Consider the following 72,089-nt stretch of genomic DNA (forward strand, 5'->3'; position numbering starts at 1 on the left):
ATTCATTCAGAGTATTGAAGAAAATAAAAGGGGAAAGTGACATCTTGACAGTGGCCAACCACTTGGCACACAGTGTTGGGCAAGTAACCCAGGAAGGGTAATAAGTTACTTATTACTTATAACTCTTTCAAAAAGTAATTCTATTACCTTACTTATTACTTGGCTTTAAAAGTAATTAGTTACGTCACTTGTTATATTACTATATTACTTTTGCGGGTTCTGCATATTCAGTCGTAAAAGCAGCAAGGAGTATCTAATGGTTTTACAGAACATAAAACTGATATTGTGTCCAGCTTCTTGTTCTGTCATTTCTGCCCTGGCATATCAAGTGAGGTCCTAATGTTCAGAAGTGAAACAGTGGTTGTATGTCATTAGCAGAAGCTTCTCAAAACCTCTCATCTACGATATACCCAGCGACGAGCTTCTCCAGATCTCTGTCATCCTCTATCCTTCCCTTAGCTTTCTGGCTCGTAGCCGACGTGAGCTGCCCGCGTGTACACGTCATCGTATGGTAATAGGTAATGCAGCATTAATTGGATCAGTAACTGTAATATAATTACTATTTAGGAAATTGTAATCCCTTACACTACTAGTTACTGGGAAAAGTAATTATATTACAGTCATATATTACTAAGTAAGTAGTTACTGCCCAACACTGGTGGCACACTAACAGCATACCCTTTGTCACTTTTCAATCTCGGCGTCTCTCTTACCTTTACGGTTTTGAACCACACAGACTGTGTACATGCAAAGTCAACTTGACTTTCTGTGGGTAATAAACTCTGTTGTTTTTTGCAGTTTTATCTAATTTCTTTGTTGTTGTTGCACAACCTCGTTTCCCTTTTACTTCAGACACTTTTCCATGGCCTCTTGTCAGGGAGGCAAATAACGGCCTCAGTGGCCCTAAGCTCCGGTATCTATTTGAGAGTGTCTGCCTGCAGACCAGGTGAAGTGCTTTGGGATGGCTGAATTTGGGGTTCGGAGAATTCATGTTCGTGTCAGGGCGATGCGAAGGCCTGTCTCTTCCAGAGAAGTGTAAAAGTGATGAGTTGTGACTTTCCTTGTCCAGCAGTCATATATTTGACTCCAGCAACTGCCGGGTTGTGTCTGGCACCCAGCTACCAATTTGCTATTTCAGGAGGAGGCAGGGTAAAAAAATGAACATTAAATATTGATTTCAGGTTGTCTGATTACTCTGACTGGGACATCCCTCCGTTTATTAAGGTGCTTTAGATAGTGGCTAATTCTATTAATTTGTTTTAGTGCACTTACTGTTACAGGAAAATACAATTATGCAATCAAGTCAGTGCAGAAGTAAGGGAAGCCTATACTACTGCTTTCCTGCTTAAAACTTTGTCTTATGTAGCTCTCGTGGCTTTCCTGCTGAATGAACTGAACTGAACACCAACAAAAAAGTATATTGAGGAATAGGGAGTACAGCTTGGCAACTTAGCAAGAATCTAATTTATCCCAACTAATACAGAGTCGTATTGAACCTTTATAGTATTCTTGAAGACGAGGAGATGCACAGAGATTGGCTAAAAGCCCATCAGCTGATAAGAGCACCAGTTATATTTCTTCCACACACCCTTACACCACGTGTAAGTCACACATGTTTGAGGCGAGGTTAGACAAGTCTCAGTGAACCAAGACATCATCCTCATCAATGCCCTTATAACCCTTCGACATGTCAAGTCCAGCTGAATCTAAAAAACATATAATATTTTATTTGTGATAAATTCAAAATGTGGACTTTAATTTACCATCAGATTCTTTCTGCTGCGTGATGGTAAACTGAGCAGTTAGTCTTGCAAAGGAGGTCCTCTTTTATAGTTTAAATAAAAATGCTTCCATTTCCGAGAATTATAATGTTTTGTGGTTTCTAAACATGCAATTTTCTCAGTGGGTTGTAAATGCTATTATTAGTGATATTAATTTCTAGAAAGCGATGCCACAGTGTGTGTGTGTGTTAAAGCGCTGTTGTTTACATGGTCCAAAAGTGAACTTTTACACAGACTTATTTCCATTGCTATCGTTGGTGCTACCCCTCTACACTGGCCATCATCGGCAAAGGAAGAGGAATTCAATGTCTGATCTACAGAAAACTATTATTAGATATGTATCTTTTTAATGGAAAATGTACAACATTAGGTTATCTGTTATATTTCCCCAAAATTGTTTACTTTTCTTTTACTGTAATGAACCAAAAATAATGAACTCGTCTTGGGTGAAGGTTCACGCACATTTACCAATCTTACACAGCTTTAGCTTTTTTCAAAACTTCAAGATTAGTAATTGGGAATCTTGCCACATTTCAGCCGTCTATTGAACAAAGTATAAATAACTAAGCTGCGAGGTTCTGCCATAAGGCTAGGCTATCTCTGGTGAATCCCAAGTTGGTAGCAGCTATGTAGCAACGTGTGCTCACTGCCGAAGGTAACACTTTCATACCGCACTGCAGCAGCCGCCTGCCATACGAGGATGGCAACACTGCATATCATCACCTTGAATCACATTTGCTCTGATCGCTGGAACTCACGGGCCCTCGGAAAAAAAAAAACAGTCTGGGATTAAGAACGAATGAATAAAAATGAAGAGTTTTGTTTGGAAGCAGAATATTAAAATAATATTCATGTGAGATGACTAAAAGCCGAAATAAAAAATTTCATCTGCTAGCAGGTGATTTAGTTTTTACTTTACAAGAGGTTTCACTTTTTGCTAGATTTAGGAAATACCATATATATATATATATATATATATAAATAATTTTGAAATATTGTTGCATGAAAATTAAATACCATGGCTGAACGCTGCTGTCCCTTCACTTAATTCCCTCCACCCAAATTGCTACCTTTTCAATCCAGAAATGGCTTTTAGAGAAAGTGCCTTTAAGGCTTTCCCTCTGGCATTACCTGTAGCGCTTGCTTATTTATTTTTTCTCCCGGTTAAGATCATTTTCCCCATGTCGCAGCAGGTTGGGGAGAGGCTTCCGACACAAGCGCCAAACTGCTTAATTAACCCAAAGGATCCACGGGGCATGTTAAAAGCACCACTGGGCAGCAATGGCACTCAACTCAGCTCCTTGCCCCGTCTAAGAGCGTAATTCCAGCCCTTTCTATCGCACTCTGGGGCTCCAGCTGCACGAATGACCTGACCCAAATGAAACCATTCTCTCTTTTCAACTCTGCCCACAGAAGCACAACAACAAATCCAGCCTGGAAAGTCAGGGCTATGAGCCTTCCAAGATCACTGACACTGCAAGCAGTGCAAGTATTTATGCCCTCTGCTGCAATATTACCTTTGCTTCTTTGCCACTGGTATATAGTCCATTGTTTTGATTAGACGTGAAACAGCTGACCCGTGCAGTTTCTTTTTTTTTTTTAGTTTTTTAACATAGCCCAGTGAGGCAATGGCTCCTGCAGGTGGCCGGGAGCACTGTTGTTCCCATTGTGTGCAGGATGCGGCCAGCCACACCCAGCAAAGTGCCTGCTGTTTAAATCTCGAATGGGAAACCTCAAGAGAGTGTGAACGCATGGTAGATTAAACAAAGTGCTCACTGCAGTATGTATGAGATCTGCAAATGAACCGTCACCTGTGCCGTAAAAGGAGCCGATGTTAATGAGAGCTAAGTGTATGGAGACAGCTCGGAGGGTGCGTTCTGCAATTGCGTTACCTACTTTGCAAGCATGTGCTTTAAATAGACGGAGTAGTTCTTGCTTTGGGACACGTGTTGGATATACCAGGCACTGTCACGTTGGAGTATCTTCGTGCAGCGGATCGCCCACACGCACATGTGGTCCCGCACTGGGATGACCTGGAATCCAACCCTGGCCTTCTGTCCCAAAGTCGGCGGCGCAAACCACTAAGCTATAACAGCTGCATATTTATTTGGTCCCTGTCCGTTTGTTACAAGAACTTGATCTGTCTCTGTCGCCATGACTGTAATGGCTTGTCTGGACAGTGATGCGCTGTTTGTGTACTCCCCAGAACTAGTGGAGCACCTCAATCCTATAGCCAATAAATCGTCCAGTGCTACCAGTGTTGTCCGGTGCCATTTATGTCCCCGCAAAAAAATCAATGCTCGCTGAGCAACTTCTGAACATGCTAGGCACGTAGTGCATTCCCTATTTAGAAAAAGAAATACTCCACTGATTTACCATTGCAGTCCTCCTACTACAATTGTGGACTCACAAATGACAGACACTAAAAATATCAACATTTTTGCAGCAAGGTCAAACAAATAGGGCAGGGCCTGGGTGAGGTCAAATTGTCAAATTGTTTTAGGAAGTTTCCTAAATCTTGAAGTGACTCGGAAGTATTTGATCAGCAGCCATGATGAGAGCTGTTCGGATTCTCTAAATGAATAGGAAAGGAACTTCAATGCTTCCTTTCATATCTTATTTAGCATAGGGTTCACTGGACCTTCCTATGTGAGAGTAAGGAGATATAGACGGCCCACAATTCATTGCGACAGCGATATTTAACGGGACCTGACACGCAGGAACGTAAATGATTCGATCCGTAGTAGAAGAAGAAGAAGAAGAGTATGAATATGACCCAGAAGAGACGCACGTCATCATGTAAGTTACTGTTGCATATGAATCATTTACATCTGATGTCACGCGGTGGTAATACTCGCTGATGGAGCCGCTGCGTTTTTTTTGGAGTACATCTTCAGAAATGTGTAGCTTCACCACGGCACACGCACGTCGACAACATCCGCCGTCGCGTGATGACGTAGTGTAGTGAAAGTCGAGGTGGATTTTCTGAGCAGCGCTGTGGGCTTTTCCTAACTCCTATCAGTCCTCCTTTACATCTTTATTGACCTGGTGATGTTTTCCACTGAAGTCAAAGAAGAGAAGATAAGGAATAGTAGATGGGAAGGACATTTCGACCGCAGCCCCTGTCTAACACCCAGCGGAAAGACGAAAATGTCTTCACTTGTTTTTTTCGCAGATTGTAATTTTCCCGCCCAGTGCCAATGTTGAAAGGTTCAGTTAGTGTGCAGGATTTGGCGGCTTCTAGTTTTGAGGTTGCACCAATTGCAACCCCCCCCCCCCCCCCCCCCCCCCCCCAAAATCGTGTAATGGAAGCAACAGTGTGATCACCGTTGCGCTCGTTTCTAATTGAGTAGTATTTTGTTGAGCCACACGAATTTAACAGAAGTTTTTTAAACAAATGTTTTAGCGAAAATCCATGATATGAACTGGGAAAAGTTCTTAATAAAGCGTGCCCTCTAAGGTATTAGCATCATCTCTGAAATATCATGTCTGAAATATGAGCGGATGAAGAGGAAGCTTAATGAAACTCTCCGGTTTGTGTGTTTTTCTTTTACCTGCTGATTAGAGATAAAATGTTTTTTTGTTCTTGAGGGCATTCTGTTCAGTCTTGTACTCGCTGCACTGGCCACATGCCCCTCATCTATTAGGTACCCTCCCGAGAGGCAGAGCAGCAGCTGTCCTCAGCCCATCATCCATCACTCTGTCCTGTGGGTGTGGGTGCGAGAAAAGAGCAATGAGCAGCGATCCTGTCTATCAGCCTCCAGAAGCTGCGAGGCAGAGTTCGAGTTGGTAATGAATTTAGTCGGCGCACAACAGGTCTCACTTCAACTCACTTATATCGGCTCTGCCTTAAATTTTAATGTTTTTGGTTTTTTTACGTTTTCATTCATCACTTGTTCAAATGCTCTGCGCAGTTTTTTCCCCCCAATATTTTATTTATGTGGACTAATTTGCAACCCCGGTGCTGTGGGGTTATCATTACTTTTATGGATGGCAGCATTGTCGCAGCGCTGCTGTTGCTGTCACTGCCATTTTCAGTCAACTATGGATCAACAATAGATCATACCTGCCAAGCTCCCTGCAATATAAGAGGCTCCCTATGGAGTATTTGCGTTGTCTTTTTACCTTAAGACATACTTATTCACCCTGTTGCCCTGCGTCTTTGCCTCGTCTTCGTTGCTCGCTTAGCAACGGGTTGCAGTTCAAATGCCTGACAAAGGTTTTTGAAAGCTGCAAACAGTTTGCTCTGAATAAATCACATTTCTCACCTTACTTCACACTTGTTTTGCCAACATACTTTGCGGCAAAATATTGTAAGATGATGGTATAAAGACCATAGCTGCAGACAACTCACATGAGAAACACTCTGGTCACTCACTTGTTTGACATTTGCATGCTGGCAAAGGTGGCAGCAGATCGTCTCTTGTGTCTTGTTCAAGGCTCCAGGGTTTAAATGACAAATAAATGTGTTTATCAAAATATACATTCACATGAAAAAGAAATTTCTTCAGCTTTTAGTACATAGCTCTGAAGAACACATAACAGACGCCTCTAGGTAAAATATCTCTTGCAACAGTTAAAATTCTCTATAACGTATTTGTAAATGTGTAATATATACACAATGGATTAAAGTTATGAACAAATCTCTGTTCCACCACCTTCAGTGCTGCAACGTGGCTCATATTGTATTGGGCGTGCCGCTTGTGTGATTCTCTCTCTAAAAACATCAGAAGATCGGCCATGGCACAAATTCATCCCACTGTCCTCCATCACAGCAACTGAAGACGGCAGCACTCTTCATTATGAGCCGATTATCTCTGCTATTAACATAATGAGGAATAGTTGTTAATTTAGGTTATCTGGAAAGTCACAAATACGCCGAACGTGTCAGTAAAACATTCACAGGCGACGTATTTCTTTTGCACCAAATTATCCAATCTTGCAGTATAATATCCATTTGTCATAATCACAGCAATGTTAAACCTTTTAATGCTTATTTATAGACACCACGCTGGTCACTGGTGTTACAACTGTGCACTTTGTACATCCACTAACCAGTCCAACCTAGAGTCGCCACTGAATATAATTTAGTGTGCGGCAACACGTTTCCTACAGAATTCATATGCTATTGATGTTCAGTCGTACATATACTTTCTTAGAGACGAGATCGGTCTTCATAATAATTAGATGTGCAGAAATTCTTTTAACAGACTTTTGCTAACATATTCTAAGATACATAACACAAGCTGCTATGAATCTATTTGACCTATCAACTCAACAATTCAACAAGCTACGAAAGAATTTTGATTGAAATAAGAAATAATTGAGAAAAATGGTGATTCTGACTCGGACTACTCCTTGTGTCCTCGGGCCACAAGACACTTTAGAGCCAATTTAGGGTTCATTCACACTCTGACAGTACAGAGAAGAGTGTGGATGTTGTGTGATATATATATATATATACACTATATGAATGGACTCACATATGTTTGTGTTTTCTGATGTACAGTATATACACAACAGTTCCTCGGCATGGAAGTTTACCTTTGGTGTTGGGATGGGGCCGAACAGTAAAAGTCATCTGTATTCTCCGTAGACTCAGAATGAGGAACATGGGCGATGACTCCTGTGTGTGTTTATGTTGGCCTTCCACTGGGCTTTTAGAGTGATGGAGGCAGTGATGAAGCGGCCTCTTCTTCTCCAGTACGCCTGAGAGCATTCAGCAGCGGCGAGTAAATCATTCAAGGCGCCTTAGCTTCATCGCATGGGAAAAGAGAAGCTTCATTTTTTAAAATGAAAACATTTTCAGTATGGACATGGAATGATTTTTTTTTTCTTCTTTTTTTGTTGTTGATGCATGCGTGTGTAGCGTTCACCTTTGGTGTGTGGGCAAGCGGTGGTGATTTGATACCGATTCCTACGACGGCAGACTCTTATCTTTTCACAGGTGCTCGGCTGTCGGGAGCGCCGCATGATGGGACTTTAATCAGCAAATTGAATAGGGGGTATCGGGCTTATCGGAAACACGCTCACACACTGTACAACTCCTATAGAACACTGCTTCAGCATAGGGCTGATCACAATGATAGAAATATTACCATACTCTTCTCTATTGTGGATTTATATGTATTTATTCAGCTGCTGGCTCAGATGCGGCCCTTAAAAGTTCCTCTGTTGGACTAATTAGCGATGCGCCGGCTTATCCCTCTGACTGTTGTGGTGGTTATGGAAGCCTGCCTATTGGGACGTACTATTCTCACACACTAAGCATCTTATTTTCCCCAGATATAACTGCTGATATCGCCGTAACGGGAGCAACCATAAAGTATTAGCTGTTATATTCTTAATTGCGCGCAAACAGCTTGTGAGGCATGTTGCCCAATGACGTGCTGCAGGACAGGCTTGGAGAAAAAGAAGAAAAGTATGCCACGGCCACAGCCACTTTCATTCATGACATTGTTATCGCTGAATTTCCAGCGCATCAGCTTGGAACAAATGAGGCGAAGTGAACTGACGCATTGTCTGCTTTGTTACGCCTGGCCACACAGCCTGCGCTGCGGCCATGTCCTTCCTTTGACATCACGTGCACTGAGTGCTCTCGCTGTTCCGTCACTTATCGGGGGACATCATCTGAGCATCCACGCCCCGCGTCATGCCGCCGGAACACGGGGGGAAACTGGAGCGCCCGGGGTGAGGCCCCTTGCAAACGGTGTGAGAGCTCGCAAACGCCACAAAGAGGCCAAATAAAACCCCGTGTCCTTCTCGCCGTGGCCACGGCCGCGCCCGGTGGCACCGTGTCACCCCAGTCGAGCTGCATCGCGCCGTGACGGACGGAGGACACTTGCACCTTCTCCCTGCATTGGGCCGTCCCACCTGCCTCATTTGCTTGACCTTGACAACCGAGTCACTGTGACTCTGGCGGTGTGGATGTAAGCACCCTCAGGAGACAGCCCCGACCACAGCTTTCACTAATCCACTGTGCAAGGAGCCTCTCCGCCTGTCTCCCTGCGGCCTGCTCATTAGAAGAGGTTTTTGTTTGCTCCGTGTTGACAGGCTCTGCAGCATGTGAGCGGGGCATAACTTAACAAAAAACACTGTCAGGTGTGGTACAAATGAGTGGAGGCTGTTCTTTTTTTATCCACGCATTGTGTCAGCTGCTGTCTCGATTTCTGTGCTACCAGTGATCCAAAAACCACCTGACCTAATTATCGGCATGCAAAACAGAATTGTCGCCAATAACTTTTCTTTGGTTTATGCAAAATGCATATTTACTCTGTTATTCCTGTGAAAAATTAATTTTTGATTCAAATATGTACTCCTCTTTGTCTTTACATGATGGCAGGTAGATAACTATGAATGTATTTATCCATGCTCCCTTCATTCCTCCATTAAGAGAGAACACAGTCCTCAGGCTGTCATGTCCATGGAAACAGTCTGTATTGCCGCAGAGCTGCATGATAATTAGCGCGATGCTATAGCCCTGCCTACACCAGCATATGGCACATTAAGATTAAATATGCATGCTTTACTTTGACACTTGCACAGTGTTGCTTAAGATGCAACACCTGCTTCTTTGGAGAAAAATGAGTGAGTGTGGGAAACTGGACAAAGTGACACGGCGATGACTGGCAGAGGGTTAAACTACATTCACAGGACGTGAGACTCTATGAGCAGAACACAGCGAGCAAACACAATGCGTAAAAGCACAAGGATGATAGTTCATGATCAACCACGACCGACAGAGCAAGGCAGCCTGTACCACGAAGCAAGTTAACTGAACCCTCAACCCTAACTGAACATTGTCCGTCTTGATGTCCTGTTCTACGAAGCCGCTTATCAACTGCTTCAGTCAACCATGGGTCAGTCAACAAGCACGTTCATGTGGAAGAGGTTAATTACAAGCGGCATCATCAGAACCACGAATAAAGTTCTTAATATGATAGGAAACGCGGATACCAGCGGGTAACTTCGGTTAAATCGACGTCTAAGTCTAATCTAAGTGACTGTACAAAGTGAAATGTAAATAATGCAATAATATACAAAGGCCACTCAAATTATGTTTCATAATAAAAATCAACCAAATAATATAAAGCAAATAAGCACAGGAACTTTATCAAGTTAACCGTGCCCGTGAATATTTTTGCTCTTTTGTCTGACGATGACAAAACTATTGTGAAGAGAAGCTGAAGTGACGTCACACTGTTTCTGCCGCTGAAGCAGAGGAGAGAAGAAGTTCATAATGAGGTCAATCAGACTAAATTGTTCATTCACAATAATTGGAAATAATGATCAGTGTGTGGCACTTTTTGCTTGCTGAATTCAAATGAAGCTGTAAAATATAGTAGTCTATGTATTTATTCAGCGTGATAAACTCCTCCTCTGTTTCTTAGTAGCTCTGTTTTAAAACCACGGTGGACACATGAAAAGTCTGGAACAGCAACACGATTCCACTTGTCTATAAATATCTGCTAATCTTTATTATTTCTCACTTTTGGGTAAACTCTTTTTTTCCCTTCCTGTCAGGATCCTGTCGAATGATGACTCAGTTTTGTTTTTTTCAGCGATCAGTTTGGCCGTGGACAGGTTTTGATCTGTGATCTCCTCTCAGTAACAAGTGAGCCAGAGCCACGTTGGGCGGAAAAACCTCCAAATCAAACCTCAAGTAACCTCGATAACCGTTGTACGGGCCCCTTGGTTTCCGCGTGGTGCAGTAAGTTGACGTTCTGGCACACAGCTGGGGACCGGTCCTCATATACAGCAGGTGGGAGTGAATGGATCAGGAGTGTGGAGGAGGAGGTGGGAGTAAGTGACAATTAATTGTAGTAATCTATCACGCAGTTAGACTGACGTAGGTTCGTAATTTATGGCGGGCGGGACCCAGGAGGACATGTTTTTTTAATATTTAATATTTTCAAGGAAGTATCGGACCCTGGGTATTGGAAGGTCAAATGTATGCTTCTATAGTTGGGAATTTGAAATCAGAAACATTTCAATAATTTGTAAATTGAACATGACGTGTAAAAATCTGATAAACAAAAAGAACAACCATGTACCCATTCAGAATTTTGATTATGTTCCCTCAGAGTCACAAATGCTCCTTCTCTCTGTTAACAAACCTTCTGGTTGTTGCACTGAGCGCTGCTCTGTTGCCGAGCTTGCTCTTCGGTCTTCTGCTTTGTCGCTTGACTGTTTAGATGTTCAACTCCTCTGGCTCACTGTCGCCTAGCAACAACATCAACCATGTGTGTTTATTTTTGCGTGACGTCTTGACGTTTCTTTTGCATATCACCTGTTTGTTTTTGTTTTTTTACATTCCATGCACATCCAATCAAACAGGCATGTCTGCCACATGTTGGATTGAGGCCAAGTAGGACCCTGCCTCATGTAGGAAAGAGGAGGCGTCATTATTATTAAAATTTTAAAAAAGGAAATCAGATGGCAGGTGTCACAGAGTAATAAAGTGTTCAATCTATTTTAATGTGTGATGATATAAAGTTGGTCTATTTCATATCCTGCCTGATCAGGCGCATCCTGAATAAGGAGGGGTGAATCAGGGGTGACTCATTAAATTCCAGTGGGGACTGCCGTCTGCACAAAAATACATCTATCGGTCTGAAAATAGTTTGAGTTTACATCAGGTTTCCTGTATCTTTGTGGTTTTTTGTTTCTTGGTTTTTCTGGGGGGGGGGGGGGTTGTTCAACTTCACCAGCCGTAGCTTGAATAATCTGTATTGGCTCGTCAATAATTCAGCGGCATTGCAACAGGGTATTGTGACTCACTGCAGGAGGTGGCTGGCAACCATTTCATGCAGTCTGCTGCATCTTTCAGGGCTGCGTGTTGGAGAGGGACTTATTTGGTCTGTTAGGAGGAGAACACAGCCATTAAAGTCTTCAGTTGCAGCGTGACACAAATAATCCTGTGGCACTTACTAAAGAGGAGAGGCTGGTTGGTTTTCTCGCATGCATTGTTCGACATGCCGCGCTCCAAGGGAGCCCGGTGCTGGTGATGAAAGTAGAGGTGTTGTCTTCTCTGCCCCCAGGGCGAACACTCCTCTCGACACACAGACCCAGGCAAGGTTTGATATCTCCCCCTCACAGCTTTTGATCCTGCCATGTAAGCAGTGTCAATGTCATAAGCCCTTTACCGTAATACTAGCACAAAGTACAACAGAGAAATATTCTAGTACTGAGGTTGAGATCACCGGTCCGCTTTCCTCCCTAAGCATGCCATCCCAGTGACATTGTGTTCAAATACGTGATCTATAGACAAGATCTGGACACTGACATCTAAGATCAATATTCAGCAATGCACCCTGACCTTTGACCTGTGGAGGTGGGATATCGTCAAATTCAACTCTGAATGTTTGTGACCAAGACTCTCTTCCAGGCCATAACCATGAAGGTTATGGTCTTTGCTGCTTTCAAGGGTAATGTGTCAGATAATCCACAGCAATCCTGTAAGACTGATTTGAAAAAATATTGTTTTCCGGGGGGTTGGCACCTCGGAGCAATTGGCACGACAACGGTTGCCCTTCTAGTTATTCTCTGTCACGAATCTCCACCAGTGAGCTGGTATTCTCTCCTAAATGCAGGAGCGGAAGGATTTTTTTAGCGATGACATCAATAACTGATGTAGAATGATCATTAAAATTATTCACAAACTATTAAAACAGAGGAAAAACTGTTTAACAGCAGAAAAAAAGATACCAACCATGGTTTCTGTTTCATAAGTTCTGAACATTACATAAGAGAAAAAAAAAAAAAAAAAAGGGAACCGGGCCCAGGACAGTTTCAGCATTAAATCTCGTTTGAATCCTCCTCTTCAGCATGTAATCTCCCCAGAAAAGCCCCTGTGCCCAGCGCTGCAATTACAGCTGCTTAACTTATCTGCTAAAATGCAAACAAGCCCATCTTGATTGCTTGTAATGATCGTCATTTTCCACTTAGCTGGTAATCGGCTCCTCAGATGTTTTAGTCTCACTAGACGTCGCATCTGCACCAAATAAACAGTAAGCGCTGTGTGTGTGTGTGATAAAAAAAAAAATTAAAAAAGCAAAAGGAGTTTGGAAAGGAGAAGCTCAGAACATGGTAGGAAAATTCCTGGTCAAACTACTTTGTTATCCTATGGTGTCAAAGAAATCACAAGTATGCAAACGAAATCCATTTATACAAAACAATATGTAATGGATTTGTTATGCTGCGTGTATCAACGGCCCCACATGCAGCGGTGCACTTTTGGACCGAGGACGAGAGTGGTCATAGCCAGATGATGGGCCGTACGCTCGGATCCCTCTGGGGTTATTTAAGCAGAATTAAATGACCATCACTGTCCTCGTACATCAGCTTAATAGTGGGGATTTTCTGATTGACTTAACCCTCCTGCGAGTTTTAAGTATTTTGACAGAGGGGAGCACGTCTGACATGGAGGTGAGCTCTCACCGCTACATTACTGGTTGCTGAGAGAGCCGATACTTCTCTTTTTCTTTTTCTGTACGTGCTCCACATGAGGCTCCCGCCAGAGCATTGGCAAATACTCAACTATATATATATTTATATATATGTATGTATATATACATATATATTGGAGAAGCTACAGTACCAGGTTGTTTCAATATGTCGTCTGCTTCCCAGGAAACCACTGGAGCAAAGTTTGCTGCTTGAAATAAAGTAAGGCAGTTGCATCATTGTGTTATCAGCCAAACGTACTCAAGGGTATCAGTTGTAAAACTTTGCACAGATGTTTCCTGTCAGTGTTTGGATTTCGCTGCAGGTGCTGCCTGTTTTTTACTGAGCCCAGAGAATCTACTTTTTTTCCCTCACTGGGCATCTGCAGCCTGAAATAACATGCAGAACAGCGTCCCAACTTATTTGGCTATTTCACCAGCTGCTTTATTTATCCTTTAGGTTTTACAATTTGACAAAGTTTGCTTTCTTGTCTGTGTTTTTTTGGTCCCTGCAGGAATCTTTTCACGATTCTAAATGCGGTCTAGAAGTCAGTGTATTTCTGATTCAAATACATGTTGAATGTAACATTACTGCTGCATGAATGTATATGAGGCATTTCACTGCCATAGATGTTTAGCCAATTTTAAATACTTTATATACTCTTTGGTAGTTTACAGGGTGTAAAGCAACAACAAAAAAAAACAACAACAAAGAAATTCCTGACAGAAATTTGGCGGTGGTTTTTCGGAGGGGGTCGAGTAGATGGTGGTTGATTATACTGTATATACTCGCTACAGCAACTCTACATTTGCGTTAATGTTATTGCACATTCGCTAACTTGTGTGGCTGATCTCAGTCCCAGAACACACAGCTCACTGTTATATGGCCTCATGTGGACAGTCCACCAGCCCAACAGAACAAATCCTGTTGCTTACACAGCAACACAAACACACAAGTGTAAATGCTCACAATGGCACAAATCACTCGCATAGGCCTTATTCAACTCTACTGTAACCATGGCGATCAAGGTCCAGTATATGCCTGCAATCATCGGGGCAGTATTTCAGTTTCAGGAACTTTATGAGTAGTTTGGAGAATTTTTTTTTAGCCTGAAGTTGTTTACCAATGGACAAATTGTCATCAATTACTAACAGACACTAGAAAAAAGAAAAAGACATTTCCCAAAAAAGGTTCAGGGGTTTAAGGGAATTTGTTTCTATTTGATTTCTAAGGATATTTATAGGTGTTTAGGATATCCTTGGCAAATAAAGGTCACACCGAGTGACCATGAAGACATGTTTACCGTGTCTGAGTGTTCGGATGTTAATGAGTTATGAGACCAAGAGAGAGTATGAATATTTCCACAATTTGTGCACTAAAGATTGCAAAATACATTACAGAAACAACATCTGTATGTACCTGTCCCACTCAATCCTTGAAGTATCTCTGCCTAATGTGGTCCAGTGTTTTGTTACCCATCCATCCAGGTAGACCTCTCTCCCCATGTGGACTGTATACCGCTCTTCAATCTCACTTCCTCCCTTGCTGCTATTATGATCACATTGACAACTGGAGGGCTTTGCCACTTGAATTTAAACATATATTGTTTTGGGTCACTTGCTACACCATTGTCTTCGGAGGACAGTCTCAGTAAGAAACTAAACAGCACGCAAAGATGATGATGCTGAACAAAAGTATCATCCAACCCACCCTGCTCTACCATCCCGTTTCCTCAACGTTTCCTCAACGTACTCTCTGTCACTAACCAAACAAAAATAGCATGCAAAACCCACACTGCTGCCGAGATAATAGGTCTTCCCACACCCAACCTCTCTGAGCTTAATTATAAAGCCATTATTCACGTCGCAACATCGATGTCACAGGACGTCTCTCTCACCCACTCAACTGCCAGTTCCCCATAATACCATCAGCCAGGAAACAGGTACAGGTCCATAATGTGTATCAGACATCCCACAACTAATCCAGCCAGCCAGGCCTTTTGACTGTCCATCAAAGATTTATGTCTGTTATTGTTGCTGTCCAAGGATGTTCACCATTTGCTTTGTTGTTTGTTCATGGGACGTGGTGCGTGGGGATGAATGTGAAACTGTATTTCCCCTCCCTAGGACAAAAAACTAACTACTGTCACCAACCAACCAACTAACTATAAGGAGACATGAGCAGGTGCCAGCACTTGCTGGAAAATGGACTGTATTTATATAGCACTTAAGTCTTTTCAACCACCCAAAGGGGTTTACAGTAAAAGTCACATTCACCCATTCACACAGCGCTTAAATACACAAACCTTTTTTGCTATCACACATCAGTCACACACTGCCGACACAGCCATCAGGGGCAGTTTAGGCTTAAGTGTCTTGCCCAAAGGACACATTGACACACGGACTGGAGGAGCTGGGGATAGAAGCATTGACCTTATGGATGGTGGACGACCTTCTTCATCTCCTTACATAGACACCCTATGTATATATACACACCTCATGCAAAAATATCAAGTTGGTTGTCGCTGATACACAATTAGTCAGCAGGGACGGACTGGGACACGGGTCTTTTCCACCACGGCGTCAGCAAGTGCTTGATGACTCTGTCTTGAATCTGTAATACTGCCAACTTTACTTTTACATAGGGAAGAATACTTTGTTTCATGAGATCCGCATATATATTTAGAAAGAGCCACTCATTTTACTGGCCTCTCTGCCTAGGTAACATGTGATGTCACCAAGTGCCATCCCAACTCTATAAAGCACTTCGAGGCCCTGCCTCCCTATTGCGCTCTCACATTTTTGCTGAACACACGTGTTATGTTAATTAAAGTGTATGAAGGTTCAGTGCTTTGGGCTTAAGTTGGGAAATTGGGACTGGATCTTATGTGTCCCAAACCCTCTCCTAAAATAAAAACAGCTTCAAATAAACAAATGGACCCCATGATATTAATTTAGTTTAAGAGTATTTTGCTCCTTGCTTCCTGTCAGGACTGAAAAAGTAATAGGAGTCTGTGCTGCGACTCAGTTTGCTTTGACAAATCACCTTTCGCGTCCGAGAGGCACTGTCCTTGCTGGGGCTGGTGAAGTTGCCCCGACACAAAACAGAACACCACGCGGTGAATTACAAATTCTTCACGACCTCCAAACTTTGAACTGAGGTTAGACGGTTGACAACAATCCCTACCGCCTGCTCGGCAGCACTTTCACTAAGCTACTCTGAATGAGCTGGACTGGCAACTCGCGTTTGGCAAAGGGGAAAACCGGACCTCTCACGCACGCACGCCCAATCGGGTATCTTTATTGCACGGAGGCAACTTGGACATTTGCAAAGCGGCAGCACTGGAGTGGAGGATTGACAGGGGGACACCCGTGGTACATACACTGTGACGTACCTGTAGTAAATGTCAGTTCCGACTGAGTTATAGTACCATCACAGTTCCGACACTGCGGGCACAGGCACGGCGCCTCGTATTACGTGCACGTTTTTGGACACTGTAATGTGGTGTTAGAGCTCAGTTTGAATGAGAGCTCCGCGTTGTTTGGTTATGTGCACCCATGTGTGCTTCTCGGGGCTAATTGCCCTCATCCTTCATAGTATGCCTGTGAACATTACCAACTCAAGGATGTGCTGCTTGACACTTAAGCTGTTTGCAGATGGGGTAATAAAGTGTGCTAAGCTCATTTGATCTGTGCCTTTTAAATGCTCAGCTCTGCACCCGGGGGTGGGAGCCATAAATCCACATCACTGCTCATGTGAGACATGTCTGGTGTGGAGCCCTGTCTGTCGGTAAAATATAAGTTAGAAACTAACAGTCAGAGAGACAGATAGATAGAGCACCAACTACAGAGGGCTTCATAAAAACCCCTGCAAAACCAGCTATGCTGCTTTACTGCTTAAATCATGAACTAAGACCTGACAACCGTGGGGAAAGACTACACTTTTAGACCAGTGTCTCCACGGAACAGAGTTGTGTAAGAAGAACACAGGATGACAAAGACAAATAACATAGATATTAATGTAACAAGAAACAGAACCCTGCTTTTCACGCCACCGATAATGTGATAAAGGAGAATAATATTGTTTCTGTAATCAACTTTGATACTTAACTCAGTACAAAGAAATGATCTACCTCCTACTGTTAATCACTTTCAGAAAAGAGGCAGTTGGCTGCCTCTCTCCCACGCCCAGTGCCAGTATGGAGATTAATGGGCATCTTTCTCAGGTTACGACCTTGGACAGGAGTTGCATTCACTGTCCTCTTCTCTTTTCTTTTTTCCTTTTTGATCCCTTTGTGTCGATACTGCAGGTGAACTCATGACCACAATCTGTCGAGCACAATCTATGAACCTTGCAGTGAATTAAAGATGTTGTTTGATGCCTCACATTAAGTTTGTCTGATAGGTACTGTAGGCTGATGAGTGGCATTGCCTCTCGGTACAACCCGCGTCCCACTCACTCTCACTCTAGGTTACACAGTCTAACCAGGATGCATCAGGAGTTTTTTCTCACAGGGCATAAATGAATGATGATGGTTTTATTAAGTCTGTGGACTATGGGTAATTGAATAAGCCTCTCGTGAATCATGAATGGAGTTTAACTCAAGACACTGCATTTACATTATTTGTGTAATGCAGAGCCAGTATGAGTCGCCAGCTACTCCATATCGCCCGACATATTAAGGAAGCTGGCACTTGTGGACACTGATGGCAGACTACATTGTGCTACTATTCAGCCTTAATGCCACAGGGGATCATTACTGTAAGTGGACAGTGATCAGAGACATTTCTCTGTGACCGGACCGTATATCACTAGATGAAACGGAAAGGATTGAGTCACTGAATAAAAAAGTCACATTACTTTGTTGAACCTTTTATGTAGCTCTAGTGCAAGTTCAGTCATGAAGACTACACTCTCACGCTTGCTTCGGGTGTAGTGTAATGTCATTCATCTTGCCTTTCATTCACTCATGCTGTCATTTCCCTGGCCTGTCATTTCAGCGATCAGCTGGTCTCATCTATCCAATAGCATTGCAACACACCTGCCTCGCAGGCCTATCATCTCGCTGCTGTCTGTTTAAATATGTAAAATATTAGTCCTCTCGTGCTGCTGTTCTGCCGTCCCTCCACCTCCCCATCACCGCCCAGCCCGCACAAACTTCTCTCCATCAACTCAGCAAGTCATCAACCACCGCTACCACCAGTGTCTGGACTCCATTGGGGAGGGTTACTCTGCTTTTGTATAATGGATCTCAAAACACTGAGATGTTATAACACTGATACATCAAGAAAAACATAAATAAATAAGGAGGCAGGGCACGTCACTGGTGTATCATGTATAGTAGAAACACTTCAACTACATCTTCAATCTGTCTTTTAAATCTGTGATTCAAACTAAAATGTGACACCAGACAACGAATCAGTTGGCTTGAAAGAGTCATTCCAAGGCAGCCCATTTGGTCATTCCAAAAACAATCTGCCCCCTTTTAAGAATTGTCTAAGTTTAGGCAACGTCAAAATCGTTTGAAAACAGGAAAATCGTTTCAATACAAAAAATTGATTAGCCAGATGACCCTTGTGCATATTTTCCTATGTTTTCCTATGTTTTTGCTACAGTCAAACAACATTACACAATGTCACTTCAGGACCACTTTAGTCAAATATATTTTTTCTTGGTTTGATATTTGCGATAATTATGTTTGGCGGTATGGTACTGTTCTGGGGCTTCCCTGCCCTTCGACGCGCACAGGCGGAAAGCTGGGGATAGGGAGAGCAAACCTCCCTATCCTTCCATGAGCCTTCATTGAAATTGAGGCAGGGAGGGCAGCAATTGATTTTCGAAGATTTTTAGAGCTGAACCAGGCTTTATACAAGATGGTGAACATAATAAGTATTATACCTGCTAAATGTCAGTGTCATCATCTTCACATCACCTGGACATAAATATTCACACACACACACACACACACACACACACACACACACACACGCACACACACATAGTCTGTGTGGGTGAGGACAGAAAAACTAATTTACTTATTATATGTATATGTATATATATATAATATTTTTTACTTGCTTACTGCTTGTGAAAAAACATACATCGATCTATGAACCATGAAACATCAGATGATGGTGTTGGCACAGTAATAGGTAAACAGATGATATTTGGAGGGAATCCTAATTGTATGCCAGCTTTGATGCTACAGCTGTTTTGGAAACAAATTTCATTATCTGGAGCCACTAATTTCAGAACTAAATCTGAGAATGCACTCGCCAAGCATGCATATTGCCTAGAAGTTATTTTAGAAAAGAAAATAAGAAGTTTTGTCTCCCAGTCTACAAATGACGGCTTAAAGTAGAGGACGCCTTTGCTAAAAGATTAAATATTATGTCACTCTTTCCAAGTAGCAGAGCCATTGGAAAAGAATTGAATCTCTTTAAAGCTTTTCCTGTGTCTTCGGAGAGTGAGTCACGAGTCTCGTTGACCACTGGTGCAGGCGTATTCTCGGCACCCAAAGTCAAACTGACAGCTTTCCTGCTGCACTAGAAAAAACAATAATACGAGACCAGTGGATGATGGGACTTGAGAGCACGAATAGACATCAAGTAAAATATGAATCATGGGGAAGAAATGTGCATTCGGCAATAAATCACTACATTCCAAGTCTCCAAGCCTTCATTTCATCCGCAGATTCAGTATTTATATTCAGCTCATACTATAACACACAGTGTATTGCAATAGCTGCCTAAGTGTTCGGCAGTGCACTGGTCGTGTGCACTAAGAGCTACTTCAGAGTGGTGATTGACATGAAAAGGACACAAAACGATGTTCCGGCGGCCGTACAAAGACACATTGTGCAGGCCTCTGCCGGTGTTGTAAAGTGCAAATACCGTAATAAGTTTCAATATAATGATGATAAATGTTTGATGGTAACAGGTTTGCAGCATAGACTGCTTATGAAGATGAACGACGCGTCTACGCTTCCTCCCTCTGTACAAAAATGAAGCCAAATTTACCCGTCGCCGGGTGACACTGTCCTGCACGTTTGATGTGATCTGGAGCCAGAGTCTGCTCAGTGACTTTTAAAACCACGGGTATCAAGGTCCAGCCAGTACATGTGCCCGACCAATTACAAGTCTGAGCTGTCAATCAACATGTTTGACCGTATTTTTTTTTTTATAGCATCAAATAACTAATTAAAACCAAACTTATACACATCAGCATGATAAGAACTACCTAAAATGACACTAACATCTTTGGGAAGATGTTTCATTTATTGCGTACTTTGACTTTTTAGTTTGGTCCAAGTCCCATCCACTAACATGGAGGAGGCGTGGTTTATGACCTACGCTGCAGGCAGTCACCAGCGGGGCCATCCACATTATTTGGCCTCCCTTTTGGGAGCGGTCATGTCGTACATCTTTGTATACAGTCTACGGTTTGCAAGTCAGTGCAACGGTCGGTATAACAAGTGCAGACATGGCGTTGTGACGAAAGTAAATCCACCTCTGTCATTTTATGATTTTATTGTACTCATGTTGGTTGTACATAATGTAAAGCTGCTGGCAAGGTTAGGCTGGGAGTGGGACGCCTTTGCACCGGCACCTCTTTTGTGCAACCTTCTCAGTGTTACGAAACCTTGAGCCAAAGGGGAGCGGCTTGTCAGCCAACTCCATTTTTTTGCTTTTTCCCAAACTATGAAGTAACATTTTTTGTCTGCAGGCGGTTTGGACTCACTTCCAAACAGTGTGAGATAGGGTACACTAATGTGTGTTGTCAAAGTCCAAGCAAATTCAATTCAGAGTTAGAGGAACTTTTGAACAAATCACCGTCTTCAGTTGTCCTCTTTAAGCCTCAGTGCCATTTCAAATGAACTCCTGCGTCTCATTTTGTGCAAATTATCTTTGCTCTGAGCTCATAGATCACAGTACGACACTTCACAGCATCTCTTTCCCTTGAACAACAACAACAACAACAACTGAAAATGTTTCATCAATTAGAAGTTGGGCTGCATTTCATGTTGTGTTATTCATCAGCTTAGTAAAGGCCTGACCTCAAGGATTTATTTCCGCTAAACACTTTCTGTTGAAATTACATTACATGCCGTGACAAATTTAACATTAGTTACTCAGGAGGGAGTGAAAAGCGTGCTTTGGGCTTGCAATTTTCAAGTATCCCGGGAGAGGTTTTAATCTGAAACTGTGTCTTTTATTTAACACTGCAAAGAGCAACCTGAGAAAGTAAAGGACCCACCGCTTCTAGCTCAAGAACACCGTAACTTTGAGGTCCGTCTGCCCTACTCTGCCTCTCCTCTCTGTCCTGCCGTCCTGAAGACGTCCTCCAGGGAGTGCACTCGCTGCCTGTTCTTTTGGAAAAAAAAATAAGTATTTTTTTGAAAAATGACATTTCTAACATATCTTCACCTTTGGCGCCAGAAGGAAATGCTGGCGGGCCACCTCACACGATAATTGTGTCTGCAGTCAAGAGCAGCTGGGGGGGATGGAGGGCTGTTTTTGGCCTCCCAGACAGAGCTGTGAGCCAGCCCGCTCAGCTGTGATGGGCTCTGTGCTTGCCTGGCCGCCTCTTGGCATTAGAAGCAGACTTTTATTACCCTGCAGGAAGCCGCTTCATTATGGCCACGCTCCTCTCGTCTCCAAACTTGCTATTGCTTTTCTCCTCTTGCTTATTACCAAAGATTACCAAACAGAGTTCAAGGGCTGAATCTGTCTGGCGAAGTAACATTGCTTAAATGAGCCGGGACACCACTCGAGCACATCTCCCACCGGAGAAAAGATATTGACTTGCATCTGCCAGGGTTGGGTGGCAGGAAGTGAATCAAAGATGTTGGAGGTTTTTTTTTTTGTCTCATGAAAATGACTTGAGAGAAAACACATCCTCCAACAACAGGTTGTCGCCTCGGATTAATTGGAACGTGGGAATGATGTGCAGAAGAGATCAACGACACCAGGTGATGTCATCACGGTAACTATGGGTTACCACTGCTGCCGTTATTTCTGTGCAACTATTTTTGTGAAAACATTAATAAACTCTGGAGTCTGTTGCTCGGTGACTCATCGGAGGTCGTGTCACTGTTGAAGAATCACCGAGCGGGTATCATAAGAGAGTGACTAAAGATAGACTGTTAGGAACATCTCGCTAACAAGATAACAACAGATTTCCCTGACAATTTTGAAGGCATCAAAGGCCACCTGGCAGAGAGAAGTATGACTGCAACACAGAGAAGTTGATATTATTATGACACAACACAGAGACATACACACACATATATATATATCTATATATATATATATATAGATATATATATATATATCTATATATATATAACTTTGTGAAATGGTTCTCAGTATGAAATCACAATAGTGTGCTACATGAATGATTTTTTCTCAGTCTAAAAACAGTGGTAACTTATAACAGAGGACGTAGTTTCATCGTTGTTGTGTTGATTTCACTTTGACTGACATCATAATTTAATACATTTCTCGTCGACAGGTGATAAAAGATTGTCGACACTTTGAGCAGTGAAAAGGACAATTGAAGTAAATGTTTCAAATGTAACAATGGAATGCAACGTGTCCCTTGGCTCCATTCGTGCATGGTAGCGCAGATATTTGCAAATATTCAGCTTGCGGGGTAAGTGGCCGATGTAGCGATCAGAGCGAGTGGATGTCAGACTTTCCGTCCTCGCAGCCTGCGATTAGGACGGATAAGGAGCTGGAGCTCCACTAACAGGATTTCCCACGAAAATTGCAAAACCGTACATGGGCCGGACAGACCTGCCACAGGGGAGACAAGCTCAAACTCATCACACTTTACTTTAACCCATGTTCTGAGCATTTTGGAGAAAGGGAGGTCAGCCTCCTCTGCGGCACTGCATTTAGGCTGTCCAGAGGTCGGTGCTGCTAACGCGGAGAAGATACAAACACCGCTGATAACCATCAAATCGATTTTTGCAAAACCAGTGTTCTCGGGCGTTGATGTGCATTCGCCGGCCTCATATCATTAGGCGGGGGCGTTTGATGAGGACACTTCAAATTTTGTATTCTTCAGTTACACTCACTCCGCCGAGCAGCTCCGCTATACAAGCAGCTGAGATTAAGATTGGCGGTATCTTCGAGAAAACAAACAAAATCACATTCGGTATGTTCTCGGCATGTGTCGAGTGCGGCATCCCGCGCGAATACTCACTGTATCCTCAGGCGGGTACTTTTAATGCCGTCTACACATGATCATCGGGCTGGCGTGTCACAGCGTGAGCAAACGATCCGAGGACATTGCTGACCAGGCACAGGCAACGGCGTGTTGGGGGACATTGAATGAGGCTGTGCAAACAGTCTGATTAATTCTTCTTGCCAGCCTGCACACAGAGCTGTGATTACAGCCAATGCACTTTGTTGTGGCCACACATCCACACAATTTTTTTGCCAGTAAAAAAGATTATACTGCCACCACACGCACCATGTTATTCATTTCCCCAACCTTATGGAGCTCGTTCAGTCGCAATAATTCTTGCTCAACCTAGGTCTAATAGAAGCCCCACTTGTCCACACCAGCATCAGTGAGGACGTTCACACCCATACGTTTGCTGCTCTGGTATACAGCACGTTTTGACGGCCGATTTCTCCAGTGTGACGTTCAAATAGTTTTCCGCAGACAAAGCAGGTCGACTAGAGATCTTCAATCTCTACCATTTCTTTTCCTTTGCCCATATAGACCTTTTTAACAGCAGACATTTGGCATCTCATAGCAGGACGGAAGCACAGGTGTAACGGATAACTGCATTGCTTCTCGGTGAGTTCGGTCCAGGGTCGTGGTGCAGTGCATGCTGGTGCACCGGCAGCGTCAAAGATGTAACGTCATGTCAGGGCGATGGCAGGTGGGGAGATACCGCTGGAAGAAGAATGATTGGTTAACTCCCACAAGTTTCTGACACTCAGAGGGTTGGAATATAATTTTCTTCTTTCCTGCCTCATTGATACTCTCACAAGCTTGTGATTTGGCCACTTGGAATGGACCAACCCTTACTGTACTTTGGGAACCACTGAACCGAACTGCTCAACTTAAAGTAGTTACACCCTTGTGCTAACATAAGGATGCATCAGGATTAAGAAGGAGGGGCTCTATTAGCACAACGTTCTGACGCCATCTGGTGGTAAAGTTCCAAACTGCAACCAACTGAGCACCCGACAGGGGGTACTTTATGGTGGCGCACCGCTAATTCCATTTTGGGTTTCCGGCAGAGCTGAAAATTCAATGTGAATGCGACGTGTTCTGGACCGTTTTGTGCAACGTATTCAACACGACGAAGCAAACATGGCGATTTACACTGAGGTCGGGTTCACCTCATGTAACTATATTTAACTCATTCAAAGTTGATGAAATAAACATCTGTTCTTTGTTGCAGGTGATTATACATATATGAACACATAGTTATAAACAATATATTCAATTTCTGTGAATAAGTTCTTCTAAATATTACACACTGTAGCTTTAGGTTTCATTGTTTGTTGTCAGCAGGACTATGCAAAATCTACTGAACAAATATGCCATGAAACTGATATCTTTATCGATGTAGACTGATATCTATGAATGTGTGCAATTCTGTGGGGATCTAAATAAAAATTTGGAATGGGGGCATGACCCAAGGAGGAACCTATTCAATTTTGGAGCAGATCTGGGAAAACCAGATCTTTCTCCAGGATTTTTTTTCACACTTTCTTTAGCATGGCGAGAAGGTTAGCCCTGGAAGAGGTATGTGCACTCCAAGAACCCTTCGAGCATGTAAGGCTATATGTTTTCATTTGTGTTATCGTTACCGTAGAATGAGACCTTCATATCTCCATCGGGAGTGGGTCCTCTTTCACAGAGGCTGCCGTGCTGCACCACCCTGTTTCTGCAGCAGCCCGGAGATTGGCTCCCGAGAGCACTTTTGTATTTTCCTGTTAACTGAAGGTCATCCCAGGTTCACCTGCGCGCTTGGAAAAAGAAAGGTTGCAATATACCACTAAATCCTACACACTAGTCCCAACAATCTAACATTGTGATCTATGATAATATATTAGTCGCAGTCCATTAACTCTGGATATTGTAAGTATATTATAGCAAGGACAGCAATTATAGAACTCAGTAGAGCGCATACCTCTGCCAAGCCCCATCAGTCCCCTTAAATTCAATCAGGCCGCACCAAAATTTCAAACACTCATATATATCAGTCTTTAAAATATGCCTGATTTTTTTTTTAATCAAGATCCATTTGCCCATGTCCCATCTTTTCACCAAGTTTTGTGGAAAGCTCTTCTGTAGTTTTGCCGTTATCTTGCTGACAAACAAACAAACATTGAATTAGACAGGGGGGGGGGCGTAACCTCCTTGGCTGAGGTAATAAAGGAATTGTTTTTTTCAGTTGCACACATCCAAGGCCTCTTAACTGCAAAGCTGCATATCGAATTCACCGCTCTCACAACGTAGGAGCTACCAGGATATAGGTTGCTTCTATTTAGTGTCATTTAAAATATGTAAGCACAGATCTGGGGGGAATATAAGTAGATGACATTACCGATCATGTGCCATACATTAGCTTCATTCATCATGGTGTTGTGATGGTGCTATCAGCATGTGAAATCAGACGCTCGATTATGAATCAAAACACTCACTGTAGCCGTTCACTCCCAACACAACAACGAGTTTGTCGCTGACATAGGTGCCGTACATATGTCGCTCATCTGTGCTTACCCTACCAGCCGACTCCAGTGCTATTGTATGATCAGATGTGAGGTGAACTTTGAAACCTCGAGCTGTGATTTAGGGTGGAGATCCTTTTGTAAATTGATGCCTTTTGGAGCAGAAATAGAAGAGGGGGCCTTGTAACACGAGGCGTATTTCTCCTCATGCCTCCCGGTTAGGCCGGCCTTGAGCAGCCGGAGGCACAGGCTTGTGCTTTTCTGCTCCCGTTTGCAGCGATGACGCCGGTGATGTATATTAAATGGCATAGGTCTTCATAAGTGTCACTGTCTTACTGGTCTGATGAAGACTAATATCTGCACTTCTTTCACCAGCTGTGACTTTTCTCTTTCATCGCCGCAGGGATACTTGCTAGAAGTGCAGGGCTCCGGGGGCATCAACTAAGTAAAATCCAATAGATTCCACATGTGGAGAAAAAAATGAATCAGCTGTCCTCAAAAGTGCCTGGGGTCAAGGTAAGTGCACAGGGGCAGGCCTGTGCATATTTATCTGGGCAGGATATTATCTGTATGGACGATCCTCCAGGGAATTAAAGAACATCCAGTGGCCTGACTGGACTGAAGAATGTCACTATGAAGGGGTACAATAATTACTATTATTACTTTGTGCCGTCATGTTGTTTCGTTATCTTTATTTTCATTCACAATTACTTAATTGGATAAAACATGTTATTAAAACCCTTCCACATGAACACAGCGTGCAGCTTTTGCCAAGATGAAACTCAGCATTCTGTGAAAGCAGCGCTTTAATAATTCAACTACATTTCTGAGTTAAATCCTCAGTCTGTGTAATACAGCAGCTGATGGATGCTGAGGCCGTGAGACTGCAATCATCCTCAGTTAATGTAATGTTGGGGAAATGAAAACAATATTCATATTCAAAATGTGTGCCCAGAGCGTCTCCACTGAGGTGCTACTTACCATGGGATTGTTTTGAAAAATGACTGTATGTGTGCAGCTCAGGCACTATATCTGTAGATTCATTTCTTCTTTTTCATTTGGTCATCGCTTCACACGTGTTTCTCTTACATACAGTATCTCTATCTTTAGGAACTTATTTTTATATATTCATCTTCCAGATGCCATTACATCAGCAGCATCATACACAGTCCTGTTGAAAAAAACTGATTTCTGGCATGAAGTAGCTCATAAATTAAACATGCGGCACAAAGCTCTCTTAAATCTTAATTTATTTGTCCCATTCAGCGATTTCAATGCAATTAGATCTTAAATAAAATACTGTTGCGATTGCTTTTATGTAATTTTACATTTCTGACACAAGTGAGCATCGTATCAAAATGACCTCTTTGGCCACCAAAAAGAAGTGAAAAGCCTGAAAAAAGGAACGTGTGTTGTGTGCGAAAAAACCATGACAGAAATGGGTTTGTTTCTACTTCTTGTCACACAAATGATGCATGAGATGCGCATCAGTCACAAACTACTTTGCATTGTTATCTTGTTTTCTATTGCCAGATTTATCACAACACACACAACATATAAACACACGTGAAGGTCCCCCTGGTTTTTAGACACTGTTCCAGCCCCTGACACGCACTTTGGTTCAGGCGTGTTGATGCCTTAAGAGTGTGTGGGTGCGTGTCACGTTTTGTTGTGTGACTCTGTGAGATTTAACGTCTTGTTTTTCAGCCAACAGAATTTCAGAGGAGATGTCAAGGTAACCTTGACCCGTTGACCTTACACCTTGTGTCAGCAGCTCACATCAATACAGCGAAGGCAGTCATTCTGAATATCAGTCAAAGTTTCACCGCCACAGCATACACTATGTTAAAGGCTGGCGCATTTAAAAAAAAATTTAAAATACTGCATTGCAGATTAGCCAGACCAGCTATGTCACTGCAGTGGGATGGGCAGCACATAAGTTAAGGTTGATATAATTTTTTGCTGACTTTAATTGACACAGTAAAGCAAAGAGCATTGGCAAGGCCAGTGGGGATCGTGGGAGATGCAATCTCCCACGAGGGGCCACTCTCCGTCAGTGTGTTGAGGAAATGTGCGAATGTGTCTCAAGGCCTCTCGTGTGTTGTAAAATCTGACATGAGGCGGACTGTGCGGCCATTTGACCCTTGGACCTGCCTGATGAGGGGCTGCTCTGTAGGGTTTGGTCTGGGGAATAGAGACGACACACACACACACACACACACACACACACACACACACACACACACACACACACACACTGTATAAAGTTGATGTAGTGGGTTATAAGAGAAGCCAAATGTGAGGTTGTCTCAATTGCACTCACGCACAAGTCAATATAGATGGAGGCGGGGATGTTCCGTGACATTGTGGCTGTTGCGTCCTTCACCAATGTTTTCAAGCTGACCGCACCATCTGTCACGGAGGAAAAGGCTTGTACAGCTCAATGACAGAAACACAGCCGCACTGTCAGCTTTGCCGGGGCTCTGTTTCCTATTACGGGGATGCTTTAAGGGAAACCTGCTCTCTTTCCCCCCAAATGTTCTGCACATTAGACTCCAAACAGTGCACAACCATCTGACAGACACACACACACACCCCTAAACTTTGCAAGATGCACTGAGACTTTAATGAGGTAGATTATTTTGGTTTGTTGAAATGTCAATGCATGAAGAGGGACAAGCCCATTTGCATGTCCTGTGCCCTGGCAAGGCAACTCTCCTTGGCTTTGACTTGACAGGGTCAGCCTGCTTTGGCTTTGTCTTCTCTTGGGACATCATTAAATTTCTGTTTCCAGCACCTGGGCCTCTTTAAAGCATCCGATCACGTTCCTCCCGTCTCCCTGAGCTATAATGCGATGTCCTCTTTCCATGCCCTGGCTCAGTTCTAAAATATAAAGTTCCTCCCAAGACAGGTCACTTTTTATTCAGCCATCTATGGAGATCAGGCTGTTTTGGACGGCCAGCTGAGCGGACCATTGCAAATCATTTCAGTGCTTGGCCTAGATTGTGCCACTTAAACTCAGATGCATTTACAATCATCATTATGAAGAAGTCTGCTCTACAAAGCCAAAACAGGCCAAAAAAGACAAGTGTCTAAATTTCATTTGAATTACAATTATAGCTATTTAACAACATTTACTCTTGCATAGATGTTCTAATAAACAGATGGGGATTTTGGGCATTTCAAATTTGTGACTGTTTTTTTTTCTAATTTCTAGCTGAATATTACAGGCCACTGCACAACAACACACGGCTTATACTGTGTACTTTACAGTAAAATACACATTTTTATCCACAAATGTTCAAAGTGGTGGTTTATTGTAGTAATTTCTACAGTTTGAGTAAAGCGTTTTCCATTGCAAAGGCAAAGTCAACAAAGGATTCCTTTAGACCTGGATGTGCTTTTAACCGAGTACACATATCAATGTGAGAAAATTGATTGTGGAATATATGCGACGACTCGTCCTTGCTGTGTCTTGTGTGTCTTGTCATTTGTCTTGAAACGGCAGTCGGGCGTGTCGACCTTGACTGGACCAGACGAGAAAAGCAACAGGTTGCAACTTCAATTTCAAACAAGCTGTTACTCAGAGCAACTCACCAAAGGACACTAAAGCAGAAGACATGGCATCTGATGGACACAGTGTAAGAGTCCTGTGATCTGTGGCAACATTCTGCCTTATATCAACCTGCACAATGCAACTCAGACCTATAGATTTACAGTCTAGATCTAGTCACGCAAGCCCGACAGTCAAATAAAGTGCGCCTATAGCGTCGGTGGGTGAAACGAAATTGCTGTTTTGTTTGATTCTCTCAAACCTAACCATGCCGAGTAAAGAGCAGAGGATAAAACTGTTTCACCATCTCAGCAGCATCGCAGAGCATTTTCTGAATTGAGTATCTGACCAACTGAGGAGCAAGAGAACGGTAATTTCAGCCGTCAATCACCGACTGAGTCGCCGGCTCTGTGGACAGCTGGGGGACACGTTAAGTGCATTTTAGTGTTTATCTTCACATTTAACAGAGACACCTTCAAGAGCCAAAAATGTGCGCATGTTAAAAGACTGTCAACCTTGTCATCCTTGCTTTTGTTCTTCACGTCACATTATGCTTGACTTTAGCAACAAATACAGAAAGATTTGGCATCTTCTGTTCGCTGGTGCCGGGCGCCCATCTACTGTATGATATACGATAACTATATGATGACGGATCTAGCTTTGTGGAGTCCAAGTCAAATTTCCCTTTTGGGGACAATAATAATAATAATCGATCTATAGATCTGTTACATCTCTTGTCAGCGCGTTGAGTTTCTGCTTTCTCCTTTTGTCCCAATGGTGTGATACTAATATACCTTTGTTAATGCTGAGTGACCGACTGTTCATGTAGACGAGTTAGGATATCTGTGTTAAATTGACAATGAAACACCTCAGGATAGACTCTCATTTTGTCTTTTCATTATAACGTGAAATCCTTATAGTAATAGGATAATAAGAATTTTTTTAAGGAAACAATAATAAAAAGGATTAACAAGAGAATGGTGAGTGAGTTTTAGGTGACAATCGTAGAGACGCCGCTGCGCAGATAGTCCCACTCTTTCTCCATCAAAGGAACATAATGTTCTGTTCCAATGTCAGCATTTGTCCTCGTGCTTGTAGTAGTTTATTTATCTTGGCACAGATAAGACAGCCGCGGCGCTTCTCTCATGGCTACGCACAATTTCTTCTGCTCATCAAACCGAGCCATGATAAGATTTTTGTGCGGGATTTTGTCTCCATTGAATGGATGATTCCAAACAACAGGGATGCCTGGGTAATTGTTTCGGCCAATCCGTGGCGCGGCTGCATCTAGAGCCATCTGCTGTGTTAAAACTGCAACTAGTGGCCACGGATATGGCACGTAGCTGCACGTCTTGTCTCACGATCAAACGTATCTCGGATATTGTTCGCAGATACTCCAGCATGTGCTCAGCTTGTCCCGGTTGTGTAGTGGAGCATGATACAATTGGATTTCACCTGTTATCCCGTCGGTTTCTTATTGTACTCGAATTCCCCGTGTGGACGCAGTGTTTGACCTGAGGGCTGATGATAATAAAAGAAAAGGCATATTGCCAGTTAGGGTTTCTTAATCCCTCATCTGTTCAAATGCGGGCACCGAGATGTTGTAGTGGGCATTGGAGAGAGCTAATGACTATGTGATAATTAGAAAGCAGACAGGATGCGGCGGAGCAAGTACGGGTGAAGGAGACATACCGTGGACAGAGAGGGGGGCTGCGCGGCTCCGTGAAAAGGTCAAGCAAAGGCAGCTGTGTGCTCACCGTGAAGGAAAGTATATGACACGAGGACAAAGCCAGTGACCCGACACTCTCGGAGTGTCCTGACACACCGCGCTCTGCTTGGCATGCCTTTCGTACGACACACCTGCTGGTTTCCAACCTGCTTTCACCTCAGCAAATGGCAAAAGGAGGGGCCGCCTCATTTCATAAGCATTTCTTGTCAAAGCTGTACATGGATGTCTTTTTCTCCCCCCCCCCCCCCCCAACATTGATTGCGATAAGAAGGAAACTATTGAAATTTTGGCAGTAAGCTCTAAACAGGATTCTCACGCGGAGAAGTACAGACGAAGCAGATCGAGTGACTCCACAGGCTCTTAGTTGTTGATGAAGTCGGGCTGATAAGTCTGGAGTATTTTTGCATTTAAATGTGCCTGCTGCGGTTTGCTGTGTGAGAGTATTGAAAACCAACCATTGTATATGTGTCGCGGCAAGTACATTGCATTTTGGAAAAGCAATTCGCAGCTCAACGACGGCATGCATTCTACGCACGGGGGGGGGGGGGGGGGGGTCGCTCGGTTGAAATGAAACCAATAAATCTGGACGTGCACCTCCTGAGCTGCACAAGATGTGGTTTGATTCTGTTGTGGAAATGGGGAAAGGACAGAGGCAGGGTACTTATTATCCATGAGGATTCAGTCCGTCAAGATTGCAATGTCTTGCCTGATTTCATTAATGAGTCTTGTTGCGTTGAGTGATCACAGTCGGGGGGGTCTCCACAGTCAACAATAATGGAAAATATAATCACTCCGAAAGTAATTATTCATTCGAGCGCTGTTGGGGGATGACTTTGAAAAGACGGCGGTGGATGCTCTTGCCCTCAAGTTCTGACGGCGATATCGGCTGATACCAGAAGGGATCGGCTACAGACGCTGTTCAACCCTGCAGTCTGTGCAGTTAACCAGCATTCACTCTGCATTAGCACAGCGGGTACAGCTTTTCTGTGTGCGCGAGCATGGAAAGTCTGCAGAGCTGCGGGCCTTTGAGGAGGCACTTCCAACGGCAGAGGCTGCCTGACATTAGAAGGTCAGCGCTGATAGAAGGCACGCTGTCAATTTCTGCGGCGCATTACTGACACAAGCAGTTCGTTGCCCCCTATTGACCCTGTGCAATTCAGCAACAAGGCACAGCATCCAAACGCATATTGCAGGGTTGTTTGTGATATGTTATAAAAGTCATGGTAACTGAGCAGCATGTGCTGCGATTGGCGTTTATAACAAGAGTGGCTGTTCAGAAATGTTGATACAATATTCAAAGTTCCGATTCACGACGGAGATTCATCTGGCTTGTTACACAATAACAGTCACGGTTTGCATGATGTGGGCTCATCACTGTGTAGCAAGCTAATTATTCCAAATGTTATTGTTCACAAAATGGATATTTGATGGGTGAAAAGTAACATTTTGATTCCACATCAACAAAAAGGTCAGTTTTAATGACTGTTAGTGGCAACTGAACGACTCATGTTATTAATAACAACCTGCATCAATATACTGATACTTTAAGCATCAATGCTTTTGTTCACTGAATTTTTCACCACAGAAACATCAAACTAATGTAGCCTGCTACGGCACCGCACAGTAAGCAAGCCAAGCCAGCGGTAAACTGGTGAACACCATGGCTAACGTATCATTTTCAATCTGATATATGTGTTGGATGTGATGTGGTCAGGCCGTGTGATCGCCTCATAAATGTGTGTTCCCAGCTCTGACAAATATAAAGCAGTGAGTGAGTGTGCGTGCGTGCGTGCGTGCGTGCGTGCGTGCGTGCGTGTGTTCGTGTGAACAGATCAAGGCCAGGACTTTTGAGTTCGGCTTCACACAGTTTCACACAGTTTCACACAGTCCGTCTGTGAATTTACAACAACATGTTTTTCTCTTTTATTTCAACAAATCATGTTTGTTGCACTGCTTGTATGGTACTGATCGTGTACGGTTAGTGATTAAAGACATCTGCCCCATTTAGGAGAACCCATTGGAATATTTATTGGAAGCTAGAAAGCCAGACAAACTCTAATATTTTTTTAACTGCCTGCTGAAATACCGGACCAATCAAATTACAGTACGAGTATAATCAGTCAGAATAAAAAAAAATTCTAATGCAGGGGACAATATCACGGCAACAAAGAAAAATAAAGTAACACAGACAACAAAAAAAGAATATACTGATTTCTTTTAGGGTGGGTGGGGGTGTCACAGAAGTTTTTAAAAAATGACAGTTTAAACCGCATAATTGAACGATAACTCTTAAATTGAATTATGCTTATAATACTAACACTGGCAACAGTTATTAAATCAATTAATATATATATATATATATATATATATATATATATATATATATATATATATATATATATATATAAAATGAATACTAATGTGAGGATAAGGTGTTATGCCACTATTAAAACACTCTGTTTATTGAACCTCTCTTTTTACTGCTATATTTCATGCACATTTAAAAATGTAAACGTCAGTAACAGGACTTTTATGTCAGACATGACAAGTTCTTTTAACCAGTTATCATTATTATATGGACATCTTTATATTTCAGACAAATCTTAGCCAGTAAACATGATTTTTTCCCCCCCTCATGGCTCAGATTTTACTTAAAAGCAGGAAGCAGGAATTATCACTGCCTAAAAAACATATTGAAGCAATGCTCTGTGTTTTGACCAGTGCTGCAGCATCAGTCAGCTGGCGGTTCTTTTCCTGAGATGGTATAAGGTGACAGCAACTCGCTACGCGTCAGCTCCACCGTTTGTCTCCTCTCTTCACCCTGCAGCCTGCCACATGTTGTGCTGGACCGGTATCTGTGATAAACGTCATGCGCTGAGCTCAGAATATCCTCGTCATCCCCTCATCCCAGCTCCTCAGTGCCAAGGTCCTGCCCTCCCTCCTCCCCGTGCGGCTCTGTTGCTGTGTTCATGTGAGGACTGCCAGCTGGGCATGTGGAGTGTGCCCAGCCCAGTGTGGATTCATGGAGTGAATTCTCACACCACGTCATGAATTTGTCATTTGAACATCATGAACTACAGTTGGTGCAAGAGTCGGCGACGGTTGTGTTGCAGTGATGTAAGAGGCCTCACTTGTTTCTTCATCGTCTTGTTGTGATTCCATGCATCCTTCCATCCCTCATATTTTGTTTATGTCTACACATATTGTTTCTGGTTCTGTGCAGGGATCTATATTTCTTATGATTTAGAACATATTTAATGTTATTCACTGCATGTGTGCAGGTATGTTCTTACTGTATGTAACTATGGACTATGAAAACAAAATGAGCCCAAATACAAAACCACAGGTTTATTTTGCTTCCCTAGATTTAAATTCATTCCAAAAATGCTTCAGAAATCCCACATATACTGCGTGCACTTCTTGAAATCAAATCTTGTCATCAAACAATTCAGTACCTCCGCACAATACGATTTAATATATATCGTAGGGCTGAACCCGAAGTTATCCCTCCAAGCAAATGTATTACATAAATGTAAGCATTAACATTTTTCTTCGTCGACACCATACATCAAACGAAAGCTAGAGACAGTATCGTGTTGAGTTGCGATGAGCTTTAAATTCAGCACTCATAAGCAAGAGGCAGGAGATAAGGTCACCTCTGACCGAGCAGCCGCCTCCATCCCCCTCAGACTCACTCTGGTCTCCGGGTCCACAGCGGCCTGCACACGTCAAAGACGTCTCAAACATGCGGACAGGCCGACTTGACACAGTGGAATGATTTTTACCCCACAGAGCAGCGTTAAAAGCGAGGAGTGCTCGCTGCGCGGCCACTTGTGGTGACCTATGCGTCCCCCTGAAGTACACGGCTCAGTGAAAAATAAATGTTTGACTTGAAGAGTCTCAGTCGTCTGGGAGGGTCCGAGTCGAATGATTCAAATATTCGACTTTCACGTTGTCCGTTAGTGTGTACGCTTTGTCTCATTTTTTTTGTCGTTATTTCATAACTACCGTGCTCAGAAGGGGGTTAAAATGAGCGTTTCAATTGTTCAATGTGAAGTGGCTGGACTTTCATCATTTCTTGCTGTGACTTCAGTGAGCGCTGGGGACCTTGAGCTTTAGCAGAATAACAAAACTGCACAGGTTATTATTCTTGTCTCCACTTGCGAAAATGGTAAAAGCAACCTCACAACATCACATTTTTACGGCTTCAAGACACTTAATTAATGAATAGCAGTGGCTCTATAGGATATTACTATGGCAACTGCTCTTCGGCTGTATGGAGAACCCTAATGTCTGGCATGAGGTATCACATGCCTCAGTAACCCGGCTAATACTGGCATTTCCCTGGTGTCTCATTTGGTTTTCCCACAGCAGGAATATGAGCTTATCCCAGCCACTGTAAACTGACATGCACCAAATAATGGGCAGAATATTATCCAAAATCTAAACATAGAATTCCAAATATAGATTTCCAGTTATACCCAATGTTCATAACCTTGAAGAGTGCCACATTGTGGTACCGTATGTATGAAAGATCAAATTGTGATTGCTAGAGGGATTAAGTGAAAGTATTCAATATTTCGGACAACAAAATTCAGACTGATACGGAAATGAAAGAGGACAACAAGACGTCACAATGGGGAGCAAAGAAAGTGGAAGATGTGCTAAAATCAGATTATTGGTTTTGTGTTGTGTACTGTATCAGGAGGTGTAATCTCTGAGGCTCATGGAGGGATAAAAAAAAGCCTCTTTATTGCAAAACAAAAATAATACAGTGATCACCAGCATGTACAAGCACCAACCTCCCCTCCTTGGCGTTTTAGCTTTGTTAAAACACACACTCTCTGGCTTACATGTGCTTCAAGTTGATAGAATTATTGAGGGATATTTCAGCTTTAGAATTGGCAAAACGTTTTTCGGAGGCTTACGTACAGTTCGCATGGCTCTCAGGGAAAATAAATAACATTTACTGGCTCCTACAACGGAACCGGTGCTGAATCGATTGCCCACACTGAGTAATCCTGTTTGTGCATCCTCCCATGCTTATTGCTGTTGTGATTCTTAGAGCATTTGCGAGCAATGAAATGAAAAGGAAAAGGGAGATTTTCTGGAAGCTGCTCCATTTTAAGCCAATACAATTTAAAGTGGGGATTATTTACCTGCAGCAGGCAAACAAAGAGCTCTTGGATAACAGGAGACTGCAGAAGCCTCAGATACACTCCTCCGGCTCAGCTTCTCCGGAAATACATATTTTACGTCTTTGAGAATCCTAATTAAATAAATAATTATTAGCCCTGCTATGAACATGTCTATTTGAATATTACCTGTCTTATTTTACGCTACAAATGTAAACAATGGAGTTAACACTGCACAGCACCAACAGATTTTGTGCAGACCTAATGCAACATGAAGAATGGAGACGTCGGCATTCCATTCATTCTTGTCTTCTTTTACTTAAAATCATCCAGAGAATATTTATCATCATCATAATATCATCTCTTTGTGATTGAATTGGTTGATTGTATGAGTACACCTTTTTTTGGAGGGCAGAGTGCTGTGAAACTAATAGGGGCTATTATTCCCCACACTGATGGAGGTCTGTCATCAGACGCCTGCCGTTTTCTATAAGAAAGAAAATTAAGTTTTATTTTACTTGTGTGGTTCCCTTTGCTCTCGCCCAATGTCAGACGGGAATGGCTCCAGCCCCCCCGCCACTTTTAATGGACAAAGTGGTATGGATGATGGACGAATGGATGGGTGGGTTCCCTTTGCTGTGCATCTCAGATGTTAAAAAGCTAAACTAACAATAAATGGTAAAAACTACTTGAATATTCTGTGAACCCGGTACAAATCTTTCAGACTATATAAGAGTAATATTGCAAATTGTTGTCAGCTAAATAGAAATTCACTGGCTTTTTTTTTTTTTAACTTTTATTGAACTGTAGATTAAATTCAATTTACTAAAATGCAAATTGGATACATGGAGTTGTATTATGTGCCAAACTTTACTCCAAACACAACTTTTCTCTATCTGATACTGAGCCTGAAACCCCAACGTTTCAACTGATACAAAGTACAGATCTAATACCAGTGCCTTTTGGTTAGAAAATGTAATATTGGTTTTACTTCAGTGGATCTCATTGGAATCATTTCTATGTAAAGTAGCACGAGGCCATTTGTCATTAACGGCTCGGTCACACATTCGCAAATGTACAGTAGCAGTGGCGAACCTTTCGCCTCCCGGTCACTTCCAATCTGTGCGAGCGAGGGGGCGGGTAAAACGTTCGCCTGCTGTGGCAAAGCAAATCCGCAGCGTAGCTTCACATGGAGTTCAACTTCAGTGAACTTTGACTGGCGACATTTGTGCACGTGTGACCGTGTCCCTGTAGTCTGCAGCCCTCAGTGATGATAAAAACACAGCAGAAACCCTTATTTTCTAAAATGCAGTTAATGACGCTGACAAAGAAACTGTGTAAGAATCATTAAACAGAATAACCAAACTGCGTTATCGATTCACTATCCGGGACAATCAGGTGGATCAGATTATTCATCCCTAGTTTGAAGTTTGGATGTCAAAAGATTTATCCTTTAATTCCCTTCTCCGGTAACCGGTCCTAGTTGTTTTCTGAACAACATTGCTTCATCTTAAAAGGAGAGAGTGGACGAATGTATTTTCTGATGGCTCTTTAATTTTGTAACGACAGACTGGGCCTTCTGTTTGACCTTGTAATGGCAATGAAATGGATTGAGCACTCAGCCTGGCCCCTCCACAGACCACTCTTCGTTGATTTGAGAACTAGAACGTTACTCATCTCATCATAATCTTTTAAGGCGCTCCAAATTACATGACAAACAAGGTCAGAGCACATTCAGAAATGATAAGATTTTTGATAATCATTTTTAATCCCCGCCTCCTCGTTTCACCACAAGACAAATTGCGTTGCCTACTTATTCAGTGCTGCTGCAAATAAACAGTTTTAGTTTCCTCTTTCAGTACAAGAACTCCCCCCCTCCTCGCCTCCCGCAGCCCGCGCTGTGGAGTCGATCTCCAATCTGTGACGAGGAGGCCTGCGAGACTGAGATGTTTGACAGACGAGACGATCTCACCCCTTACCCCACGATGCACTCGGGTCAGGTTCATTTGGGTGTGACCACGGGATTGGTCCCTCCGGGAGCAATTAGTTCTCACTAAAGGATCTGGGATGGAGGGAGCAGCGAGATGTCAAACAATGGCTTCACCCCTCATCAGCTAAACGCCTGTTACCCTCGGCTGCTGTGAGGGTGAACTGCGAGCGTTTTGTGTTTCTGCGTGACTACTCCCCTGACGCACACACTGTGGCTCCGAGTGATTTCAGACTCAACAGAACCTGCTTCACTGCCATGTCATGATGAAAAGAGTTTGTGTGCCTGCGTGCATGTGCGCGTGACTAAGCCGCTTAAATAAAATCAATGAAAATATTATGTTGTGTTAAAATTCATCCACCCGCAAAACATGAGGTGCTTGTTTGTTAATCAAAATGCATTAGACCCCCCCCCCCCATCAAAACCCCGGAGAACGGGAGGCACGTTAGATCTGATCTTGAAAACTAACTGGCAGCTCTTCTCCATCTTAACAACTGATGCAAAGTAGATGAAACTTTTCACAAAACAACGCCTATACTCTTCTTCAAAGCCTTATTCATCTCCGCCAGTCACCCCTCAGCACTGGCAATTTATTCATCATGCGGGAACAAAGTGCTCCAGATTTTAAGAGGATGATTTCACTGGGATTTTCTCTCTATAAGATAAAAAAATGTAAATCCCTGCTAATAGCTGCAGTTATCTCCATTAACATGTTGTTGTGAGAGTAGTGTCAGCTTTGACAGCGCTGATGAAAGTTTTGGCATACTGTGACATTCTTTTTGTTCTGTGGCACAGAGACACCTCGTGTCAGGAATTCTTCTACATATGGCAAAGAGAAAAGACCAGTTGTTATGGTTACAAGTTATAAATAGAGCAGCTAGGAGTGTAGGTGACAAGGGAACTGAGAGTTTCAGGATGAAAGACAAAGATGAAACCCACCCCACAATCCCTTGCTGCAGATCTAACTTACAGGGAGAATCAGACTTGGAAACGTCGGCCGACAAAAAGTACCTGTCCTCCGTCATCTATGGATAAACACTAAAATGGCACTAGTGTCCTTGAATTGAACCAAATTGCACACACACATAGATATCGGTCATATAAATATGGCACTTTTTTTTGTATCAAGATCCATGCATTATTCCCTCTGAGCCTGAACCTGTCGTATGCGACAGAAAACGCGTCACGTGATAAAAGTCCTCATAACATTTGATCAGATGATTCCAGCAACTTACGGTTTGTTTTGATGGGAGCTAACACTGCGGTCGTGGCCCTTTCAGAAGATTTGTAGTGCGGCCTGGAACGTCAGTGTCTTCTCGGAGACTCTGTACAACATGTCCATGATGATAAATCCAACATTGAATGACTCTGATGATCATTTTTATCCCGTTTTCAAGACGTAAAAGGCTCCTGTTGTTGTTAGCGGACTTCTAGCTGTCCATCTTGGATCATTGACCAATCAGAGACTTTGTTACAGTTGTGTACCAATCAGACGCTGTGTTGTCGACTGGTGGAAAAAAAAAAACGAAGATTTTACACCTAAAACAGGACCTCTCACTCCACCTGTTTACTCCTACTACTACTACTACTGACACTCGTGTGTCACTGCAGACAGGAACTGCTTTGCAGAATGGCACAAGTGACTTTTTTGTAGAAAAATTTACATAACTTTTGATTTGCTTTAGTGAGAATGTTATGGATTGTTTTTTATCTTATAGCCAGGGCTTTAAAGAACAGCTTTCAAGATGGAAAAATCTTCATCATTGTTGTTTGGTGTGTCATTATAATGAATGTCTGTGAGATTCAATTTCCGTTTTGTTTTGTTTTTTGTCTTTATGGTCATACAACTATTTATACATTCATGTGATATCACTGAAGCATACATATTCTGATGGCCTGGGTTGTCCTAAAAGAAAGAAGATGGATATAACTTGACTGTACATTACAGGGTTGAGGCATTATTGCAGGAAGTGATGCGGCGGAACAAAAGTAGGAAAAAATGGCTTAGGGTTCAGAGGGTTTTAAAGAAAGCAAGGAAACAAAATTCGTGGATCTGAAACTACCAAGTTTCGTGAAAATCCATTTTTGCTAAATCCTGCAAACCAACCAACGAAACCAACCAACAAACAAAAGTATGGACAGGAGCGAACAAATATAACCCCCTTTTGCGGAGGTAACAATTCCTCTTTAACATCAGAGTCCTGTTGCTGTAATGCCAACTGATGTTCATGGCAAGAACTGTGTTAAAAGGTATAATGACACTGCAGTTTAAAAAAAAAAAATCTGTCTTGAAACAGGGTACGTAACGATACAGACAGTTTCCATTGTCTGTTGAGGTTCGTGATCCCCCTCGCCCCCTGTGGGGTATGGTATTGGTGTCATGCACACTGTTCTGTGCCCCGGTCCCCAGCACAGAGGGCCTCCTGATACAGCCAGTAATTAGAAGCAGCTCAAGGATTTAATGAAGAGGCGCTCACTTGATGGCAGCAGCGCTTGAGACATTGCCACTGGCTCTGACTTCAAAGCTGGAGCTATGGCTCGTCAGCGAAGGCCGGGGAAAAAGCAGTAAGGAGATAACAAGTCACGGCTCTCTTTTGATTTGTGGCATGCCAGGGCACTTACTATAGGTCCGCGGCCATCGAGGCCATGCAAACGGTTGATCAGTGTGACACCGCACTACTGGGCAAGGAGGATCATCAGCTGTAGAGCCAAGTAATGACTGCGAGTGGGGGGGCGAGATAAGATAGGCCGCATGAATTTCCTCCCCCTGCTGATTTCCAGTCAGTAACTACCAGGATCATTTCTTATCATCTACTTTAGAGCGCGCCGCCTTCCAGAAAGAAACTCTGCAGAAGCTTTGTGATCAATTCAAAAGCCTTGGAGGAGAGGGATGTGTTTCAAAGTCATTTTCTACTCTCTTGGACAGCTGTGAGCTTTTAAAAAAACAAAAAACAGTAGCTGCTCAGGAAAAGTTAAATGACATTGGCAGTGTAGGAATGAATATTACATGACAGTTGTCAGGCTCTACCCTATTACTGTTTGCTAGTAAGGAAGGTAAGTAAAGACCGCAGACCTCTAGCGGATGTGATGTCGCGGCCACTAGAGGTCCCCGGTGGACCTGGTGTGTCTGTCAACTTTGTGTATTTAAAAGGGCAGTAAGCGATTTTGGAGGGAGTTTGTCTCCCTCTATGTTCTTGTCGATGATTTTACTGCACCGACTGGGCTTTGCACCCACAGCCTCGGGTATGGGAGACCAACGAACTTACCACTAGGCCAAAATCCATGAGTTGTAGCATTAGAGCGGGCCGTGAGGACATTTTTGCCGATTTTTACAAAAAGTGTATTGGATTTAAAATCGCTTACTGCCGCTTTAAACAAATTGGCACATATTCTGTAAGGTAATCGTGCTGACTCTCTGCCATGTCACCCTAACCCTAACCATCACCCTTACCTTTACAAGCTCACCAACCATGCGTTGGTAAAGACAAATGCAGACGAACAACTCATACGACATAGTTCGTCGGACTTGTTGGATGAATCAGAGGAGCCACGAGATGATAAATGTGTGGGGGAAAGAAGAGAAGACAAATATCTGATACACAAATCCGTTCTTAGTTTTTTGGACTTTTGTCCCATCGTTATATTCATGGAAATGAAACCATGTGAGAAGTTTTTGGGGAAACGCTGCTACCAACTCAGACTCATTTGACATAGACATAAAATATAAATGTAGCGGAGTGTAAAGAACAATATTCCTTTCTGAAATGAAATGTTGTGAAGTATACAGTGGCACAAAATTGAAATACTCAAGTCCAGTACTTGAGTATAACAACTGAGTCACTTTCCACCAGTGGTATTAGTTAAGAGCAATAATGATCATACAGTCCACAGCGTCGTGCGCTGGTCTGTGAGGATTAAAGAAGTAGATAATGTCCTTAGTTTGAAGGGTTTCCACCCCGACATTCATTTCATATTAACTGCAGTTCATTCCTCTGACTTCATCCCACTGATAAGATATTTTCTTTTCAACTTTGAGATGCCCTCAAATTGCATTTGGCGCTTTTATAAGTCCCTTTCCATAGGGTATACGCACTGACTCTAAGGCATTTTGGAAGAGGATTTCATAGATCAGCCATCCTCTTTTTCAAAATTATAAATCTCTTGAGCTGATTACAAATGTACGTCCTGATCTCACCAAGATAAGCGAATGGCAGAATTGGTTTTTCTCTTTCACAATGTTAAAAACTGTTACAGCTACACAGTCATCACTGTGTCTTTCCCACTGCTCCCCCACAGTGTCCCTGTCACCAAAGAGGTTTTTTAAAACTTTTTAGGTAAAAAGATATAATAAAATAGAGATTAAAAAAATCACATCTTCAAACATGGAATTACACCATATATAACATATGAATATACAACAAGTTAAGGTAGTTTTTCTTAGGTTTCATTTCTTCAGTTTGCTCAAAGAAGGTCTTATAAGGAATCTTTTCTTTAAAAATCTGATTTTCTTTTCCTCCTTTTTGAGATTCCTGCGCCCCCTGTAGATCCCAGTTGTTTTCATCTTTGGTAACATAAAAAAAAAATATGAATATACTTTTGTCAGAAAGGAGATGCATGATGCAAGATGCATTCATGAGCAGCACCTCAATGACACTTCGGTGTGGAAACCACCACAGGACATTAACAATCCAGATCTCGAAAGATGACTTGTTCCAAGTAACTAAACCAATTCATCTCAATATTGTAAAAGACAGAAAAACTCTTAATATCGAGAAGCTAAAACTAACAAATGTTTGACATTTTCCCAAATAATTGCTTAATCAGTGAATGATCTCAGCTCCACTCATATGATGCTGTACCACGCGTTTTTGCACTCTGTATAAATAGACAGTGTTTTGTCAGCCTTTGTGGGTTAGGCATCATTGAATATAGGACACTTTTTATTAAAGAGTCCTGATATTTTAGAAGATGTCTAAGTGAGACATATGTTGAGATAAATTACATATAAAGCATTATAAACAAAATATTTAGAATATTCAAAAGAATGTCAAAAATGTTGGTAAAATACAACAACATTAAAAAAGCACTTTGGCTAAAATTCCAGTTCATTCATACGTCGATACAGATGAGAAAACAAGCACACAAGGACATTTGTAATTTGTAGTAGCTTTGCGTAACCATGCGCACAAAACATAGGAGCTCGACAACCATGAGTTAGTCACTGGGGTTCAAGGTGGAGGCCAACTGTGCGTTTTCATTTTTGAAGGAGTCGACTGAGCAAGCCTCTCGAATGTGGGTAAGAGTATGATTACAGATAATAGTGGGCTGGTAAGAGAAAGCCCTGCTGCCTAATGGTGTTTCATTAACTTTAGGAATAGCAGAGAGACCCAGACAAATACCAAGTGGTTTACAAGTGAGCTTGGTGACAGTTTCAGAAGGGCATTTTAGATCATTTTTATTATATATCAAGTCAGAGAAATGAGCAGTTCTAGCAGCACACACAAAAAAAACTGGTTTATATTCAAGCAGGCTATCAGAGTCAGCGAGCTGACAGGTTCTCTGCTTGGTTGTCCTCCATTTGAGCTCAAGCTTTATGCATTTTTGTTTTATATATTGATTGTGGGATCGAGCCAATAGCTTTCCTAGTAGACAGGTGGGGGACTGAAGTAAACAAACTTAGACATGTGAGATTTATCCAACTGAAATTGAATTTGTCAAAGCAGACGGACTAGACTATGGTGGTTATACAGTAGACTGAAGTGGCTTAAAAGGTTTATGAATAGTTGAGTCAAAACGATGGGTAGTCACAGTTTCAGAATAACTGCCAAGACAGTGTCATCTTACAAGTGAAGAAGTAGTGATCTGAAAGGATATGAGATGACTACATCTGAAAAAGAGAGGGCCATTTGTCATCACTATAGGTCGAGCGTGTGGCCATATGGTGAGATAAGACATATCAGCGTGTAAAACAAAAAGAACCTATGAGATCAATGAAAGCTTTGCTGGATGGGTCAGATTTCTCAACACGAATGTTACAATCCCGTGTAATTAAAACACTGTCTATTCGTGTCACAATGTCACAAAGAAAACAACTGAGAGTAGATAGGAAGTACCTCAAATAATTTATAATAAATAAATAAATAATTTGCAATCATCCGAAGCAGCCATGTCCCCGTGTCTTCTTGATTCACGTGACGTGACACTTGTGAACCGGTGTAATTCAGAGGTGAGGCCTCATGCAGGTTTTCCAGGTTTCACATAAGCCCATAAAATAAAGACTATGAACATTTATCATGTCATGTCATAGCAGTGAAAAATATTATATGTTTACATGACCAACGTTTAAAGTAACATTTTGCAAAGTCACAGAGCAGGGGTTGTTCTTCTGATTGCAGAAATTGTCTCTCTTATGTCTAACATTCTGATTCAGCAACGCGGCAGCTCTCATTAGGAGATTTATCATGAGCCGGAAGGACTCAAGGGGCGTTTTGAATCCAGATGAGGTTGTCAGGGTCTCGCTGAGAATTATATAGTTGATCAAATGTTCAATTTCCTTGTTCCCTTCCGGTTTTATATGAATCACACTCAGTCCAAAAGAAAATCAGTGCCTGATAAAATTGTTGATGCCAACGATTCCAAGTCGCACTGGAGTTTGACTGGTGGCCTGGACATGACGTCATGTTCCGGCATGCACTAGGACTGTGTGGACCAAAGAATCCCCCCAAAAATATGCTGCTTTGCCACAAGAACCACGAATCTGATAATGTGGTCGCCTAAGATCAGAACTTCAGGCTTATTATTGTTTTCAGAGAGTTTGGGCGGAAGCTGGCGATCGCAACAGGGCATTGTTGGAGGGAGGGGCTTGGCGGTCCAGGATATTGAGGCTGACAGTCACTAACCTTTGCTAATGGGAGATCCTTCCTGGCATGCTGCAAGCGCTGGGCAGGCTGGGCTTGTTAGGTAATGCTGTAAGCTGATCCATTACAGGGGGGTAAACCTGGTCATTGGTGACCTCAGCCAGAGGAGCAAAGTGGATGAAGATGAGGAGAGAATCAACCTTTCTGTTAGAATGGAAGGGAAAACGTTCTCCTGCCTTTCACTGCCGTCGCCCAGGAGCAACAGTTGGGAGCGGCGTCAGTGCCACCCCCCTGTGGCGTGGTATATGAGACTAGCAGGGACAGACAGGCCGCTGTTCCAGCCAGGCAAACCTGATATTGTCGCCACTCTTCGTAAATAGACTTCAGTCTGACGGACAGTGAGACAGGACTGTCTGCTAGTTGTCCTTTCAAGCAAACGCTCACATAGTTTGGGTTTGGCCAGAGGTTGCACAGCTAAAAATATCTTTCCTTAGACACTTAATCATGTTTAAAAAAAAATTAAAAAAAAACTTTTGCATGCATTATCTGGCTAAATTATATTAATATTTTAATCTCATATTATCCCAGGCTGAAGAGGCAATTATTTTGTGGTGATGGAGTGTCACTGCTAAATGAATAACCGGTTGTCACAGCCCACTAGAGGACAGGGGGCATCGCTGTGTGAATGTAAAGCCCAGTACAACGGCAATTAACTTCTACCCCCCATTCCCCTCCGAAGCATAAATAACATTTATGTTCCACAATTTCTTTCATTTGAGCTCATTCTGCAGGGTCAGGAATATCATCAGCTCATTACAATGAGACACACATACAAACACACGCACACACACAGACACAAACACACGCTTCTTTATTCTCATTAATCTGCCAGTCTCCCCCAACTCTCACTATCTTCACCTAATGAGCATTTATGACCTCAGACAATCTGCTGCGATATGAGGATCTATAAATACATTTTATATCTTCCCTGGTGCTGATCATCAAATTAGTTTTTTTTTTAAAAAAGGTATCTGATTGAAAAAACAGCACATTCACACACTAACATGCAAGACTCGCAATAATTAGTACAATTACATTGACTATAATTTTTTAATACTATATTCCAAAATGCTCTTATTATCTTTTAGCTCATCACAAAAGGGGAGTCCGAAATGATGATGTATCAGCCTTTCACTATTCATTTGTTGCATTTCCCCACCCAGCAATCTCTCACCTGTACTTTATTAGTCTTCAAATGATATCCCACCTAAAGAAGAAAGCAGTACAGAGGGGTTACTTTGTACCTTTTTCAGTTTTCCATCTCAGTTTGGACAGTGGATTCACCCGGAAGAGTTAATTGATCTCAATTAGTACAATTCTCTGGTGCACCACACCATAAACTCGGATCTTATACACATCCATGCTGTTAAAATGTCACGCTTACAGTCAAATCCTGTAGGAGAGAAAGGGGAAGTAGAGCGAGACTTTGTGTGCGTGTGCGTGTGCGTGTGTGTGTGTGTGTGCTCTCATAGACTGCTGGAGGACTCATTAATCTGTTCACCCATGTTGTGCTCTCAGTCAGAACACCCGGCCTTACCAGCTGGATGAGACCGACACAGGAGCTGCAGATGCTCTTCTCTTTTCTAAATTTTTAAGATCAAATTTTACAGAACCATAATTCGGCGCAAATACAACTCTTTATATGGTCTAATATCAGTACTCTATGTATCTCCTCTTGGTATTGCTTTTTTGCATGTTGTGGCCAAATTGTAAAGACAGACGCCACATATTGAAGTGTTTACATTCATTCGGTTATGGCCAACACATGTTTTTTAATATCATATAATTTACCCAAAAAATTTGGATTAATGCATTCTCCTTTAATCTATTGATAATACTTTTTTTTTCAAAAATGGTCATATGCTTGGCATGTATGCTTGGTATGTAAAATATTATATACTACAAACTTTATGTGCAAACATAGTGAAGTAAAAATAAAAACCTTTAGAATTACCTGCATTTATGGAAGAATTCAGATGTGGTACAAAAAATGTATTATCTTAATATTCGTGTCCATATTGAATACATCAAATATTTACAGTGTATAGGTGGGAATAAATTGGAATGCAATCAATGAAATAATATTTCTCGCAAGAAATATCTGCTGGTGTGAATTTTGCCTCCCCCGAACAAAACCCCCCAAAAGAATTGATTTGCATGAAGCTGAGAAGGGTTACAAAGTCATATACAAGAGTTTAGGTATTCAGGATTCATCCGTCCACATTTAGACAAAGTGTCTATAAATGGAGGAAATTTAACTCACCCAGCTAAGATGAATCCAAAAGCACAACGCCGAGTGATCAATGAGGTGAAGACCAGAGAACCAGTGAATTACTTCAAAGAATAATTAAAGTAGGTTAACATCTCTGTTCATTAGTCTACAATATGCAAATCATGGTGCATGATGCATGGAGCAGGGTGTCACTGTCTTTTCACAGTCCATTACTGTACTCTCCTGTTTTTTTGGCAATGAAAGTTCAATTATTTGGGAAAAACACGCATGTGTGGTGTAGGATGAGAGAGACATTCTCATGGTGGAGTATAGCGGAGGCAGCATCATGATTTGGCCGCTGCCTCGCTGCCTCTTGGCCTGGAACGCTCAACATCATCGGGGGGGGATCAAGATCCAAGTTTAATCATGTCTCTTGCAGGATGGTCAGAATGACTTCAAGCATAGTCAATGTGCCTGTTGGAGCGGCCGAAGTTGAAGGGTAAGAGCAAAACACCTCAAACGTGTATTTCAGTACAGCAAATGAGCAGATGTACTTTCCACTACTGGTAATATGACTGTTTTATTGATCCACTCTGATTCCACTATGGTCAAGGTTTGGTTAGATTTGGGCACAAACAGTTTTTGGTCTGTTCTATTTTGCTTATCAATATTTGACTGTATCCTGATTTACAGTTGTAGAGGAGTAAAAAAAACAAAGTGCTGTGATGTGAATGGATGATGAAAGCAGAGTAAAAACAAACATAGCGCTCTTTGCCCCTCGTCTTTGAGCCTGCCTTTTCACATGTCTCTCATTGAAAACTCTGTGGATTACAGACTCAGGGTCACCGCTTTCCCACAGCTACCCTCCAAGTCCTTGCATGTTGATTTTGATAGAGCATACGTCCAACAGAGGCCTTTGTGTCATTGTTAAATGCAAGCGGAATGCATTCTATCAACCTCCTGCACTGTTAAACCTGAAGGACATTTGAGGGGGAATAATGACAGATCTGCCAAATGCCCGGGACACTGTTACGGCTGACCTCCACTGAAAAAAGAAGTTGCATAATAATTGAAATTATTTAGCAGTTAAAGAGAGTGGCTTTAGAGCAATCCAGTTTTACAAAATCCTGATGAAATATGTATGCTGTCCCTAATCCTCTTCAATCATAACCAGCTGTCCTGGGTTATGGATGTGACTGCTGCTTAACCTGCCGAGAGAGAGAGAGAGAGAGAGGACTTTGATCGGGATTTGGGTCTGCCTACACTAACCTGATCCCTCCGCCCCACCATCTGCCTTAGTTTAATTATTCCCTTTGGAAAGCCTCACAGCATCAACGAGAGGTTTTATTCCTTTATGGGACGTTATTTAGTCTTTATTTTTCATTCTATTTTTTTTTTGTAACACACTTTGCTGAACATGCACACACATGCCCTGGTTGTTATTCTCACTTACACCCATTGGCATCTAGGTGATGATGCTGAATGCAATCAAAGCACCCCACGGTTACTCAGTTACAGAAACCTCCCGTGTCAATCCTTGAAAGCTGCGGAGAAATTGCTTTGCTGTTTGTGCTAATTATTTCGGTCTGAGAGTGTTTACATGTGCGAATGTCAACGCTGTTATGTGCCCCGAAGACTCCCGGGTGTTAATCTACATGCAGGTGATATGCAAGATCATTAACATTATCTTTCTATATTTATTCTGCGCTTCACACTGGAACTGTGCCCTTCTCCCCATGGACTACACCAGAAAGCAAGTTAGTTGTTAAAACCACTCATTTGCTAATCCCTATTGTATCATTGCAAGTTACTGTGAAAATCTGAGGGCATGTTATCAAGCCTTGATTGAATCACTTAGATCTCAGGGGCTTCAGTGTAACTTCAGAGAAGCGTCCTATGGGTAATTGACCGCTGTGAATAAACAATACAAAACCAATTCCATCTGTAAATGCAAGACCATCGCCGGAATTTTTAAAAACTGACATTGGAGAATTCTTCAAAACCCCACATCTGATTTCTGTTCACTGCCAATATTTAGCCAACCTTTCTTCTAAATCTGTATATGGTGTGGCAAAGGGTTATAAAGGGCCAATTGTTTCAGGTCCATGCACTATCCACCACTGTGATCACAACATCAGTTTGAATTGAAGTTGAATTGATCAATACCAAATTACTCCTGCTGCTGCGAGGCTGCTGACCACTGAGCACAAATCCTTCATGCACGTCTACACATCTTTCTGTCACTTATCTTGGTCCAATAAACTGGTTCACAAGCAGCCACTCCCGACCAAAACTCAACAATAGAGGACTGTGTATACAGTGAGGCTCTTTTTCCACAAGTGCTTGCTAACAAATCAGTAGAACTTGACAGGTTCATATTGGACACCCTTTGCTGATTTGCGGCTCAATACGGCTCTATCTAGTTCCCTGTGTGGAAGAAGCAGAGAAGAACCACTTGTCCTTTACTGTGTTCAGGGTTATTTACGCAGCTCGAGAGGTCTCCACTGCCTTCTACAGCCATGTTTATCTTGTTCAGGTCTCTGGAGATCAGCCTCTAGTGAGTCTCCTGACTACAGTTGGCCTCTCCGAGGCATATTAACAAGATGGAAACGAGCAGAGTCGTCTCTACTGGACCATTCATCTCTCGCGCTGGCATCTCGGCAGATGGAAAGGAATTGGTACATCATACCTGTGCCACCAGCATTGCACCCATGGGGATGGAAACATGGTGACTGAAGCATCAAAGTCTTACACTGTAGTGAGTAAGTAAAGATGGCAGCACATTGCTGAATTCAAGACTCAAAGTATTGATCTGGGTGAGTGTTTGTATGTTGGTGTTTTGTCTGTGTGCATGTAGTCCAGCTGCCAATCCCCATGATCACCTCATTAATGTTTGATTGTAATGATTCTAAATGTCTAAATAAATGGCCCTTTGCATGTTGGGAAAATGTTGCCCCAGAGGTGAATAAAAAAATATAAACCCACTTTATAATGAAAAGAGGCAAAGGAATTAATCCGATTTCCCTTAATGGTTTTGTTGTTTGTAATCTGGACATGGCAAACATGAGTGAATAGTTTTGTGCATTAAAGTGAAAGCGCACTGACCTTGGAGTAGTGTACATTTTGCCTCAATAGATCAGCTCTACCTGCAGAAGCAAGATTGATTCAGTCTGTCATGCAAGCGGTTGCAGACAATGTTCCCCATCAGACAGCCAGCCTGTTAGAAACAGCATAAACCTCCACATATGTTGTACAGTGTTCAATTGTATGAATTCACATCATTGCTTGGAACTTTCAAGACTAAAATCTAAGCAAACTTTACTCTTCAATAAATAACCCAGTAACAAACAAAATGTAATCTATTTAATCAAAATGATGTGAGGAAGAAGATTATTTAAAAAAAAACATGCAACTTAACGACAATAGAGGCTGCTTGTCTCCCTCACGCATGACCCATAGGCAGACCATTAACGTCATGGTGGAAATATTACATCCGCAGTTAAAGCTACAGTGTGTAATATTTAGAAGAACTTATTCACAGAAATTGAATATACTGTCCATAACTGTGTGTTCATATGTATAATCACCTGCAACAAAGAACCAGTGTTTTTTCGTCAACTTTGAATGAGTTAAATATTGTTACATTAGGTGGACCCGACCTCCGTGTAAATCGTCATGTTTGCTGCGTCGTGTTGAATGCGGTTGTTGCACAAAACGGTCCACAATACATCACATTCACGTTGATTTTCAGCGCTGCCGGAAACCGGAAATGGAATCAGCGATGCGCCACTATAGTGTCCCCTGGCGGTCGCTCAGTTGGTTGCAGTTTGCAATTTTACCACCAGATGCCTTCAGAAAATTACAAAGATTACATACTGGGGCTTTTTTTGGGGTTCAGGCACAAAAAGCTACTTGGTTAGGTTTAAGAAAACAGCAGGGTTAGGGTTAAATACCTATTGGCTTCACACAGAAAGGCACAGCTGTCTCCTATGTGAGCGTCATGTCTTTGGACGTACCATCCATCCACTTAACCGCAATTTACAATACGCTACCTAACTTCTTTCTTTGCTCACATAAATAATACTATTACCACCAGAGGCTGCCTAAAACTAATTTTCTGACCATGTATGCTCAGACAAAATCCAAATTGTCCACACATAGATTCCTTTAGTATAACAATGATAATGATGACACAGTGAAACCAGACCAGTGAGACAAAAAAATAAAAGTTTTCAAGACATCCGTGTGGTCCACAGTGGGATATATAGAACACAACTGGTGACAGCAAAACAGTTGTTAGGTAAATGAGGAAGCAAAGAAAATGCACAATATCTGAAGATTTTTAAGTGGAGTGGAGGGTGTTGCCGTAATTAGCCTCCTGCTCATCTGCTTCAGGGGCTACTAATCAGCGTAATACTACCTAAGACAGACCCCCCAGTGAGGTACAGCCTTATCTACGATTTCCTTTTCTTCTGTTAACTCAGCCCTTTGTGCGGTCGTTCAGGTAGAAAGGACTGTTTCCATGCAGGTGGATGTCTATGCATTAAATAGAACAATATTCAAATCAGCAGGGCTCTTGTGTTTCCTGTGCGAGGCTCGATTCTTACTGTGAAATCAGGGAACAATGAAACTGTTAGTGCTGCTATGAACAAAGGCTTATCAGATTAATGAATCTTGATAATTAGCCACGTTCTGCTGTGATCATAAACACAAAGTTCGAAGTGTGCCCTGTGTCTCATGCAATACAAATCTTTACTTAATCTCCTATGGGCTGAAGAAAAAAAATTGAATAATCAAATATCTGATAGAGCTACAGTTTAATTTGATTACACAATTATATTTTATTTTATGTTGCAGAGTGGTAGAGATTTGCCCACCAGCTATTTGAAACTTCAAGTAGGCTTTTCGTTTTGTCTTTTTTTTGTTTTCAGCACTCCCCTCATTCACATTCATTTTCATGCTTGCCTGCACACCTGACCTCTCCGCTATACGTAAAGCCTTATGCTGTTTGCCAGCAGATTGGTAGAGGAGTTGCCGCTTATTTTTTCCAGGTATCTGATGGTCCTGCACAAAACAAAAGTATGGGGTATGGCTAAATTTATAAATGAATAAATGAAACTTGTTCAAGGCAGATTGATTATACGGAGGAGAGGCACGGTCTTGGGTAAGAAAGAGACATAGAGAACCGTCCCCACCCATTCTCCAGGTACCACTGCTTAGTTCAATAAGTCTAATTCAGTTATGTAGTGTTCAGTGACTGTTATTCTCACTTCAAACTCTTTAAATGTAGTTTAAATAACCTAAAATTCCCTCTGCAAAAATAATAAAGCTATTAACAGAAGAGTTGCTCCATGTGGTTTGTGTTATGATGTGCCTGCTTAAATGTGGAAAATATTGGAATTATATTGAAATAAAAATGGTGATATACGTAACTGCTGTGAGTGAAATATATTTGAATAATAAAGGTTGACTGCAAATTGAAGTTTGGTGCCTTACAGTAGGAGTTTATACATTTTGTCCACCTTCCTGCAGGCAGTTTTCTCTCTGTTTCAGTTCAACCCTTTTCTGGTCGTCTGAAGTAAGAGAGTAAAAATAATCTGGATAAAAAGCATTTTCTTTCTTTCTGGAGGAAAGTAAACATCGTCTTGTCTAGCTTCGGAGTACTAAACTCTCACGGCTCAATTGGACTGAGGGTCTGGTCAGCTCGGATTAACTTTTAGAACCCACCGCCCCACTCCTACGCCACTTTGGCCTTGGTAGCACTACTTGAGATGTGTTTTAGTCTGTACTGGACTCCATCTACACACAACACGGCCAAATTATACATAGTCCGGAAGCTAAAGGTCTCCCCATTCCGTTGTGCAAAATATCTACATGAAAGGTAGAAGAAATAAACGTAACATTTCTACCGTGAAGGTTTGGTTCGGAATATTGTATACTCATTTTGACTCTGTGGTTGTAAAATTCGAAGCATGGTTGGGAAGATTTTTTCCTGTCGGGGGCCTTTTCAGTTTTATAACATCCTCCAAAGCCGTACTAAATTATTGAGCACATACATCACACTAACCTCTCTAATGCGACGGCTGGAACTGCTTCTCTTTGATGATGTGTCAGATGTTTGCTCCTTACCTCTGGTAGTTTCCATGCATGCCGAGAAAGTTTACACTTTCCAGTTCTCACAGCTCCTCCCTTTGGCTGCATGTCTTCAGCTGAGATTGGTCTTTTTTTGATTTTTGTATTTATGAGTCATTTCAAATTGCAGAGGTTCCCCATACATGATTTAAATTTACCGTTCCCAGGACCACAGTTCATGCCGAATCAAAACGGTTGGAAGAAAAGGTCACCATATTATTTTGGCTAAATTATTTCTGGGCTTGTGCATGAAAATGTGTGTCTGGTAACAGGAGCTTATGGACTCGGATAGAGACCAGGAATTGAAATTGATCAACAAATTCCAAATTCTGTGAAACTTGTCAAACCACTTTTGCATTATAATTCACATCTTACTTTACATCCATATGCTGACAGTCACATTTTGCCAAAATATGGCTAAATACATAGCTTTTGTCTTCAGTCGAGTGATACAACTGCTGTTCCCCCTTCTACTGTTCCAGGGTGACTCTCCTTCCTGTGAATAAGAGAGAAGCATTACTAGTATTTTGTCTTTATATTCATAAGAATATACAGTAATTTGCCCCATTATTCTATTGATTAAATGCTTTTAAATGCTTTACTTCTTTTTCTTATTATTTTTATAAGAACAGACAGGATCTGGAGAAACTGTTTCCTTGCAAATAAGACACGATAGAAAGCCTGGTACTGATAAAATAGCAACTCTCTCATCACAAGTCATCAATACTAAAAAAAATTTCTCTGCTAAACCACCCCTTTTCAATTTCATGCAAGTGTGTTTTCCCAGCCACGACAAAGTCGTTGGGTCTTTGAAGACTCTCCTTCCTTTGCAAATATCCATGGGCCGCAAGGAGTAAAAATTTGAGTTCAAAGCCGGGCAGTTCAACTGTATCAGCACAACTTACAGCTGGCATGCGAGATAAAAACTTGGGATGCGGGGGAATTGGCACTCAGTCTACAGTGACAGTGGTGGCTTGACGCCTGGTGTCCCAGAGTCTCCCTTTGTGCTACCAGCAGAAACACTCCCTCTCTGCCAGGCGGCCACTGAGGGGAGGCAACGGAATTATGAGTGTGTTACGTGAGGATACTGTATATGTTGTTTTGGTGTTCAGGAAAGGATGTGAATTAGGCCAATGATTAAACTAATGTGACTTTTCAGTAAGAGTATTGTATTTAGCAAAACAACAATCAAGGACTATAATTTGATTAAACTTTGCCCCTTTAAATATGGCAAAATGGGAGGCAAATTAGGCACAACTTACTGAAAGCAATGGCCTGGATTGGGGTTAGTTGGACTGGAGATATGTGAATGTGAGAGTGAATGGTTGTTTGTCTCTGCATGTTGGCCCTGCGATATGCTGGCAAACCCTGCCTCTTGCCCAATGTTGGCTGGGGATTGGCGCCTACATAATGGATGGATGTAATTGTAATAGATTATTAAGCTCCAACTTCATGTTTGTTAGTATAGAAGGTCACCTATCCACCATCAGGCTTGAAATAAATATTAAAGACAACTTCCATCTATCAGGACTGGAACTGTCAATGAATTTAATAAAAACATTATCTCAGCAGAAAGAGTGACAGGTGTTGTAATATCTTGTTGCCTTGTACACTATCATCAGACAATGAAAGCAGCTCATGCTTCACGGTATGTGTGCTAACCCTTTTGACAGTCTGCCATCAGTCCCTGGACGGTGTCTTTTATGACACACTGTTAAGAGTTACCAGCCTTGTGCGTCTGCATTCACTCATAATAATTAATTAAATATCATACTTCCCCTGTATTGTGTCAAAAGAGAGTTGCATCTCCCCCTACTGCTCTTACTGTAAAAGCACCGTTGCAGAATCAAATCAAGAAGCAGTAGCCTGTATCTTTGCAAAGACCTATGAAGGTCTCGCATCTCACTTTTCGTTTTCAGAAAATGAAAAGTGAGTCTTGCTAATTGACATTCTCGGTCTTCCCTACTGGTCAGAATGGAAATGTACAGAACTGAGTGTTGACTTGAAGTTGTCTGAATTGAAGGTCCATATTAATAATGAAATGTGGGGCACTGGTTTATAAAGTTAGTCCGATTGTTTGAGAAAGTATGATTATTTAGGTTTAGGCAGAAAAATTAAATAAAATGTTGAATAAATAAAATTTGGTATCTCCCTACATATGCATGCTCAAGTATGAACACATCGCCTGTCCCCTGTAGATTATAGGACAAGTTCTAATTCTCTTAGTGTGGGCTCATTTATATTCATGTCAGTGGGTAATTGTATCATTTCACTTCCTCAGCACAAAATGAAAACAGAATCTCAATGTGACTCAACAAGGTCAGATGTCTTAACTGTGCTATTCCTCTTTAATTAAAATGGGGGAAAACAGGGTTGAAAGCTGGATGGAGCAGATAATTATATGTGTACACTCTTTATGAAAAAATATAATGTATTTATTTTATGCTTTTTCTGAGAATGTATCGGTTGTTCCACAGTAGAGAGGAGTGAGGATTTAAATAGTTTGTACAAACATGCAGCTTCCTCTAGAAAACGATGCATTGATGTAAGGACGTAACGTCCACCAGTGTCCCCTCTGGTACAGGTGACTACAGTACTTAATCGTGTGACATTTAAGGGAGAGGGATATTTTGAATATTTTGAGTACAACTTTATATAACTTATATTTATTACAACCCAGTTGGCCTGTATTGTTTCGATCTTCTGTCGTCTTCGTAGCCTCTGATTATTCTTGTGTTTGAGAGCAGCATTTTGTAAACGACAGCCGAATTTTGAAAAACATCCCCACAAATGCCTCACACCTCCGCTCACAATGCAACTCCGCGGGTGAAGCTAAGATTTCCTAAAACCTCAAACGCAGCACAGTCAGCTGATTGGTTCCAGAGCATAACAAAAGTCAGGTTATCCTGTGCACACGTGACACCCTGGACCCGGAACCAACATGACTGCTGCTTCAACAGTGAGCTGACTCAAATAAATAATGTAATTATGTTTAAAAAAGATAATTCATAGATTTATAGAGTGGTTTTAGCTTTTCTCTGTCAGACGAGCGCAGTGTTTACATGTTACTTCTCTAAGTTCGTCAGCGTGTCTAATAATAAAGAAGCTGTACTTGACTGTGTGACTGACAGCACGACATCTTCAAGTTCTCTCTCAGGGATGAAGTGCAATGTAACCTTATTAAACTTAAAACTGGACATATTCCTCTCACAGCTGCTCTCTGTGCAACGATTAACTGCTCACACATTTAACTCTTAAGTTTCTATTTCTTTTAACTGGTATGAGAATAACAGAAGATTTATTCAAAGACTAATATCTACAGTACATACAGTCAAGGCAATGTGACGTTGTGAAATGTGTTCTTTCCAGTAACACATGAGCCATGGAATACTGCGAGGTTACGGATTAACCTTTGTACAGTGCAGAGTTACTGAGATGTGTTATGTTCATTACCTTATCACTAAAAGAACGGCCAGAGACCAAGATTTTACAACCAAGACCTTTCACTCACAAGCCTGTTGATCTCAGTCTGAAGGCCGGTGGGCTGGGGTTCACCCTCGTCCTCAGGCTCCAATCTACTGACCAAACCCTGAGGATTCCTCCAGATAGATCCAGAAACACAATGGTCTTCTTCACAGTAGTGACTGCAGTGGAGAAAGAAGGGTGCACATTTTCCACCTAATGCATAGAGAAGATCTAAAATCATGCATTTCCTTTTTTTACCCGAAATATTATTGGCGTTGAACATACATGTGCCTTTGGCTGTTTCTTTCCAAAACTGGGTAGGTAGGTAGGCAGCAATAACAGAGATCACACGAATGTATCTATAACACAAGGACATAAGATCTGTAAGACACTGTATTTAAAGCTATACATCTATATTTACAACAAATAAATAGAATAAAATGAAAAAATGACAATAGGATATTTGTGTCCATTGTGCATCGCCTCTCCGAGATAAACAGTTGACATTGTAACTGCTTTGAACCAACATATACTCATCATATTTTTGTTGAAATCAATTCAGTAAAGTAATTTAGATCCAACACATTTGAACATTTTATTTGAAGATAACCGCATCAAACCAAGATATGTATTTTTCCCTATCATTGCTGTATTTAGCTACTTCTTTATTTTGTAATGTGGATTAACTGAATTACCAAGATGTCAGTTCATCAACACTGAAAATTCTAGTTTTGTTAGTTTTCCATTCAGCTAAAGTTAGCTGTGACCTTGTCACGAGATAGCTTTAAACTAATATAGTACCGTTATTTGAACTATCTAAATGACTTTTTCTCTGTGTGAGATTGCAGTGATTATAGTTATTTTAGTCTACTTCAGAACTGACATTCTCAGAAATGATTTATTACTATGGCATAAATGTATTACTATAAGGTAAAACAGACATCAAAAAGTCAGATCTTTTTTTCTAAACTGTAGTAACTGTTTTTGGCTATTGCAAAAATAGTTGAATGATAGTGGGACAGTGTGGGTCAGATTTTGTTGTATTAATCTTGTTCACCATATCACTCGACATTCCTAATCCTGACCCAAAGCCCAGTCTCTCCAGTCACTGGCACCCAATTCCGTATCTCCCTGTCCTTTCAGACCTGTCTTCTGGCTGGGTAATGACACCCTGAGGGTGTCTGCTGCCCTTTTTGCAGAGAACCGTCAAAGACTGTGCAAAGGGCTCAAAGCTAAAGATGGAGTGGTGCCAAAGGCAGTGGTGGTGCTGCAGGGAGGAGAGCAGAAGCAGAGGTGCTGCACGGACACAGACCTCATTTTCAGACAGGTAGGTTGTCTTTTGTCAATAACGTGTGTATTTACTGGCTGTACATACTAAATAGCTATGAATATTTAAAATCACACCTATTCCTGCCTTATCAAAACTTTTCTAAGAATCATGAGACATAATTTATTATGCTTTATTCATTTAATTAAAAGTAATAAATAGGTCTAATGATACCCTGTCTAGTTCCACTATAAATCACAAACATGTCATGCAAATGATCAGTTCCTAAAACTAAATGACATACTGCATCAGTAATATAAACCCATTTAACGTGGCATCACTTCTAAATTGAAATATTCTTCACAATGATTAAAATGAAAACCTGTTCAAAAATGTATTCAGGAAAGTGTCTATCGAAATATTCTTTATCACCGTACTGACAGTTTTCTGCCTTGAGAAGCTGGTGACAGTCTGTTGCTTTCCACTACACTCTAGTTTCCCTCTGGAAAAGAACCCTTTCTTCTCCATTTGATTTACTCCACAGCTGTGGGCATGAAGCAGGTATTTTAAGGATGAATATTCATTTTGTTACACACAAAGCAGGACAAAATAATTCAGTGAGACGATAACCAAAAAGGTAAACATGGATAAAAGGTATGATGTGGAAAAAGAAATGTATGGGGATGTTCATATATACACATCCATGTAAAGCAGGTGGCAGTGGGACTGAAACGGACAGACACGTTTCTCTGTCATCATGTTTGCAACGAGTGGTCATGAAATACACACACGTCTTGAATCGCAACTTTTTGATGATGATGATGTTATTAGAATCAAAAATTAATAAAAAATATTGTGACAGCAGATGTTAATGGAAATATCGAATGTCCTCACTCTGTTTTTTTTCAAAAAAAATGTTCCCAAGCTTGTGACTGGATTTAACAAAAGTCAAAAGACAAAACAAAAGCTGTGTTGCTGAGTTCTGTATTCATATCAGTAAATCCAATTTTTGGAGACAACATTTTAGGCATTCCACTCGTATTAATCTGACCAGAATATGCTGACGCCCTTATTTCTTCTAGCTGACTATTATCATTTCCTTCGCTAATGTCTTTGCTGATTGCTTCTCTTCTGTAGGAGTCTTTCTTCCACTGGGCTTTTGGAGTAACTGAGGCTGACTGTTACGGAGCCATTGATGTGGACTCTGGGAAATCCATCCTTTTTGTTCCCAAACTGCCTGAAAGCTATGCCACTTGGATGGGAGAGTGAGTCACACTAATCCTCAAAGAGCTGTGAACATAGCCAACAGTCATCAGCATCTGGCCCAGAGCTGTGAGCTCCAACTTAAAGAAAGGGTTGACAGAGTCATGTGCTGCATGGTTAGATTGTGTTTGTATTTGAATAGTCTATTTTAAATGTTCACACACTGCGAACAGTAAATCACTCAAATAAGTGATATTTCTAGATCAAATTTTTTGGGTGCTTGTTTTGGAAAGGCACATTAAATTGGCAATTAACAAGAACAGTTCACACATTTGGCAACAAGGCGATTGCTGCTCGAGTCATTTGTGGCTATCGATTAAAATAAATGGAGTGTACGTTTTCCAGACTGCCGAGTGTTTGTGTGTAATTGCAGCAGTTAAACCAGTGGACATTCTTGTCATCTGATGTGTTAAAAAAAAACTCTTTCACTTGATAAGCACTTCCATGTTCCGAGTTCGTCATTAGCTTTGCTTTCTCCCTCGGGTCTTTCTCAAGAATACATCAATTCTGCCATTTGTATCTCCAATCTGTAACATAATCCATCTGTTTTTGTCTTTATTATGTTTATTTAACTCTTCTTTGCCTCTTGTGTGTTTTGAATCTGTTGACAGGATCTTTAAGAAAGAGCACTTCAAGGAGAAGTACGCTGTTGACGAGGTGCAATACACCTGTGATGTAAGTCTCTCACTCTCGTTTTGTGCGAGTGTGTGTGTGTGTATCAGAGAGAGAGAGAGTGAGTGTGACCTTTTTGCTGTTCAGTAACTGTACCTTGATGTTAAGTCACCTAGCTATGAAGTTACAGGACATGACATTAGTGTCTCCGTAGACTGTTATAAAGGTGAAAGGTCGTCATTTATCTCATTTGAACCTCCAAGAAATGACCAGTGGCACCAAATACACTTTGGTACACAGTCTGGACCTGCGTCATTTATATCTGCTCAACTAAACCTGTCACTCAAAGGGATTAAAATACAAATGAACATGCACATTTTAAGAAACTCTACGAAGGCAGAGTTTGCATTCGATCAAAGAATTGCGACTTGTGCACAAATTTGTGTAAGAGGATTGAAAAAGCTCTGTGGGCTGGATCACGACATCAATGAATGTGTGTGTAGCTGCATTCACAAAAAAAACTTGTGGACCATCATACTGATGATTAATTTGTTGGAACAGTTCATCAGTTTGCACAGCTCTGAAAAAATTCACTGGGGACTTTCATCTTGAATTTTATTTATTTATTCATTGTTACCAGCAGCTCAATATCTTCTCTTTAATAACCTGGTCTAAAAAAAGCCCACCTCCTGCTCAGACTGTCTAATTGCATATTTTGAGAGTTTGGGGAAAACACTCGTGTATAGAAAGTGTTGACAGCAGATTCCAAGCGGCGAAATATTGGAGGGTTGATAGCTCCCGAGCTATTTTGGAGGCGTGCATGTTGACAAATTCAAATAATATATTCAGACTATAATACAACAGCTTTCACTGGCCAACAAATCACCCAGACGCTAGCATATTAAATCACATTAGATTTCTATATTTGCACTGTGACCCTGTGTTGACATTTCCCCACCTGCCTGAGGTGTTACATTTACTAATTAGTCACAGGCTGAGATGCAGTCCAACCTATTCAGTTCTTCCATGAGGCATTTTAACACTAGTAAAATATTAGAAATCATCTGCTTCTGACCGTATAGTTGGACAGAGAGACCAGTGACTGGTGTTGAGCTTTCCGTTTTTAATGCTGCCTATGCGAGGAACTGAAAGAGAAGAGTATTTCTTTATCAGCAGCAGGTCAAAAATATTTGAAATATTGAAGATATTGTTGTACACACTTTTCTCAGCACAGCCCTGCTTGTCCTTAAACAGTTAACTTGTTGAATGCAGCAGTTTGTGGAGAAAAAATAAAATAAAATACCTGGCAGGAGTTTACCTGTTTTTAATCTATATTTATGTTTCAGTGACACTATTTTTGGGAAAAAGTATGCACTGCGAGTCGCACTTGACCTTAAACTTATGACTATAACTGGTGCCATTGATTCCCTTTACTATATTTCAAGAACTACATTACACTGCACAAGATATATTTAAAACGTTTTTGAAGTCGTATTTTCAGTGAAGAATGAAGACAGTTGTTGAGGCAATGTCTTTTTCTCTGTTTTGAATTTATTGATACAGCTAAGCACACAACTGATAGATAGATAGATAGATAGATAGTTACTTTATTTATCCCAAGCTGGGAAATTCCGGTGTACCAGCAGCCCCTTCTTACACAGCATAATTTAAAAATATATACAATATCTACACAAATAAATGTAAAATATATGAATTGCAAAAAATATAGAGAATAAGAATAATACATTTAAAGAATTTACATGAAATATTAACTGTGGAAATAGTGCTGTAGTAACTGCATTTAAAACCAAAAATTCATGACATCTAAAAATAATAATAATAATTAATTTCATTTATAGAGCACTATTCATTTCTAAAAGCAATCTCAAAATCTATCTAATCATTTCAATCATTACTCTTATTTTTATTATATTGTGTCTAGAAAATTAAGAAATTAAGCACAGTGTATATGTTAAGGTTTTTCTTTGTTCCTCTTTGTTTTGAAGGTTTTAGGTTAAACAGCTTTAATTAAATAGTTAAGTAATATACTAAAAAAAGGGAATTGCTCCAGTATCACCACCGTGTCTTTGAGACGAGTCAGGAATCTGACATTCAGACTGAGGGCAGAGGAGTACAAATGTCGTTTGAGGTTTGTCATTCAGTGTGTCACAGTATGAGAGGCCATGTAGCCTGCCAGTGACCTTTATTCTGCAGCCTGAGACTAGACGAGGGATGATGTCCTGCTGCTCTATTGTGTGTCTCAGTCTTCTAATCATTCCCTTCCTGCTTCAGATTGTTGATGCCCTGTCCAACCTGAGACCAGCAGTGCTCTTAACTCTGGTATGCAACATTCATTCCTACCTGATTACATCTGGTTATGTATACATTTACAGAATAACAGAAAACTGATCACCAGAGCAAATATTGTGGTGTGGTGTGTGAGTATTTTACAGAGTCAGCTTTAGGGATGGAGGCCTGTAAAAGCTTCAGTCAGATGTACCTCACCCCAATTCATCTCAATTATAATATATATCAAAAATGTAAACATGGAATCCTTTCAGTTTGTTTGTGTATAAACTGACAGATAGTGACAAAATATATCTGCTATTGACAGTTTCGATTAACAAACTAAGTATGGATCAGCTGCCAAAGATGCAGTGTGAGAAGTTATGTACACTTATGTAAGAAAAACAGAATAGATCATCAGCTTGAATATTAACCAGCTTAATGTACTGTTTCTACATTTGAATGCAATTGGTGGTGATGCCCTATTAGTTTGTTTTTCTTTCCACGCAGCGAGGACAGAATACAGATAGTGGGAGCATCTGCCGTGAAGCCTCCTTTGAAGGAATTAGTGGGTATGTTTATTTTTCATCAATCAGTGTACTATTTGGGGGGGGGGGGGGGGGGGGGGTGCTTTAATTTAATTAAGCAGAGAGTCTTGCCTTTGTTTGTGAGTTATCCAATAATGAAACTGTTGTCCTTCAAACTAGTCTTTGTTCTTTTTATATTACACCATCTTCTCTGCATTTTGACCTTAACTGCTTTGAAAAGTCTCTATAGTTATTCTCAAAGGAAATATAACCATTTGGATCAGATCGCATTATATATTTATAATGCTGCTATTTCTTGTTACTTTTTTAATCAGGTTCCAAGTAAACAACACTCTCTTACACCCAGTCATTGTGGAATGGTAAGTAATTAAGTTTTGTTTTATAATATCATTGACCAAGTCACATTTTCCCCTCAGATTCAGTTTTAATACACAGACCTCGGCCCTCACAGCTGCCCGGTCAGGTAATTGTGTGTCTGTAATCAGAAACGGGGGCTTTTCTTCGAGTTGTTTTTTTTCTCCACTTAGAGCCAGAAGCCGATCTACACAGTTGTAATGGACTCCGTGCTTGCCTGGTTGTCCTTGGCATTACTGTTTGCACCCTCCAGATGAATTGACATTTTCTGAAATGAGGAGGAATCTTTTTTCAGTCACACCTCCTGGGGAGAGAGACTTGATTGAACCCCTTTGCCCGCTTCTGTCCACAGCTTGCATGGCTCTTTTTCAAGTGGGCAATTAAAAAATATATATAATTTGTGTTACTATTGGTTACAACTGCTGTGTGTTATTTCCTGTGTTTTATTATTTTAGATATCCTTAATGCTCTCCAGTGTGTCTTTCTAGTCATTCATGATGTAGCTACTGCTTTTCTAACCCAGTTAAACCTGGAATCGAATCTTTTAAATTCAGTTTTCATAGAGCAATGTCATTGCTTTCAACATTTGCTTTTTATTCTCCATAATTTGTCTTTGCCATTGATATTCTGAATGCATGTGCCTGTTCTATGCTCAAGTCTGTTTGCTGTTCGTGTTTTTGTTTTTGTTTTATCTATTACTGCTTATTTTTTTATATGTAACATGCTTATTGCATTGCTGCCCATCTTGACAAGGCCTGGCCCAGGAAGTTATTGAATCTCAGTGGGACCTTCCTTGTTAAATAAAGGATAAACGATAAATAAAACTGAAAAAATAAATGAATCAGCCCGCAAAAAACTAAAGTTGTAATTTGATTTTAGAGCTTGGATTTAAATCAAAGACTGTCATATTTTAAACCCAATACACCCGGAGTAGCAAGTCTGTGTATTGTGCATTGTCCGTCTGTCTATGTCTGTCACAGTGATAACTCTGGCAGTTTTAATCCAATTTGGATTAAATTTAGCTAATTGTGTTTGGTTAGGGTCAGGACCTGGGCCATTGTGTGTTGTACGAATTCTGAATTCTTGTTTCCGTCTCTGTCTGCAGCCGTCTGATTAAGACTGATATGGAGCTGGAGGTCCTGCGCTACACCAACAGAGTTTCCAGTGAAGCCCACAAAATGGTGAGGTCCTTCTCTGTTATACAGGGTGCTCACATTGCTCAAATTTATTTTCAAACGATAAAAAAAAGGAATATAAAGAAATCAAAAATCCAGAGCTTGAAATTAAAAACCCAGCCTCAGGATCCTTTAAGGCTGTTAACTGTTTAAATGCTACAGATTCTTACTTCGTCCATAGCTTGGAGGCCAGCGGTTAACACAGATAGCCTTTGACCAATGAGCTGTAACATTAAAGCATTCTTTTTCTTGTGCACAGGATTTAACTTTATTACCATGAATGTAGGTCATGAAGCACGTTAAACCGAGAAAGAAAGAATATGAAATGGAGAGGTAAGTGCACATTTGTCAATGGATGTGTGTCAGCTCAGTTTTGAATGATTGCCTACTTTTTTATATATAGAGTATATCCGTGGTAACAGTCACAATATGTTAGGCAGCCTTCTTTATTTTGACTTTACTTTCAAAGAGTCTCATGATAATGAACTGAGTGGCATATGGAGACAAACTCTGCTCTTATTACTTCGGTTTGAATAGATGTCATGATGACAGTTACTGTAGCCACAAGTCACTATTTTGTATCATGTTTTTTGTATAAAGTATCATTACTGGATGAGTGAAACTCTAAAATATGACATTTGAAATGAGCAGCAGATGATGAACTAGCAGTTTGGATTACACCCTGCCGACTCACATGGAACAAACAGAAAAGTCCCACACTCCAATAGCTGAATGATTGTTTTTATAGGTACAGTGGAGTAAGTACTTTTGCTGTATTTTAGTCACATGCTTCACAGTTCTGCTAAATCTTCCAGATGTCCATGGGGCTTCACTATATGCTGTAGGCATATTAAAGAAGTTTATGAAGTCTGGAATGAAATATTAAACAGATTATTGCAGGCAAATCAGCAATCCACTTGGGTTAATAATTTAGTTTTTTCGTCATGTTGAACAGTGTGTCACAGTGATTGAACAGGGACATTTTGAAGTATTCGATGTTCTGACTGAATTTCTTTAAAAAGCATGACATTAGGAAGAGGGCAGTGAAAGGCCTATTGCTATTGTCTATTGTCTTCCCTTGTGCTAAGAATTTTAATTTGTATCCTTTTTTCCAGCCTGTTCCAGCACTACTGCTACACGAAAGGAGGGATGCGCCACACTTCGTACACCTGTATCTGTGCAACGTATGCTTTTTTCCAATAATTATTACCCAACTCTATGTACGACTTAGTTTCTTACCCAAATTAATGTATTGATTAATTGATTTATTTGCACTACCGTTGTAAGAAGGATGTTGTCACCAATAGAATAAAATATGGATTTAAGGTTAGAAGTTGCCAGTATCATATACTTCAAGCCTCTGTGGGTCTCCAGTAGCCTCAGCGATTTGAACACAAAGCACAGTTTTGGATGTCAAGGAAGTGGCTCTGGGTAACCTTCCCAACCAAAACAAATCATGTTTGCTAAACAGCACATTACCTTTCTCTCTTTTGTAGGGTTACTGCCAGGGAGCAGCATCATTATGGATGAAGAATTTTGAGACGTTGCTAATAATGCTCTGACCTTTTGTATTAAAGGCCACGTATAATGAGCACATGACTGGGATTAGTGGTTGAGCATGCAAGATATTTCCCTGTGCAAATTAAGAGCTTGGAAACGAAGGAGGATGCTGTCCTGAAATACAGTATTTAATTAAAATTGTTTCAAAAGTAGCTTTCCAAAAGTTACATTCGAAGCAATGACCACCTTGTATTGTAGATGTTATTCACATGTTTGTTTATGTGTATGTCTTCCTAATTCAATAATTGTGTGTTCAACCCCAGGCTGCCAATGACAATTCAATTAATGATGGAGAGATGTGGTGAGTAGCTTTCAGTTTTTTTGTTTTTATAACTTTCAGCAGTCTTTAGATGCAAGCACCTCATGGCATTGGCTTGTAACAGACTCATAATCTCCAAAGATTCTCCTAAAGGGGGAGCTGTTGTGTCATTGACAGACCAATTGAATTGTCTTTAAATGGTATTTTTAGTTTTCTGCTTTAGTTGTGATCGTTAAGAGTTGTTGCTATCTGTGCACATTTGTTTCACTGTAAACAACCCCAAAGATTTTTAGACACAGACTCAAACCATTTTGGAAATACATTCGATTGGATCCACTCTGATAATTTGTCCACTGCAGTCTGTTTGACATGGGTGGAGAGTACTACTGCTACACGTCAAACATCACCTGCTTCTTCCCAGCCAACGGAAAGTTCACTCCAGACCAGAGGGCCGTCTACGAGGCCGTCCTCAAATCCTGCAAGACTGTCATGGCGGCCATCAAACCAGGTCATCATCTTATTTTCAGTTTAACTCATTACTGACCTACAAAAAGTAAAGTGAGGAAAAGTCAATCTATTCTAGTTAATTACATTGATGTTCAACTAATGGTTATGTTTTTTTCTTTGGTAGTAGATTTTGACAACATTTGAGTTTAGATTAGTTCTTGGTCATCTTTCTTAACAGATTCACCATTGAGTTTTTTGTCCCTGAACCCAGATTACTGTAATAAAATAATTCATCATAAGATTTTGGCGTTCAGATCGTTGTTGGACCCAGAATAGATCCATTATATGGATAGAACATCACCCTCAATCCAGATATTTAGAAGATTACCAGAAATCTCTCCATCACTCCTCACATGAACCTACATTTTAAATAAAGCATTGCAGAAACCCTTACGCATTGGTTCTGATCACCCTCATCTGGTATGTTGTGTTACATGAGCCTGCTTGGGTCTGCCTGTCTTGAGACTGGAAGAAAATGGATATGTTTTTTGTGCAACCTCACCTCTACATAAATTGAGTTCCCTTAAACTTCAAGCTCCAAAGGAATCTGTCCCCAGTGCAAGCAGCCATTTATGATCATTAGATGAACAATTTGCAAGAGGCCAGATTTGTGGAAAAAATTCACACCGCACACACCAATGAATCAAAGTATATACCTCATCATCTTGTATAACACAATGGCAAGCACTGTTTGTTGTCCAATTGCTCATTTCACTACCAAGAGCAAAGCCTTAATGATTACCTCCTTCCTTCACGTGTTATGCTGTGCTTTCGTCAGTATCCTGTTGCCATTTCTGGTGCTCTCAAACCCATATTCCACCAGATCAGGTTGCTGACTGATGAAAGGCCACTACTTTGTTTCTTATGACGGACTATGAGACACAAAGAACCAATGGATGTCTATGATTGGCAGGTTTTGCCATTCGGTACAACTTGTAGTCCTTGTTGCGCCACATATGCCTTGCAACAACATGTCAAAGACAATCACGATGTGACTGGAGGATGTCTTAACATCAGAGTTTTCTTACTGAGGAGCAGGCCAAAGGTTTCTTAGACTGTCTGAGAGCACTGCTTGCTGCCTCTGTCCAATGAACTTCACCAGTGTTCTACCATCTACCCAGAGAGGCCTGATCAGAGAACACTGAGTTATGACTCAGCCAAGATCGTACTGACCCATTGGTGGGTACATTTGGTTTGATTTTACTGTTTATTCGACAGCTTGGGGTATGATCAAAGGCCTGAGCATCAGACTCTGACCCTACTAGCCATTGAATATGATCCCCTTGAGTTAATCATTCACTTTACCTATTGCCAAAGTCCTTTTTCAAAAACTCTGGTCCAAAGAGTGAGAATAAGATGACCATTGCCTGTCGAATGCCTTTGTGAAAGCTTGGATATCATGGGAGAATGAACTCCCATGCTTGGCACAGATCAATCCAAGATGTTATGGACCAACTGGGGACCAAAATCCTTCAGCGAACAGAGAAGTGTGTTATGTGATGCCTCTGATGCGGCTTGTGGCTCAGTGGCATGGACTTAAACAAGCAGGTTCAGGTCTCCTTTGTCATGGCTCATTCAAGGGTGGCACCAAGGCAACAAATCACTATTCACCATCTAGAGTTTTGTTCTGCTCTTACCAAGAAAAAGCTAGAACAGATTCTGCAAACAAAGTCTTCCTCTTCACCGTTTAGTATCAGCATTAACAAAGCTGTTTGTGTCGAAGGTGTGAAGTGGACTGACATGCATCGCCTGGCTGACCAGGTTTACCTGGAGGAGCTGGTGAAGATTGGCATCCTAAAAGGCAGTATGGAGGACATGATGAAGGTGCACCTAGGCTCTGTCTTCATGCCCCATGGCCTGGGGCACATGCTGGGTCTCGATGTGCACGACATTGGAGTTACCCTGAGGTGAGAACAGAAGATACTTAAAAATGCCCCACAACCGTCCAGTAGACACAAGAAGAAGAATACACACTATTAATAATGAATACAACTGTGCCTCCAATATAGGTATGTTATCAATTATAGAAAGTCCTTGGTGCGGAAGAGAGGGACAAAAAGAAGTCAAGCTGCAGGAATAAGTTCAGGATGAGGGCAGGAGAGAGGGGGAAGGTGAATCGTCGTCTGAACTGTCAGGTGTCAGGTTTTATACACTAATGCACCTCTGACAACACAACCACAGTAGCTCCAGTGACTCTGGTGAGTGTCCAACAGCAGAGTGTCAGTTTGTGTATTGTTTGACAGGGCATTGCTGAATATGTAAAGTGCTCATTCAGCTTCTGTAGATACATGACAAACAATTGTTGGATAGTTTCAGTTAGACTGACGTAATTTATCTCTAATCACAGTATGAACTAGTATTTGCTTCTTGTTTTTCCATCATCTGAAGAGTTTTAAGCAATGAACCTAAAGTCTAAGCTAAACATTGATGCATGAACTCAAAAGGTTTCCTAAAGCTCTGCCTGTGCTCCTCAATTTGACTCCAGATATTCGACACTCGATCAAAATACTTTAATGTGAAATTTAACTTAGTATCTCAGTGTTATAAACTCTTCTGCTGTTCAGGGGTTGGAGCGTATAGATGAGCCTGGACTAAGAAGTCTTCTGATGGGCCGCCTGGTGCAGGAGAGGATGGTCCTCACCGTGGAGCCCGGCATCTACTTCATCAACCACCTGCTGGACCAGGCCCTGCCCAACTCCTCCCAGAGCTGCTTCATCAACAACCAAGTGCTGGCTCGATTCCGCGGCTTCGGAGGGGTCAGTCTGCCGCCACTGCTTTAACGGGTTTTGTTTGTTGGATTGGATTCACCAGACAGGTGGTCAAAATAAGTCAGGCTTTCGTCATGATTAATTGTCATGCTATTTGAAAATATAGGCCACAGTGTGGTTTTCATTTAATAGTTGTCTTCTGCTTTAGACATGAGTTTGTAGTTGTAACATTGCTCAATGCAGGATAGGATCCAGAGTAAGTCTTGGAATATCATGGTAATTTTAAGAGGCTATTTTCATGGAAATCAGGTAGTTTGAATCCTAAAGAGAAGCTGGAACATTTTTCAGTGACTAATTCAGCGCAGTCTTGTGTGTTTTACCTGTTTGCATTGAATTAGTTTGCCTCTGAACAGCTCCTAATTAGATCCTAAAATGTTTAACTGACTGCTGTGTGCAGGTTCGCATTGAAGAGAACATAGCAGTGACAGCGGATGGCATCGAGCTGCTGACCGGCGTCCCTTGCACCGTGGAGGAGATCGAGGCTTTCATGGCCGACTGCAAAAACCTTCAGCCCCGTCATCAGCAGTAAGAGACATGAAGGACTCAACTGGAGACAAGGCAGTGAAATTAGTTTGCCAATTCAAAATGTTCACTGAAATGTGTCAAACAAGTTCTGTATTATAATTCGCATCTTTTGGTTTTCATCCATATGTTGACAGTCATATTTGGCCAAAATATGACTAAATACACAGCTTTGTCTCTGTCTTCACTCAAGCGGTAAGACTGCCGTTCCTCTTCCGACTGTTCCAGGGTTTCTTTCCTGCCTATAAATAAGAGAGAGGCATTACTAGTATTGGACTATACAATAATTTGACCCATTATTCTATGGATTAAATGCTTTTCTAAAAGATTTATTTTGTTTTTTTCATTATTCAATTTTGAGTGCGTTATGTGAGGATATATATTTTTTGTGGCCAAGACATGGCGTTAATTAGGCCATTGATTGTTGTATGAGCTAATGTGACTTTTCTGTAAGATTATGTAGATTGCAGAAAAAATACAGCCATAACTATAATTGGATTATACTTTGCCCTTTTAAATGTGGCAAATGTATACATAGGGGTATAATGAGTACCGGGCAAAACTGCCTCTAGTTCAAATTAGGCAAAATTTACTGAGAGCAATGGCCTCATTTAGTTTGTACCACATTTGCAGAAGAGGTGGTGGAAAGGTTGGGAGTCTTATTGCTGAAGTCTTGGAATTTACACAGGTGTTCGGTATTCATTATCAGTTAAATATTAAATTATAAGTCCAAATAGCCAGGTTAGTTGAGACATGAACAAATTATATTTGCAAATACTCAATACTCTAATCGTAATATATTATTTAGCTCCAACATTTAGTTTGTTAGTGTAGTAAGTTCCTCATCCACAATCACATAGGTTAAAATAAATATTAAAGACCACTTCCATCTATCAGTATTGGAACTTTAAATGAAATTATTAATAACTCTATCTCATCAGAAAGAGTGACAGGTGTTGTAATATCTTGTTGCCTTGTACATTATTGTCAGACAATGAAAGCAGCTCATGCTTCACGGTGTGTGTTCTTACCCTTTTGACCATTCGTCATCAGTCCCTGGATGGCGTCTTTAATGACACACCGTTAAGAGTTACCAGCCTTTAGCATCTGCAATCACTCATAGCAATTAATTAAATATCAAACTCCCCCTGTTTTATGACAAAAGAGAGTTGCATCCCCCTACTGCTTTTACTGTAAAAGCACCATTACAGAATCAAATCAAGAGGCAGTAGCCTGCACCTTTGCAAAGACGTTTTATGTTTACTTCTTGTTATGGCCCAGCTCTGCGACCAGAGCAAATGATTAAGGACACGCGACGGTCTAACTAAAACAATGATCATTTATTTAACAAAAGTAATTTTCAGACAACTAAAAGAAGAGAAATAGCAAGTTCAAGGACTGGCAAAAACTAGAACCAGACCAATATGAAGTTGTCTGAATTGAAGGTTACCTTGTGAGGTACCTTTCAATTAGTTTCCTCTACCCCATGACCCCCATGACACTGGTTGGATGATAGATTACAAATATTTTTTGTTCAGTTCTAACTTATAAACAATGACATGTATTGCACAGGTGTATAAGGTTTGTCTCATTGTTTGAAAAACTCACTAAGCACCAGAAAAAGAAAGTATGACTAAATCATTCAATGAAAGTGTCTCTCCGCGTAAGCATTTTGAAATGTGAACACATTGTCTGTTTCCTGTAGATTATAAGACAAGTTCTAATTCTCTTAGTGTGGGCTCATTTATATTCATGTCAGTGGGTAATTTTATAATTTCACTTCCTCATTACAAAACGAAAACAGAATCTCAATGTGACTCTACGAGGTCACACTTTGTTAACTGTTATTCCTCTTTAAGTGAAATGGGGTGAGAAACAGGGTTGAAAGCTGGATGAAGCAGATGATTATAT

General features: G+C 41.3%; 2 long non-coding RNA genes and 1 pseudogene across 2 annotated transcripts; 1 reads left to right on the plus strand and 2 right to left on the minus strand.

Annotated features, from left to right (window-relative positions):
- Positions 1–26,744: 26,744 nt before the first annotated feature.
- Positions 26,745–39,779, minus strand: LOC118302290. Its single transcript, XR_004790498.2, has 3 exons — positions 39,567–39,779; positions 28,255–28,339; positions 26,745–28,111 (listed from the first exon to the last, which is right to left on the minus strand). It is a non-coding gene; the product is annotated as an uncharacterized LOC118302290 (long non-coding RNA).
- An 11,560-nt stretch (positions 39,780–51,339) lies between these two features.
- LOC118302040 lies at positions 51,340–57,491 on the minus strand. The gene is made up of 3 exons (XR_004790447.2): positions 57,343–57,491; positions 57,104–57,236; positions 51,340–54,088 (listed from the first exon to the last, which is right to left on the minus strand). It is a non-coding gene; the product is annotated as an uncharacterized LOC118302040 (long non-coding RNA).
- A 573-nt stretch (positions 57,492–58,064) lies between these two features.
- On the plus strand, positions 58,065–70,506 carry LOC118302649 (annotated as a pseudogene).
- The last annotated feature ends 1,583 nt before the right edge of the window (positions 70,507–72,089 follow it).

Source organism: Scophthalmus maximus, chromosome 4 (genome assembly GCF_022379125.1).
Source record: "Scophthalmus maximus strain ysfricsl-2021 chromosome 4, ASM2237912v1, whole genome shotgun sequence".
NCBI lineage: Eukaryota > Metazoa > Chordata > Actinopteri > Pleuronectiformes > Scophthalmidae > Scophthalmus > Scophthalmus maximus.